General features: G+C 38.7%; 3 protein-coding genes across 3 annotated transcripts; 1 reads left to right on the plus strand and 2 right to left on the minus strand.

The window, feature by feature from the left end:
* Positions 1 to 2910: 2910 nt before the first annotated feature.
* LOC139730800 (long-chain specific acyl-CoA dehydrogenase, mitochondrial-like) lies at positions 2911 to 20276 on the minus strand. The gene is made up of 9 exons (XM_071641669.1): positions 20044 to 20276; positions 14862 to 15008; positions 12627 to 12764; positions 8947 to 9111; positions 7880 to 7946; positions 6796 to 6960; positions 5100 to 5315; positions 4029 to 4156; positions 2911 to 3122 (listed from the first exon to the last, which is right to left on the minus strand). Exons 1-9 carry the CDS (start codon positions 20175 to 20177, stop codon positions 2942 to 2944), a joined length of 1341 nt encoding a protein of 446 aa, XP_071497770.1. The 5' UTR covers positions 20178 to 20276; the 3' UTR covers positions 2911 to 2941.
* Positions 20277 to 25138: 4862 nt separating this feature from the next.
* LOC139730801 (long-chain specific acyl-CoA dehydrogenase, mitochondrial-like) lies at positions 25139 to 38983 on the plus strand. The gene is given in 10 exon segments (XM_071641670.1): positions 25139 to 25271; positions 26074 to 26223; positions 27095 to 27135; positions 27138 to 27231; positions 31603 to 31767; positions 34024 to 34090; positions 34933 to 35097; positions 35886 to 36101; positions 36899 to 37026; positions 38310 to 38983. Coding segments are annotated over 10 exon segments (1212 nt in total). The 5' UTR covers positions 25139 to 25266; the 3' UTR covers positions 38491 to 38983.
* A 4699-nt stretch (positions 38984 to 43682) lies between these two features.
* On the minus strand, positions 43683 to 49097 carry LOC139730802 (GATA zinc finger domain-containing protein 1-like). The gene is made up of 4 exons (XM_071641671.1): positions 48703 to 49097; positions 47238 to 47297; positions 45610 to 45790; positions 43683 to 44118 (listed from the first exon to the last, which is right to left on the minus strand). The coding sequence occupies exons 1-4, from the start codon at positions 49024 to 49026 to the stop codon at positions 43931 to 43933; spliced, it is 753 nt and encodes a 250-aa protein (XP_071497772.1). The 5' UTR covers positions 49027 to 49097; the 3' UTR covers positions 43683 to 43930.
* Positions 49098 to 57365: the final 8268 nt, after the last annotated feature.

The following is a 57365-nucleotide window of genomic DNA, read 5'->3' on the forward strand; positions in this document are numbered from 1 at the left end:
GATTTATCCCTTTTGAAATGACACAAAACACTTACGAAATTTTGGGGAAAAATACTGACATTTATTGCAACTAATTCACAAATTGCCCTTCATCAACATAAACAGGTACAAATTGTTCAGTGTTTTAGTTGTAGCGATGATAAAAAATCATGGGCACGCATTCTCCGGTTGGACTCGAACCCATGAATTCCTGGTTACCAGGCAGACGTCGTATCCACTACAGTACTGAGCTTCCGCCCGACAGTAAGCACTGGTTCAGATTCTTACAGCAACTGGTGCTGCATATTATTTATCCAAATTATTCAAGAATTCATTGATTTGAATAAATACTGACAAATGTCAGCATAAACTGTATATGTTTACATGAAAGAAAAATCATCAGGATTCCGCAGAAAATTAGTAAAAATTCAAACAATTTAATATTATTTCAAAGACGTTTCTTTCCATGCAACATTTTCACAAGGCATTCAATTGTTAACTCTCTTGGAGGAGTCTGCACCTTTGAAGGTTTCTGTAACAGATATATGGCGCCATATAAATGCTGTGGATCATCATCATCGTCATCATCACCATCAACTTATTCTTCATCAAAGGAATGCATAGAATTTTATGTAACATTTATCAGATCAAAAAGAAAAGACAGTGAGTTAACTCTGCTAAATACCATAATATTCTGGTAATCACTTGTCAATTATTGCACATCTGATCTCTCTCAATTCTTGTTTTGGTTAAACATTTTTGTTTTCCCTCTTTTCCCTCTCATTTTCTTATATATCATCATCCAACATACATCATACTGTAAAAGTGGAAATTTTTGTGGCGTTGACATTTTCACGCCATCCACACAAAGAGAAAGTAGCAAAAAAAACAAGAGACCCGCGGGTCTAGCGCTCACCTGAGTATCGCAAGTTCACCTTTCACGCAGTCACTAATCTAAATTATTCACAGCTCTACCAAAATTTGACCAGGCATTCTCAAGTAGAAGATGAAACTGTACAATAAGGGCCCAAATTTTTTAAGATTCCTTAATTTGGGGGGGGGGGGGGATTGGGGCCCCCTGGGGCCCTCTGGGTGGGGCATGGTGCCCATTTTTATAAATTGAGATCCTGACCCCCTAGGGATGCTACCTGCCAAGTTTGATGAAAATACATCATGAGGTTTTCAGGAAGAAGATGAAAATGTACAATTCAGGTCTCCATTTGGACCTTCCCAACCAACCCCCCCCCCCCCCCCCCCTGCCCCCAAGAGGGGCACCCCTTGATCTCCTATGAACAAACTTGAAAATACAGTCATTAATGTACTCACTCATAGTATTATCTTACCTCTATAACTTCTGATTCTAGAGAAGATTTTTAAAGATTCCTTCATTTTGGGGATTTGGGGCCCCCCTGGGGGCCCCCTGGGTGGGGAATGGTGCCCATTTTAAGAAATTGAAATCCTAACTCCCTAGGGATGCTACCTGCCAAGTTTGGTGAAAATGGTTCATGGGGTTCTCAAGAAGAAGATAAAAATGTACAATTTAGGCCCCATTAGGGCCCCATTAGGACCCCTCCTCACCCCCCTCCCCTGGGTCCCAAGGGGGGCACCCCTGATTCTGCCATGAACAAACTTGAAACTACAGTTATCAATGTACAAACTCATAGTATTAACTTAGCTCTATCACTTTTGGTTCTGGAGAAGAAGATTTTTACAGATTCCTTAAGTTTGGGGCGTTTGGGCCCCCTGGGGGCCCCCTGGGTGGGGCATGGTGCCCATTTTAACAAATTGAGTTCCTAACCCCCTAGGGATGCTACCTGCCAAGTTTGGTGAAAATGGGTAATGGGGTTCTCAAGAAGAAGATGAAAATGTACAATTTAGGCCCCATTAGAACCCCTCCCCACCCCCCTCCCCTGGGTCCCAAGGGGGGCACCCCTAATTTTGCCATGAACAAACTTGAAACTACAGTCATCAATGTACTAACTCATAGTATTAACTTAGCTCTATCACTTCTGGTTCTAGAGAAGAAGATTTTTACAGATTCCTTAATTTTGGGGGGTTTGGGCCCCCCTGGGGGCCCCCTGGGTGGGGCATGGTGCCCATTTTAACAAATTGAGTTCCTAACCCCCTAGGGATGCTACCTGCCAAGTTTGATGAAAATCGGTCTTGGGGTTTTCAAGAAGAAGATGAAAATGTAAAAAGTTTACGCACGACGCACGACGGACGACGGACGACGGACGACGGACGACGGACGACGGACGACGGACGACGCACGACGGACGCCGGACGAAGGGCGATCGCAATAGCTCACTTGAGCCTTTGGCTCAGGTGAGCTAAAAAGCATACAAATATTTTTACTTGCCATATGTTCTAGCAGTTAATGTCTTGATTCCTCGGAATTAAAAACACGCGAAGTTCATCTTACCTGGCCGAGCATGAAAAGAATTATTCACACAACAATATCCACTTTTACTGTACTTGTCTAAAACTGGCCAACTTTTGCATTTTGTTCCCTGATTCAATGAATTTCAGCAGCTCCATGTAATCTATTCATTTCTCCAATACTGGATACACAGTCAAATTCAGGATTGCCAATTTGATGAGGTCATAGTGATGACTTCTGAAGTAAAATTATCCCAGGAGTAGGTCTTCTCTGAGAGAAAAGATGAAACTTGATTGGTAGCTACATTCAAAACCACAGCAGAGCTTCTCCACATTGTTTTTTTTTTTTTTTAAACTGCTGATGACTGGTCTCAAGTATACTCGGGGCAGGTGTCTATGGGAAATGCATGTTGTAACAAAATCAGCCCGTCCTCATGGGCTTATGCATCCCTTTCTTTGGTAAACTGACAGGGAATGTTCCTTGCACGAATCTCACCTTTGAACCCCATCCCAACTCCCCACCCCCCATCCCCATCCCCCCACCGACCCAGCATCTTTCCTGCCCCTCGTCATAGTCAACCACTTAGTTAGAGGCAACAATGGGTCTGTAGATGAGTTCCTTCATGATCTCGTTGCTGCCGGCGTAGATGGAGTTGACCCGGGTGTCACAGAAGGCCCTGGCGATGGGGTACTCCCACATGTAGCCCCACCCACCGTGCAGCTGCAAACATTCCGTTGCTACCTTGTTGGCGGCATCGGTCGTCCTGGGTAGAGATGAGAGAAGGACACGAAATATGTGTAAAGGAATTCAGTGGACTCCCATTATAACAAAGCGCTCAGAAGTTTTCTTTCATTATATAATAATTTCGTTATAACCAAACAAAACAATAAAGAACATAGAACTGATAATGTTGCAGCAGAATTTACTTCGTTATAACTGGAAGTTTTTTATAACTGTGTTTGTTATAGCGGGAGTGCACTGTACTTGGCATTGATACCAGTTAGTAGACCATTTTGGTAATGTATTCAAATTCTATGCATGCTTTGTTCAAGAAAGTTGCTTTTAATGACCGCAAAGGCTTGCCCTATCTACCAACAACTAAGTGTACTCCTGACTGAGGAACTTAACTGGAGGGAGCAGGTGAGTGAAATGCTTTGTTACGAGGTTGTAGGATAAGAAACAAACACGAATTGTAATATATTACACAAACTGTCTATCGATGTGATAAGAAAGAGGTAGATGAAGGCACACAAGGTATCTCTTCCTGGTAAAAGGGGGAACTAACACAAGGTAAGGTGGTCTTTGACATAACGACTTAAGAAAGACTGGTAATCAGTTCTGGTGCTGAATTATGGAAATTCTGATAAGTATAGCACATCAGAACTGATCACCAGTCGTTCTTAATTCGTTTGTAACTTTACAAACAGCTTTATGAAACAGAGCTCCGAACAGTTACAACTTCGTTGCCAATAGACGAGGTTCCGTGACGTCAAATGACGCGTTGCCTGAGGGGCAAAAACAAACCAAGTGTGAATTAATTAAATAAATGCATAGCTCTAATGTGCGGTATGCGGAAAGCATACCAGCCTGCCTGACTGGCCTGATAAAATTGTACAACTATCCCTCAACCTGTTGCCTTTGCCCACTGGTGGGGCAATGGTCATCTCACCAGAGTTTGGCCATGGAGGCTGTGTACGTGTCCAGCTTGTTGTCAGCCGCCTGAAGCAGGCATTGGTCTACAAAGCTCCTTCCCACACATATGAGGGTCTTTAATTCTGCAAGCTTGTGTTGGATTGTCTGAGTAAGAAACAAAAAGGCCCTCAAAAGTTCATCCAGACACACTACGGACTCTGAGATACATGTGATGCACATGAGAATATATCTGACACAGCCCTGTGATAGTCTTAACACATCATGAATGTTATAGCCTAGAAAAATGCAAACATCAGAAATATTACCTTGTAAATAACAATTTGATACTCACTGCATGAATTTTGAGTCATAGAATGTTTAGAAACATGCAATTTTTAGGTTTTAATGAAACAAGTTGGTGTGATGGTTCGTAGGGACCAACTGGCCAGTATTCACAAAGGTGGTTTAAATTAATTAGTTCATTGACTAAAGAAAGCGTGAAATAGGTGTACCTTTCTCATGTGAGTATCAACGTGCTGTAATTATTTGATGTCTGCCTGCATATGCAATCTGTCATGTGCGGATCGCTCTGAGTATAGTGGGCAGGTTATCCCTCATTTCAAAACTTATATCTGAAAAATTGTCATAGAATAACCACCTCAGTATCTTTCAGTTATGACAGTTATTGTTACATGGAAAATGTTACAGGATTGAGAGTATAGCAAGGGAAGAAGGTGTAGAGTTGTATTGTATTTCCTCTCTTGCTACTGTGAGTTAGCACACATGGTTATGGCAAGGTGTATAACAATACATATTCTTTTTGCTTGTTTCAGCTGTACTATCTGTCGATGATGTCACAAAATGAAAGAAAGGTTTTCGGGGTTGGAGCAGCAAAAAAAGATAGATAAATAAATATATAAAAATCAATTGATCAAAACCATTTGATAAATATTTTGATCAGCAATTCCACAATCTGTGATGTAATGACCTATTCAGCGGATATCACTGTTGAATGGGATGTTACAAGACTGGAACGGGATGTTGGGGGTCGGGGGTCGGGGGTCGGGGAGGGCTTTTACAGCCACTGATGCATTGTGAGTGCACCTACTTGGATGTTTGCGAGGGTCTTCCCAAAGGCCTTGCGCTGCTTGATGTAGTTTCTGGTCTCTTCAAACATGAACTCACAGTGAGCCTGTGCCCCGTCCGCCACGATCAGCCGTTCCCGCGGCAACTGCTCCATGAGGTAGTAGAAGCCCCGATTCTCGCCGCCCAAGAGGGCGCTCTTTGGGAGTCTCACATCCTCAAAGAAGAGCTCACAGATATCCTAGACATGTCACACGAAAACCACAAAACCACAACATGGCGGCGGTGGTGGATATATCACATCATTACATTATCAGGTTTATTTTTTGAAGGGTTAAATAACTGCATCCATGCATTATTGCAACAGTGGGCATGGTGGGTACTCAGACTAATGTCTCATACAGCAAGAAAATTAATGGACATTCTAGTCCTTACTTTAGACATTTAATTACAATAGTTTGTTGGTCTGTCTACACAAATACTTTTTATCCTGCATTAAAGTACTACTGAACTGTTGTCATATATAACTTTATAAGCCTTATAAAACAGAGCTGAATGTTTAATACAACTGAGAACAGCTCCTATGATTGCAGATTAGCAGATTACAACCTTATGTTACAAAATCTAATCGGTACTGAAATTGTTCATGACAATATTACAACACTGCTCTGAGCAATACCTCATCGCCATATGGCGGAGCTTTCAAAATTATCACTTCATACACAAAACTGATTACTATGTTTACGTGAACCTCTCTGTAAATCAGGTGGCCATGCCCAAAGAGGAATGGGCTTCAGAAAAAAATGTTTCACATACTAGTAATTGCAAACAGCAAATTTACATCTCTTCGATCACAGGTACAATACTGTATACATGATGCATTTTGTGAGGCTCTTATTTCTTGAATATCACAAGTTGGGTGCTATTCATGAATTTAACAACACATAAAAATATCAACTGTGATCCTGAATGAGTTATATAGCTGTTTACATAGCAGTACAAGTACAACACATGCATGGTGCACGAACATGACAATGCATGTGTCTGAAATCTATGGAGATTTAATTACTTTGCATCTGCATTATGTTTGTACATGTACTAGTGCATTGTAAGTTGTTCAAGTACTGCAAATGTCTGCTTCACTTGAATGATCTTGAAATTATTTCAGGATTTAAAAATACATTATTATACTCGTACTATTCTCGACTCCTCTTTCTTACGTTTTATAGCATTATTGATGTTTACATATAGGTAATTTTGCTTCTTGAAAATGAGTGAAAGATACCAATGCCAAATGTCTCTGTCCTATACTGTACTCTGCCATAGCAAATTCAACCATTTACAAAATTGTCGAGAAAAAAAGAAGAAGACTTTCTAAACATGGTGTATGGTATTAAACAGTAGTTGATCATTCCCACTGAAATACTTTTGATTGTCTAAGGTGATGACGCAGGAGCCATCATCACATGACTGCTTTGATAAATATACATAATCACCAAAAAGGTCAGGAATGAGAAATGACAGTTCTAGATCGCACAGACACTATATCAAAAGAGACTGCATTAGAATTATGTGAGTTAATTTCTCAGAACAATACAAATGCTTACACCCTTGTGTCTTTTTTTTTAATGCACAAATTTTGATTTTTTTTTTTTTTTTTTTTTTTTTAATGTAACCTGCTTCTGGTGGTATAAAGATGGCATGAAGTCTATTTCACTCACCGTAGACTTCTGTCCAATTTTCTCAAGAGGGAATCCCTTGGTAAATCCAGGCATGCCCTCCTCCACCAGAAACAGCCCGATGCCGTGGGCCTTCTTCTGGGCAGTCAGGTCTGTGATGGCGACGACGATCACTACGTCTGACAGGTAACCATTGGTGATGAAGACCTACAAAGCATGACAATAAAGATATAAAAAATGGAATGGAAAATAATATACTGGAGGAAAAAAAAATATCTCCTTGAGAATACTTTAGATAATATAAAGTTTTGGTACCTCAAAAGTTTCCCTGAGTTTCCTTGTCTTAATTTGTGTTTCAGGTTAAAGTACCTTTCATATAACTAACACTGTGAGACTTACTCGCCCCAAAGTGCTCTCATGTCTTAGTAATCATGCAATAATGGTTTCGTACTAGAGCAGAGCGGGCTCTGAAAAATTCGAACGAGCCGTTAGTTTGACTCGACGCGGTACCGCGACAATCAATATACACGTATTGTACAAAACCATTATTGCATGATTACTAAGACATGAGAGCACTTTGGGGCGAGTAAGTCTCACAGTGTTAGTTATATGAAAGGTACTTTAACCTGAAACACAAACTAAGACAAGGAAACTCAGGGAAACTTTTGAGGTACCAAAACTTTATATTATCTTTAACAACAAACTTTAGCAGCACCAAAAACCAAACAGACCCACAAGGGCATAATCATTATGGAGAAGAGCCGAGTGTGACCCTTTCTACTAGAGATTCACTTTATAATTTAATAGAGTTACACCTGCCCTAGTGACCTGCTGCCCTGGTGACCACCTGTCTATAATGACCATCTGCTCCTAGCAACCACATGGAAATCTCTGAAAAGAAAACATGTAACTATGAATTTGTGAATAGCAATCACCATTTTAGGATTTCCGGGCAAAAAACCAACAAAATGTTAGTCATTTACTTCTTGCCTTCTATTGGCCTAAAGTTAGGCACAAATAATCACAGGAATTCCAGAAGAAATTAGTATTGATGAAGTGAAAAAATTGTTTGTTTTTCTCTCTTTTTTCAACCTAAAGTCTCTATAAACTAATAAGACCCACTTACTTTGCTTCCATTCAGGATGTAGTCATCTCCGTCCTTTTTAGCGTACGTCTTAATTCCCTGAAGGTCACTGAAAAAAAACAACATGGGTCACAACATCAACAACAGCTTGTAATGAAATGGCGGTCTCCTATATTTTGTTTGTAATAATTCGATTGAAAAATCAATGATTTTCTAACTGTTTGTGTATGATTAAACTCACGTACACAAATATATTTATTTATTCATTTAGTTTGTGTTGGATATAATATGACAAGCATTGGAAAATTGTTTGTTACGTTGTATATACTTTGTGAAAAATGCAGAAATCAAATCAAATAAAATCAAATAAGATGTTGCCACATATCAAAGCTCAAATCACTGGGGTCCAATGAATTGCAGAAAACTTTGAAGTAAAACAGTGACATTTTGATGACAAGCACTCGGTTTTACTCAGTTTCCTAATGGTATATTGCTTTGTATTACTTTATATGGAAATAAAATCATTTGAATTTGAATTGAAATTTGAATTTGAATTGGTTACAAAAAAAAATATTTTTGCTCACTATTCAGGATACATCGACCTCTAAAAGGCAGCCTTACCAGCTACCTTAGATTAGCTCTGAAGAGTTCAAATTGTTTTTTCTCGTGGCATTTTTGTTTGTTTGTTTCTTTTTTAGTGCTTCAAACATATGAATCATGCATGGTCCTGTGTAGCTATATTTACTATCTACAATTATCCGTGTCAAATATGTTCTAAATGTGAGGGCTGGGAAGTATCTTTAGTCAAGAAATATAAAAGAAAAAATGAGTGGAATGATAACAAAAGCTATCTGGATTTGCTGATTCCGCTTCAGACAACTAACCAATGCAGCAAAGGCAAAGTCTCCTTCAAAAGAACAAAATGTCTGGAAGCTTAAGAAACCTTACAAATGATTTTCAGCTCAAAAGACTCTTGGTCTAGTCTTCATCCAACTTCATTATTCTTACCGAACATGCTTTCTTCCATTTGAATGAACTCAATGATTTGTCGAATTTTGGTCACTCATCACTGGGCACATAACTTCACGGGACACATAAACGTTTCATACCTGCCGGCAGCTGGTTCAGTCATGGCGATGGCGCCCACTTTCTTTCCCGCCGTCATGTCGGGGAGGAACTTCTCAATTTGTTCCTGGGTGCCGTACTGGGCTATGTAAGGCATGACGATGTCGCTGTGTAGCGCGAACGATGACCCTGCCCCATTAACATAGGCCCTTAATAGAAAAAAAAAATGCAGACAAATTTGAAGCAAGGAAGAAAATGCTTGACTGCATAATCAGTATCAACAAAGGCAACAACCGACAATGAAAATAGCTGAAGATCCTATGCAACCGTACAGAAATTGCACTGAAATTTCTTTGATGATTTTGAAAAGTTTTAAATATCTTTTTCATTGAGTCCCATACCTGGTATATAGGATCACAAGAATGCTTTGTAAAACATTTTTTGTTTTAATTTTTGGTTGAAAGAAAACATTTGCCTTTTGTCAGGACACATAAAATACTGTCAGTGCTATCCAGCCTATGGGTAACGTTTATGGTCTATTGAAAAACTAGAAATGTCGCGATGGCGACTGATGCCTCCGCCATAATGCATGATTCTCCCAATAGGTGTACTGTAAAACGAGGAATTTTCGCGTGCATTTTAATTTCGCGAATTTCGCGAGCGCCAAGATTCGCGAAATTAAAATGCATGCGAAAGTTCTTGTCTACACTATATGCATTGAATGCCAGTTGCAGTTCGCGAAAATTTCATGCCGCAAAAAAGGCCGTCGGCTCCAATTCGCGGAAAATTCATGCCGCGAATATATCATGTTTTACAGTATAGTATAATGTCTTCACAATGCGAGATAACAGTTTCACATAACTGGCAAAATATTGAAATGACAGGTTTGTCAGAAATATCTTGAATGTTCACTTTCCTTGAACTACGTTTGCTATAATTGTCTATTAAAGAGTGCAGGTACATGTATTTGGGGAATTGAGGATTTCTACTTGACTTCTGACTGACCCTTTTATAAGTTTATGCATTGAGTAATTTTCAAGGTATAAAGAAAGAGTGTAATTACAGTATAAAATAGATTTTTTTTTTTGCATTTAAACCTGGCCTTGACCCTTAACCTTTGACCTTCTGGCAGGAAATTTCCAAGAGAATCTCCAATAGGTAATACATGTATATTAAGTATTAAAAATAATGCGAGCATTGCATATACTAGTATATGAGGGAAATAGTAAAATTTTGACGAGTTGACCTTGACCTTTGACCCCCTGACTATTGACCCATGACCCCTAAATTCCCTAGATAATCCCTGCCAGTCAGTACATGCGTATGTACGAAGTTCCATGAAGATACATTTAACCATTTGTGAGAAAAGTGAAATTGTAACATTTTCACCTAATCTTTGACCTTTTGACCTTTGACCTTATGACATGAAACTCTCTCTGGAGAATCTTTATGCAGTAGTTCATGTCTACACTAAGTTTCAAGAAAATACCTTTGGACATTGCATGGATATGGGGAAATAGCAACATTTTTAGCATTTGACCATGACCTTTTAACCTTTGACCTCTTGCCAATGTCACTAAAATCTATTCAACTAATTGCCGTATCATACATCATCATCCTTGGACCAAGTTTGGTGAAAGTTGCTTCATCCAGGTTTGAGTTATCACGTAAAAAGATAGATTTTAGGATTTGACCTTGATCTTTGACCTTTGACCTCTGTCCAATTTCACTAATAGATTAATCAAGTAATTGTTCCACCATACATCATCCTTGGACAAAGTTTGGTGAAATTTGCTTGATCCAGTCTTGAGTTATTGCGGAAACAGATATAATTTTATGATTTGACCTTGACCTTTGACCTTTGGCCGATTTCATCCAAAATCTAATCAAGTTATTGCCCTATCATACTTTATACCTGGACCAAGTTTGGTAAAATTCCAGTTAATATTACTCAAGTTATCGCGTAAACGAATGCGGACGGACGTACGGACGTACGTACGTACAGACGGACGGATGGACAACCCGAAAACATAATGCCTCCGGCACCACTTCGTGGCGGAGGCATAAAAAAAATGGACTATGGAGTAACAATAACTTACATATCACATAGAGGCAACATACATGTACCAGAACTTCATTCACATCACTTGTACTTCACAATCAGGGGTGGTATTCTGAGGTCGTAATTAAAGGCACTCGATCGTGGCGAGTGGTTTGTGCGGCACGGAGACGAACGCAACACGCTGCCTCCCCCATTCTGTATCAAATGTAGTGACCCCGAATGAGAAAAGCGCTGGCTCAATGGGTCAGCGAACAAAACGCTAGACTACAAGAGCTCTGTGTGCACTACAAATCTCCTAACCCAAAATGGCTGGCCGAGCGAGCCACAAGAGCTTCCGAATGGACGCACACTCTCAGTGCGCATGCACATGAAGAGAGGCCAAAAGAGCCACCGTCTGCGTCTTCTGGCCTCTCTCCTCCAATCACAGCAGCTCGCGGTGACAATGTTTGTGTATGATGCGTACACACACACGCACACACACACACACACACACACGCGTCTTCTGGCCTCTCCCCTCCAATCACCGCAGCTCGCGGTGACAATGTTTGTGTATGATGCTTACACACACACGCACACACATACACGTGTCTCAGTGGCAGCATTGTCCCACACGTTTATGGATATAGCACCGAGTCTGGCATTGCGCAGTTGCATGCACAAACTTAGGTCGTTCGGAGTTTACGTACCATTAGGGATGACGATCAACTGCCTTTAAGTATGTGATTAACTTTGCAATTAAGTCGAGAAGCTAATAGGCCCTTAATCATGGGCAGAATCGGTATTCTGAGGACGTAATTAAGGTATGATTAAGTCCCCTATAATTATCTTACGTTCCTCCCATCTAATTGTTATTCCATCCAATCAGATGCATTGTTAGAAGCCAAAATGATGATTACACGCGCATGTGCCCTCAATGCACGCTCCTCCATGCCCCCCGTAATTACAACCCAAGAGCTCTATGCGCACACTCTGGTATTTGATTACAACCCCTCACCTATGCACGCGAAGATCTCAACCTCTTTGCATACATAAAATGACAAAATTCCTCGAAGATTGCCTATATTTCTTTTTTTCTCTGAATTCTGCGGATACCATGAAAACAAGATTCAACCGCTCCTCGGTTACAAAAGATGGTAATTAGGCATCGTTGTGGTAGAGAAAACACGCTGTTATGCATGATATCGGAGTAGTTAATGACACTCTTTGGTATCATTAAGTTTTCCATTAACTTTCATACTTAATTACACCCTCAGAATACCGATTTATAATCAACTCTGTGATTAAGTCCTCTCAGACGTGCACGCGCATTGATACGCGCAAATGCGCAAGTCTTTCCCGCCAAAACGCTTGTTGCTATGGTAGTTAATATACCCCCTACTTAATCATGCTCTCAGAATACCAATTCGGTAATTGAGTGCTAATCAGACACTTAATGAGCCCTCAGAATACGGCCCCAGGCCACAGTAATATTGCCCTCTGTCTTTGTACATGTTTGTCTCCTCTGAGTTATCATCATACATGAACATTTTCACCTGGGAAATGTGCAACTCAGCTGAGCTGTCGTGTCACACGTTTGCGAAAGTGCTTGTGAGACACACGAAGATTGGTTGCTACCTGTCTCACCTTGCCAAAGCTCCCCAAAAATCTCATGCCCAAACTTACTGCTCCTCCCACGTGATGGCTGCCATTAGGATGTCGCCGCCGATGCCACCTATTTCCTCTGGAGTGTCCACGCCTAGCAACCCTGCCGCTCCCATCTTCTCCCATAGCTCCTTGTCGATGTGTCGCTGCTTCTCATATCTGAAATGAGAGCAAGCCAAACTCATCTTATTTATGGATTACTGTCAATTAAAGATAGATAGACAGACAGTTAGATAGATAGATAGATAGATAGATAGATGGATAGATAGATAGATAGATAGATAGATATAGATAGATAGATAGATAGATACATACATACATACATACATATAGACAGATAGATATATAGATAGATAGATACATAGACAGACAGATAGATAGATTGATAGACAAAATGGACAGATAGATAGGTAGATAGATAGATGGATAACATATACATGGATATATAGATAGATAGATAGATAGATAGATAGATATAATCAGCTCATTGTCAAATAAATCATATCATATTGATGGTCCCTAAGTAATTTCTACACCAGAAATGCATTCTTCAGAGCAATACTCATGATATAATGTGATATCTTCAGACATAAGATTTTTGCTTTTGAGATTTTGAGATTTAGTGAATATATACAGACTTGAGAACTTAAAGGACAAGTTCACCTTCATAGACATGTGGATTGAGTGAATACAGCAATATCAATAGAACACATCAGCAAGAGTTTGAGGAAAATCAGACAATCTGTTTTAAAATTATGAATTTTTGAAGTTTCTGCTTAGTCACTGCTGGATGAGAAGACTACTACAGCTTGTGATGTCACATGAATACAACGATATAAAGAAAAAATAAGGACAATCTTATCTACGATATTTTCACTTTTCTCGCATAATAAAAGAACACTTGACTTCCTTCTTTCAGAAGGCAAGGGGAATAATATTACCCTTAACATACGTCAATGACGTGTCGAGGAAATGTGCACTTTTTTCAAAAAGTAAAGTTTTGTGAAATTCTCTTTATATTTTCCTTATATCGTTGTACGCATGTGACATCATACACTCTCGTAGTCTTCTCATTCAGCAGTGACTGTGCAGATACTTTAAAGATTCATAACTTTTGAACGGATTGTCCGATTTTCCCCAAACTTTCACTGATGTGTTCCAATAACATTGCTGCATTCACTCAATCCACATGTATATGAAGATGAACTTGTCCTTTAATTTTGAGAATTATCTAAGACAAAGTGTACAATCACACTAGTTGCTACAGCTATATAATCAGCAGTGTACATGTCCAAAGACAAGCAAAGGTTACATTGGAATCTGCCACACAGTCTATCCATTATCAATTTTCTACTCATACCCAAGTTTATTCAATGTTTCCACAATACAAAAATTACATACGAACAATAATATGTAACAAGGAATACATTGTTGAATATATGCGATTAAAACAATTTGCATCAGGGTTTTGAAGATACACACTTATAGGATATGCAAGAACTGAGCTGAGAGAATTCAACACAACAAAAGACAGAGGAAATAATTATATCATAAGATGATGATAATAAAGTATTGGTAACATTTTCTGCAGCACACAAAGACAGTGTCACTATTTAAAATGCAATGTCACGTAGCTTGAATACCAAGGTTACACATATGTGCAGCATTGTGACAACACGCAGGAGTGCTGGTGCATAATATTCCATTGCTATCACAATGTAAATACGGCTGTGTAAACAGACCCTACACCACCTAGTCTTTCTTCAGGAGCAGCAACGCCACTTTTTTTTTTTTTAATCAGTATGCGACTAAGTCAAGGTCATGGAGTCAAGAGGGGCCTGAGCTTTTGATCCTAGCAGAATCTTTGTCAGAGGCAAAATGACAAACAAGTTGGGAAAGCAATCACTTATCACTCTACTTGCTTGCCACAATTGGATTAGCAGTTTTCAGCAGCTTTTCTTTTCTTTTTTACTTTTTTTTTGCTACATTTAAGCCACAATTATGAAGGACTTAGTGGGTAATCTCTTGACATCAGAAGTCAGGCAGTACAAGTTAAAGTGTTAAGCATTCCACTGCCACTATCATGCTATTGCTAACAAAGCAGAGATATATGTTTTGTCATGAAATGCCGAACATAACAAAGTCTAAGATGGAAGCCAAGACGAGACAGCACCCTTTTTTTCTACACGAGTGAAAGCTTTGTGAAGTGAAGCAAGAACAATTCCCCTCCGCTTGGTCAGAGGTGAGGCGCCATACCTGTCCTGGTTGGGTGCCACCTCCTCCTGGAAGAACCGACGGACGTTCCTTCTAAAGATGTCGTGCTCCTCACTGAAGATTGGCCTCGTGCCTATGTCCATCAACGTCTCGGACTGTCCCACATACTGCCTGGTGCTTTGCTCTCGTCTGGATGAATACCCCAAGAGCAAAGAAAGAAATGTCAGAAAAACTCTTTTGATCAACAGAGATAAACCACTGTAACAATTTTAAACATATTATTTATGGTGAGGTGGGGCAGGAGTGGGTGGATGTAACTATACATATTGCTTGCATTATTAAATGATTTGGGAGAAAGAACTTGCTGATAGCAATGACACTTAAAGTATGACAACATAAAATCAAACAAATACAACAACAACAGCAACAAATCTTTGTGTCATAGCCTGTGGATGACATCATATTCACATTTCAAAGTTCTCGTCTAGATTGCGTGCCCCCAAGCTTTCACCTTGTCCCTAGTGGAACTGCACAAGTTGACATTTCCCCTCCATCAAATTGTTTTTGCACTCAGCTATAAGTAAAACAAAGCAATCCTAATACAAGGTGGGTCCCACCTTTATATCAGGATTGCTCTGATTTGGATATCTAAGCAATTTCAAACCCAATCTTCATCAAATAAACTTTGAATTGCTGTTAGAGTTGTATGCTCTTTCATATTTCAGAAGAGGTTTCTAATTATCTAAAAAAATTAATCATAAAAAAAACAAACAAAAAAAACAAACAATGGAAACCTGTAGCCCCATCTCAACCAAAACTGTACCATTCCTCTAGGTCACTTGTCATCAAGGACATTTCAACAGTGTTTGCTAAAGACAAGCTTGTACTTGGACTTTGTGCTCACCGAATAATGATTTGTTTTTCGTAATGCCAATATGAATGACAATCCCCCTCCCAAAGACAAAAAGTCCACATGTGTCAGCTGTGTAGGACAAAACCACGATATTGTATGAGGGTAAGCATTTGTCAGATCAAAGTCCTCTCTTCTCTTTTTCATGATATGAAATGGAAAATGTAGATATAAAGGTCAGGTCAATTCATTTCTTTTTCAGAATATTGTACCTCCTCCATGGAAGGAGGTAACGTTTTCATTAGCATTGGTTTGTCTGTTTGCAAAATGACTCTAAAAGTTGTGAAAGGATTTGAATGAAACTTGCAGGAAAAGTTGATGACACAAGGAACAGATGATTAAACTTCAGTAGTTATCCAGGAATTTTTATGGATTTTTGACAGATTTTTTAATCTTTTGGCAGGTAGGGTAAATGAACTTGGGAGTTCAAGTTGAACATATATAAGACTTGCATACACGCTATAAAGCATGTGTACTGCTTGGGCAAGGCACGGCGTAGCTGTATGGAAGCTGATGACATACAGAAAAGGCTTCTATATTGGGAAATTAGCCGATTTTCAGTATACGTGTATAACGGGTGGAATTGAGCTGCTTCGTGAATGTCTGCGCTCTACGAGTGCTTTTCTACAATATGTAGTTAACTTACTTTTCTTTCTTCTTTGCCTGATGATGTTACAGCCACCTTTTCAGTAAGTCCTTGTTTTCATCTGAAAGGCAGTACTAATTTGTTACCATAATATTTTAATAACAAACCAAGACAGCCTAATAAAAACTGATACACATTACACAACATCATGAAAATATGATCTGTGGAGATGTGGGGGGGGGGGGGGTCATTAGTCATACTCATTAAAAAAATTAAAAAATTGTTTGTCGCAGGTCATGGGATGAGGTCATCATCGAAGATCTGTACACTTCTGAATATGATGGTGATCAGTTGGACAAGATTTACATTTTCATCATATTAGATTAAAAAAAAATCACAACAGGTGATCAATAACCAGACAGTAATACTGTTCAATGCGCAGCAAATCTTAATAAAGTTTGACTTTGAGAACAAGGAAAATAATTTGCTGGTTTTAAATGCAGGTAAATCACAGTGTATGCACTGGATGTATTCATACTTTTATCCAAGATTAAACATAAGCCAAATACACCACAAAATTTGAAATTTCAGTATCATACAGGTGCCCGCACCTCGCCAGGGGCCCGAATACCGTCACCCTGTTTAAAATCGTTACGAGCACACTGAACAATAATTGATGCCTGGGACTGCCTTCAGTACGCTTGAAACTTGGCAGGACTACCACAACCAAGCAAATTGTGGTGAAAACCGAAGAGTGTTTCGCAAAAATCTGAAATTTATATTAGGAATACGTGTTATAAGTATCATTACGGTCACCCGCACGCGTCTTTTACGTGTATGTCTATGGGAGCATCACGGTCACCCGCACACGTCTTTTACGTGCTTTGTCTATGGGAGCGCGGGTGACGAGTTGCGGGCCACTTCCTTAGCTGCAAATTTCCTTATCGATCAGTGAACTTGTGATTCTATTGGAATCTTCAGCATTTTTCCTGTATGTGAGTGGGATTTCATAGAATTTCAGTGACAAAATGTGATTCAAATATGCTTACACATTAACTATGACGAGGTGCGGGTCACCCAAGTATACTAGCTGAATAGCTCTTTCATGTCAATCTGTAGTTTAGGAATAATTTCACTTTCACCAGCACTTCTATAATACAGTGCTTTGTATTCTAATTTCTGTTAGAAAACATGAACATGCACAATGCTTTGAAACTTAGATTACTAACTCCAAAATGCTACTGGTAGACAATAAGCTACCTCCAATGCTATAAAGGGGACTATATTCAGGGCTGCACACTAACCCATTTTTTCTACTGATCCGACCTGCTTGTCGGACCAGTAGGTACCCAGTTTTCCATTTTTTACTGGTCAATATCTGAAAAAGTTACCGGTACTGGTCCGACAGCGATTTTTACTGGTCAGGGACCGTCGAACGGTGCCAGTGTGCAGCGCTGCTATATTCTAGAATGGCCGCATGAATGGTGCTATTCTGTTTTTGTTTGCTATGTTCAGAGTTTGGGTTTTTTGGGGGGTTTTTTAGTCACCATGGATAGACAAATAGACACTCCCCTTTCAATTGAGGAAAATTAAGTCGAACAGCTCAATGCACAAGCCACTAAATGTCAACATATTTTGCCTTGTGTATGGCTTCCAACAAGGAAGAAATAAGCAGCTTTCTGACATAAAGAAAAGCAGCAGAGCATGAAAGGATGAAAGATTCACAGCAGTAACTCTCTGCTTGGGCTAATGAAAGGCCAGTTTCACGTCAAAGAGAACAGAAGATTACAACGGTATGGTCCGATTGTATGGTCCAGTTCTACGACATTTGCTCCTGTATCAATTGGCTCCCATGAAGTATCTGCACGCTATTAAAGCCAAACATAAAACCCGACTGTATGGTTCACTTGGTCATGTTTCTTCCCAGGTCTTTATGCTACTTCTTCTTCTTTTTGCAAGGTGTTTCTATGGGAACACACAGTCTGCATCTAGCCACTATCTCTAAATCAGAGTCATACCCATTTGTGATGTTTTACCTAGTATTCTTTATCATGAGGGTGGGATGATATGCATACTAATGTAGGGACACTCCTGTGGACAAGGTTACAGCTGTAGTCATGCTGAAAGTTCATTGTTTACTTTGATGGTTCATTTTCTTTTTAACGATTGCAAAACAAGAAATATTACCACTTCATAAGCAGTTGCTTGTATGGATGGTATTTGGGTAAGGCCGAGATGATGAAAAACACAATTTTAGCACTACAAGCTTATATTTTTTAAAGCAAGTGCTATACTTCAGCAGGGACCTGGTAAAATCAAAATTTATGCACAATGGGAGGGGAAGGAGTGATGTTTGGACAACTTCTGCACCTCAAGAATCACTTCAAACTTTCAGATATCTTGCCCATCTTGAAACTAAAGACTCAAATGTAAGAACAGCCCTGCAAACAGTCAGATCAGCCCTACAAGTACGTCAGATCAAATGTACTTAATGTCAGTGAGCCAACAAGTTCTGTCATGCAGTAGATTTGATAGACAGAAAGATCCGTCTGCCTGGAGGAGTCTTTTATTTTCTTTGACGTTATCGCTCTCCTCCGTAGACAACATTTCCTCGACGACCAGATACAGACCGATCTTTCGGTCAATAGATTTGCCTATTCATTGAGGTGAACCTCCAAAACACGAATAGATGGCCCCACATCTGGACTGTCATCCAAAAGCAGGATGGCAAGGTCAGAATGAAAAGCGACCCAAATCATTACTGACAAGACTGGAAAGACTGGAATGACAAAAAAAAAAAAAAAAAAAGTTCTATGATTACGCATTGATAAGTTTTACTGGTTCCAAGCATCATTTTCATTAAGGAATATAAGAGGGATCATGCAGACATGTTGAAGTCTTTAAAAGCATGCTGACAGTGACAGCACAAGGATCTGCACCGTACTGGTTCTGGTAGAATACTAGTATCTTTGGAACATTGTAAGCTGAATACTCTAATACAGTAATTTACAATGCACTTGTGACCTGTTTTTTTTTTTTTTTCACATTGTGGTGCCAAGGCCACTTCAAAAATGAATTAATGTTCACATCGATTATACATCTACTAGCTACTAATTAATAATTTACAGGTGTACTAGCATCTTGTACATTCAATAATGAAAAGGCATTTATTGCTCTATTGGTATCACTATCAATAAGGTAAGCAAATGCAGTTCAGAGAAAATTCAATTTCATGGCAGCATTTGACTCTAACGTTAGTCGAGGTCCCAATGACAATGTTCATTTCTGTCACTATTAAACATCAATTACTGAATTCAACCATCTATGACAATATTAAATTTGATAATAAAGATCGATCTGCTGCTTTTGTGTTGTTTCGGCAATTTAATATGCACTTTACCGTACGCTTTCTTTCATCGATTATAGGGCCGGTTAGACCAATCAACTAGATCTAAACCCAATAGTTATGAAACTATTTCGTTGACCGTCCCTCTTGCATTCGTTCAACCCACATAATTATCATGCTACATGTCGCAGTAACAATTCATAAACATGGACGAACTTTAACAAGCTCAGTGGCATGCTGGCATGGCGCAGGATCCACTGGCACTGCTGCGCTGAAACGACAGAGAAACAGGCCCCCGGCCAGCCAGGGGAGGAGGGTAGATGTCGGCCGTTGGGGAACCTTGCGAGTGCGGCGAGCTGCGGAGCAAACCTTATCCACTTACCGATGACAATTTTGGCTGCAAGATACATATCGCATTTTCTTTGCCTCCAGTAAAGCATTCTTTCTGAGGATTCTGTCGGAAGCGCCATACTTAGGAGACAGTTCGATGATGCTCCGCAAAATTCTCGACGTCATTTTGAAGCGCAGAAGAGGTCAAGAAGACGGACTGAGAAGGCTTTTGTCGACACTTGAGTGTGTAAGTTTTTGGTCTCACCTCCCTGGTTGAAGTGACAATGACAAACACAACGCTGGTGTATATACGAGCTAAGCACACACAGGTCCTCTTATTCAAAGGCGAGGCAGAGAGCTAGAGGCGCATAGTGATAGGCGCGGCGAACGGCGCTGCCAGGGAGTCGCGAAATCGATGGTCTCTTCCCACCTTCCTGCCTGTACAGAGCCCACAATGTCAAAAAAAAAAAAAAAAAAAAAAAAAAAAAAAAAAAAAAAAAAATTACCAACAACGGCAACCACAAATGTCAAAATTACCACAAATGTCATAACACGTCGCCCACAAAAGTTTAAAGGGACTGTACAGTTCTGGTTGAGGTGAGGATTTGCGAGATATTCAGAAACCACTCTATGAGATGTCAAAGAGCATAATTTTATACAATTCTAAGGGGAATCAAAAGTTTATTCAAAAGAATTGACGAAAGTCGGTTTTGAAATGACTGAGATATATCCAAAAACAATGTGAAACAGATCCTAAAGGCGTGGCCTGTCGACTTTTACTGAGTATTATTATCGCTTTTTTATATCTCGGCCATTCGAAAACCAATATTCATCCAAAAAAAAAAAAACCAACAACAACAACGTTGAATCCTTCTTAAAATTACATGAAGAGTTTGTTTGCAAAAACCGATAAGTCCATTTTTGAAGATTTTGAACTACTGTCTCTGTGATAAAGTACAAAATAATACCTTTTAAATGATATATTGGTCACTACATATAAAGGTACATTTTTGAAGTTATGGTCAAAAGAAGCAAAAAATTTCTTATTATTCTCTATATTTTTCTTGACCTTTAATTGCAAATATCTCCATTTTTGCAAATAAGCCCTTCACATGCTCTTTCATTATTTCTCATTATCTCACATTATAGGAATGTTACAAACCTGAATCCTCCCCTCAACCAGTATACTGTACAATCCCTTTAATGTCAAAATTATCTTTGTGGCCCATTCCGGTGGACCTCAGTGCATGATGTCCTTGCAGGAAAATAGGGTGATGTCGTTCACAAACAGCTAGCAAAGTAAGAACAGAGAATTGGACACCAAATTTTCTTTCCACCTCCCTATCCCTGATGAGAACTGCGGGGTGGGGGGGGGGGGGGCGCACGCGCCATGCACCATGTTTTCTTGTTACAATATTTCTTTTGTTTTAATGAAAATAAAGGGGGAGGGGGCGCCCGGTACGCCCCGCCTGGATCCGCCACTGCTGACTTATTGTATCTGATTAATATGTTAATGACAAAAGGATTCTATATTTTCTGTTTGACACCACTTGTTTTGTTTTCTATTTTTCTGGGGTGGAGTATTTATATTATAGTCTGTTTGCCCTGATTCTTTCCGATGTTTTCTGTTTTATTTTGATATGTCTTTCAACACTTTTGAATTTAACAAACGCAAACAGAAGAAAACTGACCAGAAAATGAATTATGATTTATTAGTGGAAAAATGAGCAAAGAAAATAGGAAAGCAAACGCAGACTCTTCAGAGAATATTCATGGCAGCCATCCCGATGGAATCCCATTTTCTTTGCTCCATTATTTTTCCACTTTTAGATTTAGACAGGAAAGAACATGTCTGGTTATTTCTTTCTTTCTTTTTCTAGGAGAAGTTCTTTTGACTTCATCTTCGGATCAAGATCTGCTTTAAAGTGATGTGATAGGATGAAATTCTCACTAAGATGTTCAATCACATTATTATACGTATACAGATGATCAGGGAGGTGGAATTTTCCCACTGCCCTGAGATGATCCTGGATGAACAAAACGAGGACACCTTATATGTAAATAACATGCAGAGAAATTTATTCCTGTAAAGTTTCATCACCGATGGTCTTTATGTTTCCCGCTTCCTGATTGGCCGCTCACGTTACCCCACCAAAACCACGCCCCTACTTTTAGGATTCTTCTTCTTCTTCTTCTTCTTCTTCTTCTTCTTCTTCTTCTTCTTCTTCTTATCCTTCTTCTTCTTCTTCTTCTCCTTCTTCTTCTTCTTCTTCTTCTCCTCCTCCTCCTCCTTCTTCTTCTTCTTTTTTCAAACACCACGCGTCCAAAGTTCGATGAAGGCCTATATACTTCTCACATTATACATCGCAATGAAGATTATCATAATGATTGTTGTGTATCGGGTTCTTTAGAAGGTATACGCTGAAGAATGACTTCATTCTGACACATAGTTAATCTATTTTCGAAGTGAATTTTTATTCGAGAGGCCTCTTCCGGTATGCCTTCTCACTTCGAGAGTCAAATCCTCTTAGAATATACACAATTAAGGTCATACTGCAATTTACACAACATGGTCAACATACAAAATAACCATGAACGGGTGAATGGGGCGGAGTCTTGATGTTATAAAGAATGTTTTCAATTGGGCAAAACTTTAGTTGTTATGGAAACAGAGGCCTGGCTAGGTTAAGCAAGGAGGTATGGGGAGACCTACTGGTGGGGGGGGGGGGGGGGTGTTATAGACTCAACATCAATTCCAAGTCACCAACTGGTACATAGGACAGGATCTAGATGTTTCGAACCGACTCAACCTGTGGTTTGATTATACATGGGGCTGCATTAGGAGTCCTCTGGAGTCCGCCTGTGGGGAGAATGACATCATTCTGTCATTTAGAGGGATGATATAGAGTGATCCGCTGGAGGTGGAGAATATAGAGGTCAATGACCGACTGAAGGTAGGGAAACAGATGTGTCGTCATAGTGGAATGATAATAGATATTTGAATATCACTGAGCACAATATGTTAACCAGACACGAGCAAAAAAAAAAAAAATAAATAATAATAGTCAAGTCAGTCTGTCCTACAAAAGACTCTAAAGAAAACGACAAAGAAACGCAAGCTATTGGCCACGGCTTGAAGTGAATGCCTTCGTCAAAAAGATTCATATTTTATATAGGGCTATATCAAAATTTAATAGAACCTATTGGACAGGAATGACGGACAAACCACACTAAGGATTTACATCGGCCCTGTTGTATAGGTCTATTGTATAGACTCTGGATAGTTGATTATTGAAATTGGGTGCTGGTATAAATTTGTTTATGTCTCTTTTTTTTAAAGAACTGATATTTTAATAAGATATTGCAAGAATTTATTGAAAGAGAAGTATATGCGAGTTAGGGAGAATATATTTTCAGCAACATTTCCTGCTTGATTATGTAAACTTTAAAGTACCTTTCCCTTTTCCTTGAAATACGATACTTCCCCTTTATGACCCCCCCCCCTCGTTCCCATGCAAGACTAAGAGTCATATAGGCCCTACTGTCCCCGGAGCTAGCGCTATCTAGATTGATCGTTATTTAATTCTAAGGAATCAATGAAATGGTGAGATATTGCAAGGTAAAAGGATTCATGGTCTTCTCGCATTTCTAGTATACAGGTGAAACATATCGCCATGATCCTCAAACATCTCTTTGGCGGCATTTGGTTTTAAACTTTATCTCTTATAAATTTCGTCAATAGTAGTGAACTGACGTATCTTAGACCGGTTTACCCAATCATTAATTATTATCAAAATTCTATGCATGCCTTTGTGACATGGGGGCATGGTTTACTGTATTATCTGTATATCAGCTTGACAACCGAAAGCATGCCCGAAGTTTGCCCGACGTAACATCAACTCATCATGTCCAAACTGGATTCTCAGAGGCAAATCACTGTCTTCGTAGGTTTATTTTTATTTTATTTTATTTTATTCTATTTTATTTATTTATTTATTTATTTATTTATTTATTCATTTATCTATCTATTTATTTACGTATTTATTTATCTATTTATTTATTCATTTATTTATTTATTTATTCATTTATTTATTGTTCATTCGTTCATTCGTTTTTTATTTTTATTTATTTATTTATTCATTTATTTTACGTTATCGCTCTCCTTCGGAGGCCGGGGATCAGTGAAGCCAGACGCATGTCCCAAGTCTAACGTTAAAGGGACAGTACAGTACTGGTTGAGGTGAGGAGTCAGGATTATAACATTTTTTTTTTTTTTTTTTGGTGAGATAATGAGAAACCTCTCATGAAAGATGAAAGAGCGTGTAATTTCAAGAAGGATTCAACGTTTATTTGATGAAAATTGGCCGTGAAATGGCTGAGATTTCCAAAAAAGCAATCCTAATTAAGTTGACAGGCCATGACTTTTATTAGGATCTCTTTGTTTTTCCTTGTTCTTAGATATCTCAGTCATTTCAAAACTGATTTTCATCAAATAAACTTTCGATTCACCTTAGAATAGTATGCTTTTTAACATTTCATAGAGTGGTTTCTAAGTGGTCTCGCAAAACGTTACAAGCTGAATCCTCACCTAACTAGTGCTGTGCGGTCCCTTTAATCTTTCGGTCGAGCGCCAGCTATTGGAGTACTGCATACCACTCTCCAATCACACTCTCTCTCATGCATGCAGTTGTGCGTAGCCGAGCTCCGCCAAGCTGCCCCCGGCCCCCTGCTGGACGACGACCTCGCTCTGGGCTGGCTGGAAGTAAACAACAGATCCAGAGTGTGTAGGATCCTGACTTTGGTAACAAGTGAGCAAGTGTTTACGTTCCGATAGGCCTATCTCTACTAGTCTATGGTACAAAGATCGAGGGCTGTCGACACTGTACAGGGAGCGTGGAGTTCAATAAGTACCTTTGTAGGTCGTTTTAGTTGAGCTTGGAAATGCTCGCGAACGAGCGAGTAATCCTGTGAGTGATTCCTATGATAAATTGTGTACCCCGGTACATGTACTTACTACTAACTAACTGTTCGAGAGTAGACCGCCTAACGTTTTAGGTGCTCTAGACTGGCTCTCTGCTATTCTGTTGACCTAGACTGTCCTAGTGAAAGACTGCTGCACTGAAGCCTGAGCACCATGGCGACAGGAAGACTATTGTTGCCCATTCTAGCCCATTCTGCGATCAAGAACACGAGACTGAGCTTGTCGAGTATCTCTACAGTATGTTGCTACAGCGGCTTTCAACGGGGTCTCGGCAATGATCCGCTTTTTCCAAGAATGAGGTAAACTTTGAATTAGAATCGTAAAGTGGAGTGGTGGCTATTGATTACTTGGCTGTTGTAAAGTGCACAATTGCGATTACTCAGGGAGGGTACATGTTCAACGCGGTTTGAGCATGGTTGATACAACATCATGAACATGCTCAAATTCTCACTCAACTTGAACATCCTCAAAAGCAAGCAGCATGCTATGCAGCATCTTGAAAATTGGCAACATATGCTCAAAGTGAAATGCAGAAACTATTCAAACATCTGTTAAAAACATGTGAAAACCTACATTGTTGTAACCGCACAAGCGACTCTGATACGTACATGCTGCTACTGCCATAATGGTAACAGTGCCCCAGGGTTAGTGCAAACCTTGAGAAACATTAAACCTCTTAGAAAATTTGTGGGCAAAACATATGAGACAGAACATGTATTCCAGTTATAACTTATAAGCAGCACAACAAGTAGGTTGCCTAAAGATGGCGAAACATATATTGTGCCTCGGACAAAAATGGATGTTTCCCCAAGTGTTAATTGACAGATCTAAGCAAGCTATTTTTTTGTTTGTTTGAACATGAAGTTAAGGAATTGTCTACATTTAGCAAGCTTTTACAGAATTAATGGGCATTATGTTGCTTTTTGAACAAGTAAAGTGCCTAACCCAGTGAGAAAAAAAGAAAAAAGTAATTTGTACATACTTTTTACATACAGTGTACTACAAGATCAGACTGTAAACTGGCTCATAGATCAAAATACAATGGACTGGCCATTGTATTTCTGTCATGGTCAGTTAGATATTACAATGATCTTTCCAAAGGCATCGGCAGTACAGCAGCAGACCATACGTAGGCCAGGCAGACTCCATGATGGACATTGGGACCAGGCCGCTCTTCAGCGAGGAGCATGACATGTTCAGGGCGACCGCCAGGAGGTTCTTTCAAGAAGAAGTTGCTCCAAATCAAGACAGGTTTGTCTCATCACCCATTGTTCCAGAAAGTAACTAGACATACATAGATCTATAAAATCTGGTAGACAGCAAGTACAATATGGTCACAGCTGGCACACAATATTGAAATTTGCCCTGGAGTCTTTCTCAACTGTTTCAATGGAGCTACTGATCCGGACAAATTCAAACATTTGCAGAGTAGAATGGGTGGTGTTTGGAATTTATGATGTTCACAAAAGCACTTTGAGAGAAAAATGTATCTATGTAGAGGTGACACGACTGAAACAGATCAGTGAAAACATGAGCACAATCAGAGAGGCACCATGGGAATTCAGGCTGTATGAGTGAAAGGTCACAAATTGAAAGTCAAGGACAAATGGAAATTTGCTGACGATGAATGCTGTACTATGAATCAGGAATGATACTTGGATTTAATCATCAATAAGTAATGGCAAGGCAATATTCTTACAGTGCTAACTAAGCAAGTATGGTATGAAAATCCCACAGTCAAATTAACTCAGATTTTCTGTTAATGCTAAAGCAAGGAAGCAAACAAAAATTGAAACATTTGATTAAAGAATCCTATGAATCTGTGGGAGCTGCTTAGTCAAAAGATGAATGCTACATTGTAGCTTACAATGACATACAAGTATGGCTGATTTGCTCAAAATTCTACAGACTGTCTATAAGAGCTAGACTCTTGAGAAAGGAGAGGAAGAAGAAGCTGGAGAATGATTCCCACCCCAAAACAATTCAATTCAGTTCAATTTAGTGAGATTATGTAGGCTCAGACATCTGAACATATCGTCTGGATGGTCAAAGTAGTCAGTGCAGCAGTGTAAAATATCTTTAATTTGTCTAATTTACATCATGGTGTTCATGCCATTCGTAGGTACGAGAAGCAGAGGATGGTGGACAAGGAATTGTGGGAGAAGGTGGGTCAGCTGGCTTGCTGGGCGTTGACATACCGGTGGAGAAGGGAGGTGTTGGAGGTGACATCCTTATGGCTGCCATTCTTTGGGAAGAACAGTGAGTTTTTCACCCTCATGGGATTTCCCTACAATTTCTGCCCATATGTACAAAGCTTCTCAAAGTTTTGAAGGTGGATGGATAAAAGATACAAACTTTTGAAAAGGGACAGAGATATCGTAAACAGGACATTGCTATACTTGACTCAAGCTAATAATAGGAAGTCAGCAGTGGGCTATTCAAAGAATGCTTTAATCACCCTCGAAAGATGATGGAACTTGGATTGGTCCATACCTTGAAGTAAATTATTTTCTTATAAAGCTTTAAGGGATGGTATAGTTTTGGTTCAGATGGTGATTCAGATTTCAACTTTTTGTGACCTAATTAGAAACCACTTATATATTCATATTTGAAATTTTAAAAAGTATATAATTCTAAGAGGAATTAAAAGTTTATTTGATGAAAATTAGTTCTGTAGTTCCTCTAAGAATTGTATGCTTTTTAATATCTCATGTAAGCGGTTTCTAATTAGCTCGCAAAAAGACAAAACCTGAATCCCCATCTCAACCAATACTGTACAAAATCTTTAAACAAATTCTTTACCAATCTTATAAATTGTTGTAAGGAGAGAAATTTAATGACTAGTGCATATTTAAAAAAAAAAACACACACAAAAATAAAATAGCATTGCCATTTTAAGGAAGTAAGCAGTGCAACTTCAAGTTGACTTGTAATGAATAATACCCTAATCATCACTCATGGTGTATGTGGCCAAAAGAATTAAGTGCCATATATTTCATGACAAAATTTCCACTGCAATTTTTTTTCTTCAGATTGCTTGGATATGCCCTTAAAAAAAGTGTCCAAACCAAGATTCTGTCAGTGACATCATCTGTCAGTCATTGCTAAAGTAAATATGATAACAAGAAACATTCAAATTATGCCCTTCCACTAGACCGAGCATAACATGCATGTTTCCCTGCAATGTTTTTTGTTAATCATATTAGTACTTTAGCAGTGATTGACAGATGCTGTTATTGGGAAAATCTTGAATTAGAAGATTTTTTTGTCCCCGCCGAACGAGTTCGAGCAGGGGACTATGAAACGGGCTCCGTACGTGTGTGTGTCCTTGTGTCCGTGTGTGTGTCCGTCCGTCTGTGTGTGTGTGCGTCCGTGTGTGATCAAAATGTTCAATTTGCTACTTCTCTGTCATTTATGAGCCAATTTTGATTCTGTTTGCTTTATATGATAGCACTACATGGGAGCTTTGAAACTTCTACACAGAATTTTAGTTGTGACCTTTGACCTTGACCTTTGACCTATATTGTACATTTTGCTTCAAACTGCTACTCCTTCACCATTTCTAACCCGATTTCGATTCTGTTTGCTTTATGTGATTGCGCTAGGTGAGGGCTTCAAAATTTTACACAGAATTTTGACCTTTGACTTCTTTGACCTTTGACCTTGATTTTTTACCTATATTGTACATTGACTACAAAATGCTACTCCTTCGCCATTTCTAACCCGATTTCGATTCTGTTTGCTTTATGTGATGGCACTAGGTGAGGGCTTCAAAACTTGTACACAGAATTTTGACCTTTGACTTCTTTGACCTTTGACCTTGATTTTTGACCTATATTGTACATTTTGCTACAAAATGCTACTCCTTTGCCATTTCTAACCCGATTTTGCTTCCGTTTGCTTTATGTGATGGCACTATACATAGGTGAGGGCTTCAAAACTTGTACACAGAATTTTGACCTTTGACTTCTTTGACATTTGTCCTTGATTTTTGACCTATATTGTACATTGGCTACAAAATGCTACTCCTTCGCCATTTCTTACCCGATTTCGATTCCGTTTGCTTTATGTAATGGCAGTAGGTGAGGGCTTCAAAACTTCTACACAGAATTTTGACCTTTGACTTCTTTGACCTTTGACCTTGATTTTTAACCTATATTGTACATTGGCTACAAAATGCTACTCCTTTGCCATTTCTAACCCGATTTTGATTCCATTTGCTTTATGTGATGGCACTAGTAGGTGAGGGCTTCAAAACTTCTACACAGAATTTTGACCTTTGACTTCTTTGACCTTTGACCTTGATTTTTTACCTGTATTGTACATTTTGCTACAAATGCTACTTCCGGCGGGGACATATATTACGCACCGCGTAATTTCTACTTTTCCTTGTTTTGTGTGTGCTTGTATCCAAGCGATGTGAAGAAAAATAGGAGAAATATTAAGATATATGGTACATATACCATTTACTCTATGTGAAATTCAGCATCATCACATGGTGTCAAAGCCTTTTATGAAAACAAAACAAAAAGTTAAGGTCAGGTTGACACAAAAGATATGTAAGATGTGCTTCTTTGTGTTTTAAATAGTTTTTCAACAGTTTTCTGACTAGTGCAAAACCTCACTTTTTTCCTCAAGTTTTTCCATGATTTTCTTTGTGATGCAAACTGCTTGACGTCATTGATGACTTGTATTATGTGCAATGTGTGAAATTTACATTGGGCTTCTCCTTTTAGAAGGGAATGAAACCCAATTGTACCTGTGGATTTAATGAATGCAGCAATATTAGTGGAACACATCAGTGAAAGTTTGAGGAAAATTGGATAATCTATTCAAAAGTTATGACTTTTAAAAGTTTTGATGCAGCCATTGCTGGATGAGAAGACTACAACAGTTTGTGACATCATGTTTGAAGATCGATATGAAGAAATGATGAAGAAAATTTGACTTGTCTATTCTAATGAAAGAGCACTTAACTTACTTTGTTCAGAAAGCAGGGGAATGATACCAGTAGTGCCATTAACATACACTCTATGTAAGTAACAAGTAGAGGGAATGTGTATTTGTCAGAAAAAAAAAAATTGTTGAATATTCTTTGTACTTTCTATATTCTATCTTGCTTTATATGTAAGTCTTCTCATCCAGTGATGGCTGCACAGAAAGTTAAAAATTTCCTAACTTTTGAAAGAATCGTCTGATTTTCCTCAAACTTTCTCTGATATGTTACATTGATATCGCTGCATTCTTTCAATCCTCAAGTGTATTTTGGTTTCATTCCCCTTCAAGCTTCTTTCTTTCCTTTCCATTTACCCAGATTTTATGGAATGTGTGTCAAAGAGCTATGTGGATATAGCAAATTCATTTTGTTGAAGAGTTGATTTTTGTGTCAAATATGCGATACTCAAGTTTGCAGAAGGTGTAGCAGCATTTGATGCAGATCAAACTAAGCAAATCCTATCTTAGGGGACACTCACAACATCACACTAAAACATTCCTGGCATTTGCTCTGTGTGTGCTCATTCCTGCAGTGGTAATTATGTGAGAATTTGATACCATCTCATGGATAAGATACTGAACTAAATACAGTCAAATCAATCAAACCTGTCTGTAACAGCCACCCAAGGAGATGAAAGCAGTGGCTGTTGATAGAAAGGTGGCCACTGTAGACAGGGTCATTAACATGGCTTTTCTCTCTAGGAAGAATTGTTTGTAGTGGCCATATACGGCAGGTGGCTGCTATAGACAGGTGGCCGCTAAGGCAGGTTTGACTGTGCACAAATTTAAGGTTCACAGGAAAAAAAAAACCCCAGCACAAATGGAAGTCGGGTATTGAAAAACTGCATAATATGTTTCTCTAGGTTTTATGTGAATGGGGCAGGTCCCAATCTGGCTATTCACAGCGATGTTGTAATGCCGTACATTGTCGAGTATGGTACTGAGGAGCAGATACAGAAGTTCATCCCGGCCATGGGTGCAGGCACCAAGGTCGGGGCGATAGCCATAACCGAACCCTCGGCGGGAAGGTATAGCTTGGTGGCTTTTTGCACATTCTCGGTAGCTTTTCATATATGTTCCGTGAAGGCAATGGGGAGAGAAATTCATCCTTGCAGCTTCTGCGCTCATCAAGCAAGTTTGTCTGTGACATCTACAGTAGATAGAGAGAGAGAGAAAAAAAAAAATGTGCTTCTGCTTTAATGGCATTGCTCATTGTTGCTTGAAAATGACTTGGTATGAATTTTTCCTCACCCATTCAAAATGTCTCTGGAATGCTTCATAGCTGGTGTTTCATAGCGAGCATCATCAGTTGAACAGACTTTTTGCATCTCATTTTCTTTTTTTCTTTTTTTTTGATTTCCCCTGTATACATTCATGTATTGCATCTGCTTTTTTTCTCCCTTCATTTGTTTTATGTTTGGTTTTTTTTTTCCCATGCTCTGTCAGTTAAGCAAGTTTAACAGTGTGATTGTGGCCTGCATTCATCTGGATGCTCTGCTTGGATTTACATGGATTGGAATTGGAGAGCTACAGTACCATAAAGTTCATAAGTATCATACCCCATGTGTTTGCCACGCTTGCAAATATTATGCTTCTCAAGCCACACGCCAATGGCCTTCCACGTGTCATGTGCAGGTTTTATGTCAATGGAGCGGGAACCGCCTTCCCGATGCACAGCGACATTGTCATGCCGTACATCGCAGACTATGGCACACAGGAACAGATCGAGCGGTTTCTGCCAGAAATGGCGGCCGGTAGGAAGGTCGGTGCCCTCGCCATGACGGAACCGGCAGCAGGCAGGTTGTATTGGTTGATGTCTACCATTAGCCCCACATGTACATAATTTTGTATGTATAGTAATGTTGGTGAATATGATAACGGTAATGCAGATGGTTTTATTTGCTTTGATAAGCCTCTTTATACTGTTACATGTAGCTCTACTCTCTCGGAAGGTTGTGCCAGTAATGTATTCCCCAATAGGTCAAGTGCTCACCAATATGTCTGCATAGACAGTAGCATGACAGAAATCCTCCCCCCCCCCCCCCCCCAAAAAAAAAAGAAAAGAAAGAAAAAAAAAAAGGAATGAAAATAGATAAATAAAGGAATTGATTTTAAGGATACCAAAAGATCTGTGCGCTAAATAGGACTTGAACTTGGGACTTTAGAACCCTGTTCACTCTACCACAGTGTCCCTGCTCTGCCAAATTAAAGTGTGCCATTTTTTGGTCATGACAACTCCAATATCTCATGTAAATCCTAATGATAAAGTGGACTATGTATATACCTTGCGTATCGAAAATGGTTGAAACAAAAACTCTACCTTCCACATTTCCTGTTTTATCTCCTGTATGTCAATAAATTATGAGGTGAAAGCTTACCTTTTGCAATCCTATATGCATTTTACTGCTGAGCGTTATTTGATGTTCTGACCCAAATTCTTTGCTGTGCAAAACGCACCAGCCAAGTATATCTTCTATTTCTAAAGACAGTTGTTATGGTGGTGGTGTAAAGTGGACTCCCGTTATTGCGAAGTCCTCGGGACTGGCAGTTTTCTTTCATTATATCGAAATTTCGTTATAACTGAACAAATAAACAATAAAGATACATAAAGTGGATTATGTGATGGCCCAAATTTTTACTTCGTTATTACCAGAATTTCGTTATAACCAGAATATCGTTATAACCGTGTTCGTTGTAACGGGAGTGCACTGTATAGCAATGGTGTTTTTTTTTCCCACTGAGATTGAAAGTCGTCTTCTCTAGCTGAATCTGTCCTGTGCTGTCTGTAGAAAAACATTTATTACAGATCATTGGTCTTTACTTATATTGCCTTTCCAATAGTGCTGTTTCTCTCTCATACATGTGCATGAATGTATGTGACTGACTCTCTCACCACCTCCTCCCCCCCCCCCCCCCCACCTGCTGTGATTATATATTAGCGTGCTTGCTTGAATTTGAAGAGTTGCTTCTGCCATCAACACCATTGGTGCTGAAATCTATTTTTTCATTACTCTTTGCGTGATGTAAACACATACTTTGAGTATTGCATATAAATTTTATGAGCTGTAGTATGTGATCCTTTGACTGAAGTATTGCTAGGCTAGGCAAATTCCGTCATAACAAATATGACAAACAATCTTTGGATCTGACAAGGACATTTTTGAGTATGCAGACATTAAACATTCCAGTATAACTTTCATCTTACCAAGTACACTTTGATGGACACAGAAACTCCACGATGATGAGTTTGTATACATGCACATCATCTTATTAAATGCTTAATGAAGAAATTAAGGATCAGTCCTTTGTGGAACAGTTTTGAAACTTATCAATGCAAATTTTAAGTTCTGTTTGAAAATTTGCAGTGTTTGGAAAAATGGACACAATGTAATATCTGTTGTAAAAAAAATGTAAATTATTAATATATCATCACTCTTTTCTGAAACAGCAATGAAGTGTGGCTGATCATTTAAACTTGCAATTAAGAATTGTGTAGATGTGAACACTAACCCCACCCCCCCCCAAAAAAAAGGGGGGGGGGGACAGATTTACAGAACAAGAAATCCTATGGCATCTTTCTATGAAGAAATTTCACCCTCATCTGAAACAAAATATGGAGAAAAACATGAATATATATGAATTTAAGGGGGAAAAATAGTTGATTACTTGTCCACTATGAAATAGAGGGGTGATTTCTTTCAGCTCATAAAGAGCCTGTTAGCGATTGCCATCTTTCCAATGATTATGTCAGTACTATAGATTTTTTATATTTACCTCATGATCTGCCACATTTTACAGTAATTTCAGAATCATGTATATAATATCATTACCCCAGCAACATAAATGGGACTTTGAATTTTCTTCATAATCATGTAATCAGATCAGAGTATCCCCCCCCCCAAAAAAAAAAAAAAAAAAAAAAAGAAGAAGAAGAAAAAGAATAAAAATCAGAATTTGCAGCAAGTTTTGTCTGGCCACAAATGTTTTGCTGAACACAGGTTAGTGAACCCATCTTCTCTCATTTTTTCGTTTTGTGTTGAAACCATCACTCCGCAGTGACCTGCAAGGGATCAAGACCTACGCCAAGAAAGATGGAGACGACTACATTTTGAATGGAAGCAAGGCAAGGAGAGGGGGAAGAGATCAAAAAGCTTACACAGCCTATACTATAAACAGTTGTTTTTAATAAATTCTGCTTTTTGGGGTCTTTGTATGTGTGGAGCTAATACCACATTTGGGCACTGTCTAGTACCTGCACAAAATTGAATTTTTTAACAAACTTTATACTTGTACTTTAATCAATTAAACCCTCAATTTTCTACCAGATGGTGGCTGTAATGAATTGTCTCTTCTTTTTTTTATTTTATTGAAACACATGATCGGTTATGGGGGAAAATGAGGGGTTTTTTTTTGTTTTTGTTTGTATGAGCAAGTGATGAATAATGCATGAGGGGCAGAGGAGGTCAACAGACTATAGTACAATGAAGTATCTAGGAATACTCATATTATACATATTATACAATAACTTAAGATATGTTGGGTGTCTTCAAGACTTGCGGAGTAGTGTGTTGTGAGGACATTTTTACAGTGTATATATCTGAGACTGCAAGTGCCATGGTGTGTGGATTTATCTGAATGGCATGCAGTGTTGTGATACAGAGCAATGCCACCTAAACCTTTGCACTAAGTATATGATTTTATTGTTTGGTTTGGGGTTGTGGAGGTTTTTTTTGCATGTTGATTGTTTGGTTTTGCTTTGTGTTTTGTTTATGATGGGGTATGGATGAGATTTTGGAAAGGATTAATAGAGGGAGAAAAAAGTTTATTCGTTTGAAAATTCTGTCCGAAAAATGCAGAAAAAGTAAAGAAAATTCAATGCATGCAACTTTGTTAGTAGTAAATTACCAAATGCTCAATTATTCTCTTGTTTTAGATGTTTTTTGTCTCATCTTCTCTATCTCCCAGGTCTTTATCACCAATGGTTACCTGTCAGACGTAGTGATCGTCGTCGCCATCACAGACCTGACTGCCCAGAGGAAGGCCCACGGCATTGGGCTGTTTCTGGTGGAGGAGGGCATGCCTGGATTCACCAAGGGAAAAGTCCTGGAGAAAATTGGCCAGAAGTCCGTGGTGAGCAAGTAGAACTTAGGCACTAATGCAGCTCAGTGTATCCTAGTGGATATTTCAAGTTCAGCCTGACCAAACGGCATCCAAATTTCATGAAGTATTCTTCAATATGTATGAAATGTAGTGAACAGATTTGAACCGCAGTGGATTATAGGAAGAAATAATTTTGGCTTCTAGATTTGGAAACCACTGCGCATGAGGATTAATTAGCTGAGAAATGTAGCAAAGAATAGAATGTATTCATATTCATGGAATGAGGCATGTGTATGTTACATTCCCATAATATATTCAATTGTAAGACTTCCCATCAGAGACTCCAACTTTTCCACTTTGAGGCCATTATCGTGACATCTCCTGCTCTCCTGCCCCGAGCTTAATTTCTCCAGATCTAGCTATAGGTATGTATCTCCCACTTCAGATGCATTTTCTCCTTCTTGAAATTAAGCTTCAGTGTTTCATGTTTGATATATTAAAAAATAAAGCTATGATAGCACAAGAGAGCATCTATAACCTTAGAGCTTCCAGGATCCTCAAGTGGGCACTGGACCACGGCTGCAAGGGATGATTCTGTTGAGTTGTCTGTGTTACAGGATTAAATTGTTGCTGAGAGCATGGTGTGAGAGACATTTTTAGATTTGCTTCTGTTAAAAAGTCCTGCTCATCTGGGATGGAGAGAGATGGAGACAGTTTGTGTTTCCATGGCAACCTGACATTGGAAGGAGGAAGCAGAGAAGAGGGAAATGAACAAAAGAGATGTGTCAATCTCCATGTTCTCTGGTTGGTGTCCACAGGACTGTGCCGAGCTGTTCTTTGAAGACGTACGACTTCCCGCCAGCGCCCTCCTAGGGGCAGAGAACCAGGGATTCTACATGCTCATGAACCAGTTGCCACGGGAACGGCTCATCGTCGGGGTCATGTGCCAGGCTCACTGCGAGTTCATGTTCGAGGAGACCAGAAACTATGTTAGGCAGCGCAAGGCCTTCGGAAAGACCCTTGCTAACATTCAGGTACCACCTTCCTTTAACCGCTCAGTACTCACCCATCTCCTACTCAACATTTCCAAGAGTCCAATCTTCTAATAAGGATCTGGAATGGTCTACGGTGACACTGTTGCTTACAAACCTCCAGCCTCACTAATCAATACCGCACTCCTAAAGTTCAATATATGGTATAGACAATTCATGTGTATTTGTACTTGCGCAGGTACACTACCTCAAAATCAATGATATCTACATGATATTGCACCAGTACTAGACACCCTAGCACCATCTATCCAGGTAGGTGGAAAAAATTTCCACCTCCCTTATCAATTTTGTTTGTCTTTCAAGGAGCTAAGTTTGGGTTTTCTTCAATGAATAATTTTTCTCACATGATTTTGATTTGTCACTTTTGTATCTTGATATCTTGCAGGCTTCAAAACTAAGCAAGCAAGCTTATTTTTGGTCATGCTAATGACTGTGTACAGACTCTTAATATGTCAGTGTGACAAAACATAAGTAGTATATATTTCATTTATTCTATAAGTAAATGTGGTTAGATATAACACTGATAGTAATGGTAGTGGTAGTGGTTGTAATGATGGTGTAGGGGGTGATGAGAACATTGGCGATAATAATTTCGTTGATATCTTCAACAATGCCAAGTGTATGGATGTGAACAGAACTCAAAGAGTGCTTTTGAAGAAAAGTATTATAGGAAATATGAACATGAATATCAAAAGATCATGAAGGTGGTCCTCCACTGACAAACACAGCTTTGTTAAACAAAAAATTGAATGTCCATCTTGACTATATTATTTCCCCAGACCATCCAGCACAAACTTGCGGACCTGAAGACGCAGATCTGTGTGAGCAGGAGCTTCATAGACGAGTGTCTGACCCTTGCTGCCCAAGGGAACCTGGATACCTACACTGCTTCCATGGCCAAGATGTGGTAAGTTCCGTCGTTTCTTTCTGACAGTGCTCTAAAAGTCAGTTTTCAATATCAAGCCGACTTCGTATGACACCATGCAACTTCTGCCAAGGACAAATATCAGGTAGTCTTTATTATTCTAACGCTGGATCCCCTGCGATCTGTTGCAATGTGCAAACATGACGTGAACTAGAAAAGCACTTTGAGAGTGCAGACCTCCGCCACACAGCTAACTTCAACCCATGCACACATGCTGAAAATAGTGAAAATCGTCCAGTTTCCCCAATATAGACGCCTTTTGTTTATGTCATCGGCTTCCAGCTGCGTGGCGCCTTGCCGAGTAGAGCACACGCTTTTGAGCGCTTTGCAAACCTCAAATAAGCACAGCGTGAACTCCCAAGTTCATTGACTCTATCTGTGAAATGATAAAAAATCCTCCAAAAATCCATAAAAATTCCCAGATCACTACCAAAATTTTATCATCTGTACCTTGTGTCATAAACCTTTCCTGCAAGTTTCACCCAAATCCGTCCTCAACTTTTTGAGTTATTTTGCACACAAACAAACAAACAAACAGACAAACCAACAGCGATAAAAACATAACATCCTTCCTTGGCAGAGGTGATAAGTGGTCCAGCTATATAATTCTAGTTTTGCCAAGAGCAGATTTTCTCCTCACTTTTCCTCTTCTCGCAGATAATGGCAACTCTGCTCAAAAAGACTGTCATTGACACTTTATTGTTCATCTTTTTGCCAGATAATCATCGGTTCTGTACATTTAAACATTTCTATGGTAGTGACAGTTATTAGGCTCTGCATGTAGTATGTTACCATGTTAAAGCAGTGCCATTGTCTCAGTTGGTATCGTGCCTACCTTGCCAACAACTGCTCAGATTTAAGCCTAGCTGAGCAATGTTATGTTTAATTGCATCATCTTCTGGTAGTAGCAGGCAAAACATGAACTGTTCCTTTAATAGATGGACATACAGTGATGGTCCCATGGTGGTAGCAAGTAATATCTCATATATGTTACAGATCCCACTGTACATCTCATGAAGAGCCGCTAGGGTGTAAGGACAATAAAGTAGCCCATCCCACATGCACCCTGGAAAGATGATGCCGACTCCTTGTGGGTTGCCCCAGTGGTCAGCATTTCGAAACAGTATGGTACACTGGACATAGGAACTAAAGAAGGAAGGGAAAGATGGATGGATGGATGGATGGGTGGACATCCAAAGATTTACAGGAAGGCAGCGTTGATGTGTGTCTAGCTATTGTGGTTATGTTTCTTCCATTGATTTCAGGGCTTCCGACCTGGCCAATCATGTGGCAACCGAATGTCTGCAGCTGCACGGAGGGTGGGGCTACATGTGGGAGTACCCCATCGCTAGGGCCTTCTGTGACACCCGGGTCAACTCCATCTACGCCGGCAGCAATGAGATCATGAAGGAACTCATCTACAGACCCATCGTGGCCTCCAATTAAGGGACCATTCAAAAGGCTCTTCGAACAGTTACTATATATGTAGTATACCGTACTATGTTTTCATTTTTGCGAATTTTGCTTGAGTCGACTTGATCGTGCCTCCTGTAAGACAAATGTACTATGTATCACCTCTGAGGTCAAAAAATCACTTCACTTTTCTTCTGAAAGGGATTTCTCATTTGCAACTGGCTATGACATAAAGAAAAATTATGAATACAGCGTATAAAACATGATTATGTTGGGAAAGGGCGTTGTTGCAAAGAAAGATAAATGGTGGCATTCAACCACAGAGTCAGTTTCTTGAATGACAAAACAGGAAATAGTTTCATTTTACATTCAAAGCAAAGATAAGTCAGACAGGGATGTGAGAATCCTCGCAGAAAAAATTTCTGAAAAAAAATTGAAACTTGTGAGAAAAAAAACTGAAGTGCATACAATTGTGAAGAATTTGATGAATTTGAACTGTAAAAAAAGGTCTGAAAAGTGGGTTTTGAGCAAAGTAAAATAATTCTGAATTCAGATTAAACTCTGAATTCTCACATCCCCCTTCAAATTATTCTCTATTAGAATACATGTATCTGCAGAGTTGAGTGCAATATGGTTGTAAGGTGGTTATCTGGGGTTTTGAAAACACTAATTGTTGTGACAACAGTTACTAACCTTTATTTTTTGGGGGGAGGGGGTGGGGGAAGTGCAGTGTTTTGCCCAAATGGCTGTTGAAACCTAGAACACGCATTGTGGGAAGCTCATATTTGGACACACACACACACTCACTAAAAGAAGATATACGTGGGACTGATACATATATATAGCCATCATGTAATGTGTTGCACAGTTATGCTGCTCAGTTTCATAAGAAATTTTTTTGTCATCCAGCTCAACATTAAAAAAAAACACCAAAAACAATTTTGTGAATAGCCACGTCACCAGTTTGCCCATACTGTATAAGCTGTTGTTTTCGCGAATTTCGTGAGTCACTATTGGATTGCAGATTTAACAACACGCGAAAATGTTGCCATATGCTATGGTAGTAATGCATTTACGATAGTTTAGGTGTCGATTCGCGAAAGCATCTCGCGAAAATATCTGTGACCTCTTGATTTGCGAAAATTACAGCTTATACAGTATACCATGATAGCATTCAAGAACAGCAATATCTGAGAGAGGACACAGCTCATAACATCCAATGTTCTCGCTGTATCATCACATACAGGGGTATGACTTATTGTCAAATTCTAGTGGAGGTGGTGAAATGTTCTCCATTTTTTCATGTTTTTGGTAGGTAGTCTGTGGGTAATTAATAGTACACCTAGAACAATTTTTTTTTTGTTAGTGTTCGGCTGGGTGTTGTGGCCGTGGCAGCAATTATCACGACACAACAACCAGCCTGTGGTCTTGTCGTAATGCTCTTTCAAATTTGTTGTGGAATGTCGATCACAGAAAATGGTCGAATGTATTTATGGGAACGAAACGTATTTGAGTTATCTCCTCTTGAGTTCTTGAGATTTGTATATGAAATACTATTTAACTTCTTGAGTTTCCAAGAGATTTGAATTGAGACATTCATCAAGGGTGGAAGATTTGTCTTTGTTTTTTGCCCTAAGTTTATGACAAAATGCTAGTTCACTTATTATTATTTATCTTTTAAATGTACATTGTATGTATAATTCTAGTACTTGTGTGACAAATTGTACATGAAAATCTTTTTGCTACCATCAGATGGCACAATTTTTTCTAATGTGTATTATGACATGATGTATTTACAAAGATATATCATCCGGGTTATCTATGAAATAAAGTTTGATGATTGTGCTGCATTCTTCCTGTATTCCATATTTCTGCTGTATCAGTGTTCGTAGTTTGTATTCATGAGTAATTCTCAGCGATTAGCTGAGCATAGACATATGATTTCCCATGTTTGTCCATTCAGATTCTTTTGAGTACAGTACAAGTAATATGTACCATAGCAGTGTATCTACAAAGTGCACAGTTTGCTACATCCCATACTCCATATCACTCAAAATTTTGTTTGTTCTTCTGGGTGCTAAGCCATCTTCCAGTTATGTCAAGGATCAAAAGTCTGTATAGCAGGTAAAACCTCACACTGAGGCAGGCAACAGCTATTGCTCTATACAAGTGCCTTTCTTTTGAAGTAATTCAAAATGGCAGTAAACCCATTTATATATATAATATATATATATATTGAAACAAGAAAGCAAAAACTGACCAGAAACAAATGATAAAAAGTGAAAACTTTGAGCAAAGAAAATGGGTTTTGATGAAAACCCATTTTCTTTGCTCAAAGGTTTCACTATATATCTATATATATATATATATATATATATATACGCAATGACTATTGAAAATGACCCAAGATTATCCTGTGAACACCAAATAAAATGGGACTTCCATTTCTTTCATAGACAGAGATTCAGGGTATCAAAATGACTACTGGTTCGTATTTGAAAATGCCCCAAGTGAAATCCTTTCAACACCATATGCAATGACATGCCCTGCAATTCGACATGCTGCATGTTATTTAGCAACAAAATCAAAATTTAGGTCCCCAAATTATCATCCGTTCATGTACAGTATAAGTTTAAACACAGCACTGGTTGGTTATAACAAAATTTTGGTTAACAAAAGAAAAGCAATGGTACTGAGGACTCTGTTATAATGGGAGTACACTGTAATGGTTATTGTCCTGCATCACAAGAATCCACGCAACAGAGAAAACCACATGAAAGATTGTTCTTTATTTATGTTTCTTCCTTTTATTTGCATTCAATGCATGATCCTGCAGATTTACATGGAACGGAAAGAAAAAAAGAATACAACAATAGAAAATAAACAATACAATGTATTTTGTGCCAACACTTCTCATACAATGATGACAATAACTAAACACTGACTTCAAATCAATTGAGCAAGTTTGACAATTGTTACAACTTTTTTTGTGAAATTGACCAGCCTCGTGTGCCTGAACATGTAATTAATTTGTCAGTGCTCAGTTATTTGGTATTCATGATGCTGAATTCAGAAAGAAGGGGTGGAAACAAACTTTAAGGGTAAAAAAAAAATACAAACAAAGGATCAAACTTAAACTGCTTGATGTAGTCAAAGTTCATTTCTCTAGTCGTGCACATGATCCATTCCATATCTAACACAGCAATGATCCTATGAGAACCACAGTGGATGAACCTGCTGTGATCCTGTTCGTTTGATTTTGTCCCACTTATCAAAGTCAGTGTGAACACGGTATGGAATCACACTTTAACCCCCTCATTCTCAGCTGTGTCAACTTGGCAGCAGGAGGACGTGATTGGTGGAGATGAGAATTGGGCTTTTAACTTTTTGCAAGATACCAAGAAAACACATGTACATGTATGAAATAGTACAGAGCATACCATTTTAAGAGGAATTCAAAGTTTATTTGATGAAAATCGGGTTTGGAATGACTGAAACATCCAAAAACAAAGTAAGACAAAGCAATTGTAATAAAAGGTGGGTCCCACACTTTATTAGAATCGCTCTGTTTTGGATATCTCGGCCATTTCTAAACCAATTTTCATCAAATAAATGTTGAATTCCTTTTGGAATTACATGCTCATTTCATATTTCATAAGACGTTTCTCGTTATCTCACCCCAAAATGCTAGAAACCCAAGGTTAGGTCTCAACCAAAACCATACGATCCCTTTAATGGGATGCAGTTTCACTTGAGATGGGGCTTTAGGTTTCCAATGTCTTTTATGACATTTTATTGAGATGAGAAATCCCTTTTGAAATATGAAAGAGCATATAATTCTATGAGTGATTCAAAGTTTATTTGATGAAAATTGGTTTTGAAATGGCTGAGATATTCATAACAAAGTGATCCTAAGTGGGACCCACCTTTTATCAGGATCGCTTTGTTTTTGGGTATCTCGGCCATTTCAAAACCGATTTTCACCAAATAAACTTTGAATTCCTCTTAGAATTGTATGCTCTTTCCTATTTTATTACGTGGTTTCTGAGTACCTTGCTGAAAGTTAAAAGCGGAGTCCTCAATCACCTCAACCAATGCTATACCATCCCATTATTGTAATCTTATCCACAGACATAAACCCGAATTCATGAATGTAGAATAAATTGAATGCTAATGTAGTTTAAATTCAATATATGGACTAAACTGGAGGGACTGGCTGTGGTAGTATGAACTTTATGACCAGCGAAAAAAAAGTAAAAGATGTGCATTATGCCATATTACTTCACATGGCAGGAGCCACAGTCCAGACTGCCAGTCAAATGACTGCTGCATCAATAAGCACATAGTCACAATACACTGGAGACAAGAACTCCTCATTTAATGGGACTAAATTAATGACAGCCGACTCTATGCAGCTAGAACAAGGTGGTGTGGGGGTCTTTTGACATACCAATGGACCATGAACGATCTGATGTTTGAGTGGACCTCGAATATCTCCTAGGTTGTATGAATGCAAAAGGTTGCATGTGATCACCATGGTTACAGTCGTGGAATGTATTTCATGAATTTCAAGTGGCAAACCAAAATTATATGACAAGAAAATACATTCTTGTCACACCTGTAACAGAGATAAATCAAACTCTAACCGTAGTCAACTAAACCAAGCACGCCAAGAGTTCAGCCAACTCAGAAATCAGTCACATTTTGTTTACCCTGGTAACTGCGCTAGCACTTTATAGCAGAGATGTCACCTACTGAAGAAAGTGAAACGACTAGTAACTGCTTTCTGGACCATAATCTCTAGCAGAAATGGTAAGTGGGATACCGGTACACAAAACATATGCATTAACCAGAAAGCATGTCAGAGTTACATTTCACGAAAGCAGTTTTCAGGAATTGCCACTTGTACATTTGTCTTGAAGCTACTATGAACAGGCATACAGCGTATCTGTGGTGTGTTTCATTAAAGTCACTGCCATTGCAATCCATAGAAACTTTCATACACAACATTTGCGAACCTCCCTATTGAAAAACAGTCCCTGCAAAACCAGAAAGCATGTCAGAGGTACATTTCACAAAAGCAGTTTTCAGGAATTGCCATTTGTAATTCTTGAAGCTACTATGGACAGGCATACAGCATATCTGTGGTGTGTTTCATCAAAGTCACTGCCATGATAGTTATTGCAATCAATAGAAACTTACACAACATTTGCAAACCTCCCTATTAAAAAATGGTCCCTGCATATGGTGTCTGTGTGAAAAAAAGCTGGCCAACTCCATCATATACTAGACCATGGTGCTGATGAAGAAGTGACTCTTACAGTTAGCCTCATTTCGAATAAATGCCTGGATGTTCTGAGTTCCACGCAGAGCTGAATTGTTCGGCAAACTTAGCTGATCCACTCCCTCAATCTAGGAATTTCTGAGGGCATTAGCCAAAGTTTCATCTCATTCCTATGGCTGACCACTGGCGTCATGATCCCTCAAAGATCTGCTTGGTTGTGGGATTGCTCCTGGGCAGCACGCTGGACCACATGAAGCCCGACGTCTCCTTGACGGGGACAATGGGATACGGCGTCTTCAGGAAGCGGTAATAATCTGACGGGCAGTGGCAGACGAATTCCATGAACTCCATGGAGCGCGGTAACTCTTCATCTGGGCCTGGGAATATGATGTATTCAAGAAAACATATATACAACTCTTAGATTATAGAAACTCTCCTGGTGGGTTCTTCATACAAAGCTGATAAGCACCATGTATTTTCTGAACTGCAAAGACATAATGATGAGGACACCAAGATTTTCCGTTAGGTCTTTTAAGCAGCCACTGAAATTAACCATGTCAAGACTCAGATTAACAATGAAATCATTTCTGATGATAGTACTTTGTTTCCTAGGGCAGTGTACTGTTACTGGTTATACAAGCAACACTGATTAACAACAAAATAGCAATCTTAAAAGCAATTGTCAACAGATATTACAGGTTGCTTCATACATCACAAACATCTTGTAAATCTCACTACTAGCACCTGTGTTCACACTTACATGTATGTAGCCTATAATTCTGGTATGTAAGCTATGTTTCAGAACATAATGAACGATGAAACACATTTTTTGATTCCTGAAGTCCACATTACCCCATCTCTGAAGAGTTTGAATTTCAGTACATCATGTGTGATGAATGACAGGAAAATATTCAGCATGTTCACTTCGCATTTAGGTCAGTCCATAAGGCTGGGTCAACAAATTGCATGATGTCCATGTAATGGAGGTATCGTTTTTTTTTTTTTTTTTGGGGGGGGGGGTCATTTCACAGTGAAGATTATTTCAAATGTGGTTCAGTTTTGCTGTGTCAATATGAACTTTGCCCCCTGCTATCAATCAGAAATCTTTTCTGGATTTGCTGCATCGCTAATTAATTTTCTTGCCTCAGCTGTTACATGGATATTATATTCATATAACACTGATATAATTCTCCGTTCTGAAATTGCAATACCCATGATGCTTGAGCAGTAAAACTTGGTGGGATACCATTTTCTTTCTGAAGTCATTACTGACAGATATTTGCTTGGTTTTAATGAGGCCTGGATTTTGAGTTCTAGTATGTCACAAAGATGACTCAACCCTGTAGACTGACCGCACAGACCAATCAAGTGACACATGATCTGTGTGGGTAACATTTTGTGATCTTGGTTTACATAATCTCAGTCGAGCAGAACCAGTTTTATGAGTGATAAGGGTGTCTTGCCAAAGACTGTCTCATTTATGTCCCACAACTGTCAGGGAATATTACTATGACAAATCTTTGAAATATTGTTGTAATAAAGCTAACACTCTTTTCTTTCTAGGGTCTCTTTTTGCCAAACAACAGTCCTTTCAAGGACAAGATACAAACTGCGTTACCACAAACCTCTCTTCCTCATTTACATCATCAGTGTCATACAAACTTTCAAAGAACACATGAGCTTCCCAGAGTTGCTAGAAAATCTTCTAACTTAACATCAAACAAAAGAAGAGAGACATTTAAAGACACTGAAAAATATGATATTTTAATATCAAGGGTCGTCCTCATTTTACATAAATATTGGGATATAGTGCTGGCTGCAATGAAGAAAAAAGTTGAGCTCTGTGGCTTTCTGGTGTTGCCTCTTACCCAGGATATACGTGGAGGGGTCAAACTTGCCCTTGGTGGTTGCCTGGGTCGGCAGCAGCCAAGTGATGATGGCGCTCTTCTGGGAGTACTGATCCTGGAGGAAGCCTCGAAGCTGGGCGTAGTAGATGCCGCCCTCTACGTCCAGGAGTGAGACAATGTCACCAACCTGATAGTACACACCCTGTAAGGAAGAAATAGCATCGCAGGGTCAAAAATTTGCCATTGCATGTAGTACTGAAGTTTGCTGGGCAATGACTGACAGACACAGTGCAGTGATCGTGACAGATTACTGTAAAAGTGGAAATTTTTGCAGCATTGAAAATGTTGCGCATTTCGCGCAACGAGAAACTAGCGCAAAAATAAAAGCACGTACGTAAATATTTTTGCTTGCAATATGTTCGAGTAGTTGCTGTCTTGATTCTACGGAATTAAAATGCACGAAACTCTTCTTAGCGGGCCGAGTGCGAAAAATTAGTGTCGCAAAAATATCCACTTTTACAGTAGCATAATTACCTCCACCAAAGGAAGGAGGTTATGTCTTTATTACCGTTGGTTTGTTTGTCTGTGCGCAAAATAACTCAAAAATTTGCGCACGGATTTACATGAAACTTACAGAAAAGGTTGAGAATGACGCAAGAAACAGATGATTAAATTTTGGTAGTGATCCGGAAATTTTTGTGGATTTTATGAAGGATTTTTATAATTTGGCAGGTAAGGTCAATGAACTTGGGAGTTCAAGCTGCGCATTTTTGAAGTTTTTATATGCGCACTAAAGTGCATGCTCTATGTTCTGTTAGGGCAAGGTACGCCGCGCAGCTGAAGGTTTATGACCGACAAGGGAGATTCTATAATATTAGGAAACTGGGCAATTTTTCAGCATACCAGGTACATACTAGCACATATGGATGGAAATCACTGATCTCTGTGGAAGAGCAAGATCATCGGTGGAAATAAAGTAGAGGTCTAGCTGCTTGGCGGAGGTCTGTGCTCTCAGAGTGCTTTTCTAGTTTCAAAAAGGAAAAACTTGATGCTGGCTCTTCAAATAACAGGACTACCAAGCAGTGAACAAAATGGGCTTCATGATATTGAGGTACCTTGGCTTGAGTGCTACACTGTATGACTCTCAAGAGTCGACACTTACAAACTTTGTACCTTGATGTACAATGTAGTTCATACCCTTGTGTAAAACAACAGGCAGAATTAAACATGGGATAGGATACAATATTGGGCTCTTCATGCAAATCTTAGGGATTAAAGTCCCTAGATCAGTAGATGCTTTCACAATTTTCAGTCTACATCTAAAAATACAGTACAAGTGAAAATTCACATTCAATATGTCCATTAAGATTCATCCTATACTATTATGTCCATTAAAGATTCATCCTGTATTTGGAATTTTGAAGAGGAAAGATCATTAATTTCCCCCCCCCCCCAACAAAAAAAAAAAAAAATGCAAGTTACATCACATTTAATCATTCTCTTTTTTCTTGCATGAAATGTACACTTTGTATGAGTAGTCCTTTAATAAATAATCACAGGTCCCTCTTTAGCTCTTCATACAAGTGCATAACCAGCTAGGACTTCTGTATGTCAAGGACAAATATCAGATCAAAATTTATGCTTCTCACCTGGTGGAATACATGTCCAGATGTTACCGTAGTAGAAACTGCCTCAGGACTCTTCAATGGCTGTAACAGAGCAAAGAAAGTATGAATGCTTAGATAAGTAGACATACAGATACACAAGTGCACTGTAGACCTTATTCCATAAAGCTTCAACACCCATCTATCAGTCCATCCCATTATGACCAACATTTTGACTATCCTGTAAAGGATAGTCTAGTTCATCACCATCTGCAATATCTATTATTTTTTTCTTTTTAACAGCATAGGCTGTAGTTTCTCAGATGTTACACAGTTTTTTACATCATGTATCAGCACCGGCACCAACAAGTTTTGCCCTCCCATGCCAAGGTTCAACCATGCGCAGAAGCACATAGGCTTTTACACGTAGCAAGCAGTCAAATTTTGGACGGTGTTGTGGTCAAATTATTGGCAGCTTGCATTAAAGGTATTAGCCCACATTTGTAAACCTGCAGCAATTGGTCTCATAGTTAGCATGGAGTTTGGGTATGATTGCAGTAACACCCAGGTGCCAAATTTCGACCACACGCAAAAGGCTTAGCCTCTACACATTTGAAGGTTTTACATGTAGCCGGCGGTCGAATTTTGGACGGCGTTACGGTCGAATTATGGGCGGCTTGCTTCACATCAAGCTCATTTTTTTTTTCCATTTCTTTGTCTTTCTTTAATTCCCTCTCCTTTTTTACCCCTCACCCTGGTGTACACAGACCATTATGAGCCTTACTTTACAGCAGTTTCTTCCATTTTACAATTATAGATCTAAAATTACATGCTGACAGTGCTGTGTTTATGACTATTTAGAGTTCTAGATCTATGTCATAAAGTTTAGGATAATCCATGCATACCAGTAGATACTGCACTGCTAGCCCTGGGGCTGGGCGCTGTAACCAGTTAGATCTACGTGTTGGGGTCGCTGGTGCGGTTACAGCATCGCTGGCTCTTAAAAAGTCTCATGTTGATTTAATAATATCACTTCTTTGACTTTATTGTTGATGACAATAAGATCAACGAAGATGATAAGCAGAACACTTTCTCAGTCATTGTGTAAATTTGACTTAGAACTACGTTACATCCCTAGGCAGTATTTTTCTGCTGTTGTGTTTGTGACTTTGGCAAGACTTCCATATGTACCCCCCGCTATGCATCATGATTCATTATAAGAAATGTCATCAATCGCTAACATGAATAAGTTTAGGTGGCTTTGGGATTAGGATTAGATAGAGTTTACTCAGTTTAGGATTAGGGTTAGGGTTAGAGTTAGGGTTAGGGTTAGAGTTAGGGTATATCTAGTCATTGATCTCGGTGTCCTAGGGAAATGCGGACTTTAGAGGAAGCTCATAGAACAATGTACAATGTAGGTGTATAATAGTGGGGGGTACATATGGAAGTCTTTCCGTGACTTTTTCTTCAGACATTGAACTTCTGTATCATAACATCCTGCGTCACTTACATTTTTCTTGAATATCACACGCCTGTTCTTTCCTTTCGTTGCTTGTGCCTTCGCCATGTTAACGACTTGTTTGTATCTCATCCTCTTTCCCGACCGGCCTGATTTTCTCGCATTATCTCGGTTTCTCCCCGATCCATTTCCCTGTCCACCTGATTTTCCGTTCCCATTCGACCCGACCGACATCGAGCTGTTCTGACCAGAATCGTCCAGGCTGTTTTTCATGTAGCAGCCATTGCAAACGACGGTCCCTGTTTTTCGTTTCCTCCACATCGTGGTCACTGTCGTCTTACAAGACGAGCAACATGGTCGAGATCCAAATGGCATTTTGGACCGAATTTATGCTGATTCTCCTGATGTTATGTGTCGGCTACCAACTCCAACACCTTCGTTCTGCTACCTCCTGACCGGCGTATCACAATAGTATAAAACCACTTATAAAATTTGCCGCTTGTCACTGGCAACCAGTTGGTTGAAAGTGGTGCAATTCCATACATTTAGACCGAGGCGCGGCGTTTACATGAATATGGATACGTGGGTCTGTTATTCAGACGTGAAAACAATACGGGCTCTGCAAGAGATGTATTGGTTTTGTGCACAGAAATGACACGAGTGTGGTTTCGATCTCGATGTAGGCGCCCCCTACGTCAGCTGTCAATGTAATGTTGTCCCGCTGTTGACTGACTCGCCAGAAGGAAGGAAGGAAGGAAGGAAGGAAGGAAGGAAGGAAGAAGGGAAGGAAGAAAGGAAGAAAGGAAGGAGGGAAGAAAGGAAGAAAGAAAGAAAGAAAAAACAGAAACCCTGCGAAACTAGAATTAGACATTAGAGGGTACAACAGTAAGAGTGGTCAGCTTTTCAGCAATTATGTTTTCATAGATGATGCATTGTCAAAAGGTCCAAATATAATCAAATGAATGCCACAATGATGTCCGTCTCCAGTATCGGTCAAATCTACTATTAACTCTGCTCTCATCTGAATTATTCACTATCAATAAAAACGGGAAGCTCAGATCAGTGATTGCATAAAGCCGTTTAAGATGTTTTCAAATTTGTTCTCACTTTTTTTACAAACACCTCCCCCCCCCCCCCCTTTCCCGGTTCCATGGACCCTGAACAGTCTGCATGTTTTGTACCCGTATCTGTGATGGGGGTTGCATCAAGGTAAGCCAAGTGTCAAGGAGGAGCTTGATTTATATCTTCAGGAAAAAAATGCACCGAGTAATGATATATCACAAATGTATCCTTATCCCAGGCCCATATGTCTAGGGAACTCCCCTCCACCGCCCCCCTCATTTGCCAGCAGCAAAAAGATAAAAAATGCTTTTTATTTTTTTTTTAGAAAATGAAAAATAAAAAGAAAAAAAAATGAGTCACAAAACCCCCAGGGGAGCCTTATTTTTGGTGCCCCCAATGTGTAATATAACAGAACTTAACATAAACTTGATCTGAAAATTTCCACTTTTTCTAATTCTGAACCCTCCGATAAAAATCCTATAGTTACGGGCCTATATCCTGAATGATAATCATTGGTTGCATACTTCTTTTCTTCTATGTGATCATGCATTTCTTCTATAGATTTTATATTATGATTCAATTTGAATTACATGTTTATATATAGGCCAATGTACATGACTCACTATAACTCTATTGGTGTGAAATGTCATGAAATATAATGTAATGTAGTATGTATTATTATGATTATGATGATAACAATTATATTATCATTATTATTATTATTATTATTACTACTACTACTACTACTACTTCTACTACTACTACTACTACTACTACTACTACTACTACTACTACTACTACATGTATTATTAAAGTTTCGACGTCATTGCTGGATAAGGAGACTACTACACTTAATGACATCATTATAAACAACAGTGTATAAAGAATTTCAACATAATCTCACTTTTTTAGCATGAAAGCACTCGATTTACCTCTTTAAGAAAGCAGGAGAAAATACTATTACCCTAATCATGAGTACTTGTGTAATTGGCAATATTCATGAAAAATGAAATTATGTGAACTCTCCCTGTATTTTCTTTATATTGCTCTCCAAAATGATGTTATGAAGTGTAGTAGTCTCTTTATCTACTGATGATGGCACTGAAACCTTAAAAATTCATCAGTTTTGAATTGATTGTCTGATTTTCCTCAAACATTAACTGATGTGTTCTAATAATATTGCTGCTTTAACTCAATCCACATTTATATATGGGGTTTAGTTGTCCGTAACAATACCTATGCACACACATGATTAAGCATAATCTTAATCAGTATAATCAGTCAAAGTGTAAAAGGGTATTCAGACAAAATAAGATTATTATTTTGTTTCATATTTGACCTCATTTGAGCATGATATCCCATGTTGCATTCATACACAGTGATCAATAAACACACATGGACATGAAATTTCAGCTCCACACAAGACACAGTTGACTTTTATTAGATCCCTAATTATCTACAAACTCTGAGACTTATAAACAATATTTACATTCAGAAAATAGGAAGAAATATTGAAGAATCTTGTAGAGGTGTGTATCATAAATCTCTTTAGCATCAATGACAGAAAGATTTGTAGAGAAAACACATCACAATTATATATGTATATAAATCTGCATTTTTGGTGATTTACAAAGGCCTCAACCTAATTCCGAATTCCACATGAATAGTGACATCCGATGATTCGCTGGAAACAGTTTGTACAAATAAGCAACAGCGTACCAGTGATAAAACAGTTTGTGTGAAATAAAAAGTACATTGTCAAATGAGGAGGCATTTATAAAACTTTGGGGGGCCACTTCTGCACTGGTATATGTGATACATATAACAATCAAAGGTTAGTGAAGAGCTTACAAGATTTCTGATGCAGACAGCCTATAATACACCACTTGTATGGTCACTGACTGTAAACTTTGCATTCTTTTGCTGATTACATGACAAATTTGAGTCGCAAACATTTTCCCAGTTTCCCAGTCATTATTTTTGCTGTTGGAGATCACCACCCACACTTGCACGTCTGTATAATCCCCACAAAATTTCATCCACAAATCCTATAAGACAATAGTATGGCATTTTCAATGTTCCAGCTCAACCTGAATACTAGTATTAGCCTCTCCTACTGCCCAAAACTTCTCCACTCTGTACTATGTCATGGGCATAAATGGAATGTTAAAACTTTAGCTAAAGATATCATCAGTTTAAATCACTGTACACAATACCTCATGCAGTCTGTTAGCTTCTATTTCCTACTCCTTCGATGTTTGGCAAAATAAGGCCTGCTACTTTTTGCTACTTCAGATGCCGAGAAGAAGAGCATGACATATTTAAAGAGAAAATGATAAAAATAACACATTTTGATTGTAACTAAAGTAGTGTGATTGAACAAAGCTGGGTGAATTATCACCGCAAGTTTCATCAAATCCTTTTTGTCTTGCATATGAGATTACCACAATGTCAATACTTTTTGTAAACATAAATATATTTCGATGCCCTCCTGACTAGACTTGCTCTATAGACATATTCTTTTCTTTTTTTTTCTACATTCATACGGGGGGTGCAACAAAAATTAATTACCGTACGTGACATCTGGTACACAAAAATATATGGCTATGAACAGTTTTATTGCAAAGTTTTCATCAAAGCCTGACCCCAAATGCTAAGGTTTTAATTTATGAGGGTAAAGAAGATTACGTAAAGTAACAATTTGCTGTATTTCGTTTTCTTTCATGCATGAAAAGTGGAATTTTGTCATGGAGAATTCTAAGTCAGACGAGGGAGGTACCACTTCCCTGGTCAGACAGACACACACAGAGCCATGGTGGCTCAGAGAAACATAGTTATTGTCACCTTTTCACAAGTCTAATCCAAAGCAAACCCAGGTTAACATTTTGATGGCTACGCATACATTACATTGATGTTAAAATGATGACACTGGATATTTTTCTCCATGGTGCATCAAGATATTCTGTTGTAGGAAGTGCTACAATTATCTCCCCCCCCCCCCCCCCCCCCCTTCTCCACGTTGCCTTCTTGTCAACACAGACTACATTTGCCTCATAAGTTAAAGAGTTTGACATTCATTTTGGCATTACTTGTGATTCATGCTGACAGTTTAGATAATCACACAGAAAATATATTCTAACATCAACTCAAAGCAATACCATCATAATCATGCCAGAGATGGCTGATAATAGTGTAAATGGTGAACATAACATGCAGTGCAGCAAAGAAGATACTTGGTAACACACAATTACTAGATGATTGTGATGATTGTGTGCATGTTTACCTCATCAAGATATGGCACTGCGATTGTCCTGAATTTTTGCATACATTATGAATACCACGATGTAAGCTTTCACATACATTCATGAATACTTCTAGACCTAAGGGACAACACAAGTCATAAATATTCTAGTCTCAATCTCTCAAGATATTCAAGACATACATCTCTATGAATATCCAAAAGTTGAACTCTTCCTAGACTTTTGTGCTACTGTAACTTTTCAATTTTTTTAGTCTTTCAGACAGGCTTAACTTTGATTCATATATATTTTTTTAAACTCTTCTTCTTCACTGTCTACAGTACATATAATATCACACACCCTGTAGCAACACAACAGTGGAATTGAAATTGTTGATAGAGTCACAGGAGTTATGAGTAGACATTATTGACAGGACACCTGGAATTATTGTGGCTGGCAAACACAATATTTCCTCATTCCTAGTTCATGTACAATGGAAAATAAAAAGATGATTAATAAATAACCGAGTGACTTGTACGTTAATGACAAGCCGCGAGAGACAAACAAATGTAATCTGCTCTGCTAAACTTGGAGAAATAAAGTGAGATGAGTATTCATGAAATAAAGCTCACGTGACAAAGGTTTTACTGTGAATCGATTTTCAATCTAACTTTCAATAAACTGAATTCACTGAAAGTTTATGCCATGAATTTTAGCCGAGTACGGGAGATATCAGCCTGCTCCTTGGAAACATACTGCTTCAGTCAAGGTGAAACATCTGACCACAGAACACAGAGAACCACAGAGAAGAAACCAGGGACGCTAACTCGTTTAAGAGCTTTGGTTTGACATTGCGAGATGAGGGAATTCAAATGCTTGATTTGTTTGTTTTCATTCATATCAGACAATACTAATGCAGAGGTCAACCTTTCAAGCTTGACTGGCCACTACATGAATTTACAGATTAGACACAATTGTGGAAATTCTTCATATTGTGAGACATATGTTTGAGAAAAAGCATATGTAAATTATACAAGAAAAGTTCTAGGCTTTAATCCATGTACTTAATTTAAGTCTTTTAGTGTTATATATGTACAAGAATTAGGGCAGAAAATGCATGTAGCAATGAAACATATATGTATTCCCTCAGCAATTGAGATACTCCACTGCCTATAACAACCTTAATACCTTTTGAGAAAAAACAAACAAACAAACTACAGAACAAATATTTGCACATCATTTGAACCTACTAAATTTTTATACGGGAACCAGGTGAAAAGCACAGACTCTGTTTTGGAGCCCAGCCATGAAATACTAAAGCCTGCTAGAAACTGAAGGACATCATTAATTCACAATCATATATTTAATATCACTCTGGCGCGACAGATAGATGACATTCTATGTACATATATCTAAATGGTAGAAAAATCTCTGATTGGGAATGGACGGTTTAGCAGCTTATATCACAGAAAATTATCTCCTGAATCACCATGAATACTCATACAGAATATTCAGTCAGGAACGAAGACTAGCACTAACCTCATACCTGTATCAAAACTTCTGTTATTAGTACAGTAAAGTGTTGGGGGGGGGGGGGGAGGGGGGCAAAAATATTTCACCCAATTTATGGCTATGAAGTTCAGATAGAAGATGCTTGATTTAAGCCAGACATTTCATTTAAGTCATCTTCGTTTATACTTAAATAAAGTTAAAATCTCTTATCATCTTTTTTAATCAAACAAAACATAACTTCTTTGTGAAGGGCTAAAATTAAAGAGTCAACATCCTTTTGCTTCAATTTTGATAGCTAATTCTAATGAATAGATTTTGTGAGATTTTGCACTTTTAACGAATTCAAAATGCAATGCTTTGATCAAGTTTCCCATGCATGTTATTTCAACTTTCAAAGCCTATGATAGAAGTAGATGGCACAAAAACTGTCTCAGTTATATATTTCTTGAAGGGAAGAGAAAAACAAACAAACAAACAACAAAACACTATCACCCCATGTAGGTTACAAAATTTGATGTAATGTAAAGTAATGTAACAACAGATAGTTTTTACTCATTGACAATCATATGCCTCTTCCTCTCCTAAAGCATGAACATGACTCACAAATAGTTTCTGCCCTATAAGGTACACATAAAAATCAGAATAAGTGTTGACAATTCTTGGGAAAGTAATTTACAGCTACTGTACTTTGAAAAGAATAGGCAACTAAACATATTGTCTGTAGGCTAAAAGTGATCAATGTTTCTTGGTAATTAATAAATGCCTTTTTGGATTGGGTCACTTCCATGAATTCAATAACTTGTGTCATTAGTCTATATAATAAGCATTAACTGGCTAACTGAGCTAAATGCATGAAAAGAGGGTGTACACTCTTTAAAGTATGTGCATTACTTCTTCACACATCTCATACTTTAAAACACTACAGAATGGACACTCTGTGCACAGAAATAAATCTCTGTGCCATGAAAGATCAATTCTCGTCAGACTGAATGGCGTCCACGTAAGATGAATCTTGCTTGCACTTCCCTGCTGCCATAATTACACAACCATCTCTAAACAACTTGAATCAGCCATGCAGTCTTTCATTTGCCCACTTGACAGCAAAATTGAGATGTCTGTGTGTCATCCAGGACAGCTATACATGGTACTTACATAAGTCTATAGAACAAGCAAGGGCTGTCAGCTGTGTGGTGACAAAATTTGTAAAAATGGTATGTTTTGGTATCATGTCTTTATCAGAAAATGACATCGTACAGATAATGTGAAAAGATGTTAAAGGACAAGTCCACCTTCATATACATAAGGATTGAGAGAATGCAGCAATATTAGTAGAACACATCAGTGAAAGTTTGAGGAAAATTGGACAATCCGTTCAAAAGTTACGAATATTTTAAGTATCTGCACAGTCACTGCTGGAAGAGAAGACTACTACAGTGTATGATGTCACATGCGTACAACTATATAAAGGAAAACAAAAAGAGAATTTCACAAAACTTTACTTTTTGAATAAAGTGCACATTTCTTTGACTTGCTACTGACGTATGTTAAGGGCAATATTATTCCCCTTGCCTTCTGAAAGAGAGAAGTCGGGTGTTCTTTTGTTATGCGAGAAAAATCGAAATATGTTGAATTTTCTTTATTCTTTCTTTATATTGTTGTACTCATGTGACATCACAAGCTATAGTAGTCTTTTCAGCCAGCCGTGACTGAGCAGAAACTTCAAAAATTCATAACTTTTTAACGGATTGTCCGATTTTGCTCAAACTCTCACTGATGTGTTCTACTAATATTGCTGCATTCACTCAACCCACATGTCTATGACGGTGAACTTGTCCTTTAAGACTCTGGAGGTAATCCAGCAGAAATGGAAGCAGAACTAATGCAAAGCTCTGGTAGTTTGTTTTGTTTTGGTGCTTTTCCTTGGGTTGGCTTTGTTGTTTCACTTTTGTTTTTTCAGGACAGCTACTCCAGTGTGGGACTTTCTTTGATGTCAGAAGTGAGAGAGTCTAACAACAAAAACTCTGGTAGAGTCACAGCACATATTGATGGCTGTCTTTGGTATATATTAGACAGGAAGTGATTTATTTACAAATTTAGACAAATTGTCGGGTAAAGAAAAATGGATGAGAGATACACCAGTCGATCAGATGGTGGCCATTTTAAAATTTACTCATTGCTAACAGTACTTACATTGTAGTTTAGTCAGCCTCTGTGACTGAAAGAAACTTGTGTCAGTGTATTCCTCATTCTAAGGATAACAGAATTTGATGTGCATGTCTGACAAATGAACATATTTCACATGAATCCTTCTTGGTTCAGGGATATATTCCTGTGTCTACGGTCATCCTCCCACTCTATCAACACAAGCAGGGGAAGAAATTTGTGCCCGCACATTGCGGCAGACAGAAAACTCTCACGTGAATGATAGACAAACGACATCTTGTCTACAAACAGACGGACAGACATTGGGGAGAATGACAACACTATAGCAACAGACTTTTATCAGTTGATCCATTACTGCAGGATAAATACAGTGAGTATGAAATCAGTGATCTTTCATTTATTTCTGTTGCTGACGTCTTCCACAACCTTTTCTGTCCCTGCGCAGATGACGTGCGCAATTGTAAGCAAAACTCAAAACGTCAAACGCACACACAACAGTCTGTACCATGAGATAACATGCTCCCCTTCAACAATAGTATATAAGAGTAACACTTGGGTGGTTTCCGTGATGAGCAAACGAGACAACCGCAGGCTAGGCAAAGTTTCTCAAACACAGATCGATTTGGGTTGGCTAGTTGTTTTTGGAAATGTGGGCGGTTGAAGCAGGCAGACCAAGGAAAAACTGTCAGAGTTGCTACACAGTGAGACAGGGCTGTGAAGTCAATGTTCTTCTTTGAA

Source organism: Diadema antillarum, unplaced genomic scaffold (genome assembly GCF_040938485.1).
Source record: "Diadema antillarum isolate AM-2024a unplaced genomic scaffold, OU_Dant_1.0 seq00000338_RagTag, whole genome shotgun sequence".
NCBI lineage: Eukaryota > Metazoa > Echinodermata > Echinoidea > Diadematoida > Diadematidae > Diadema > Diadema antillarum.

Coding starts and splice junctions, on each gene's coding strand:
- LOC139730802 (XM_071641671.1), bottom strand. CDS start 49,026: ATGCCATTTGGATCTCGACCATGTTGCTCGTCTTGTAAGACGACAGTG. Junction 47,298..48,702: donor GTGTGATATTCAAGAAAAAT/GTAAGTGACGCA, acceptor GCTCTGTTACAG/CCATTGAAGAGTCCTGAGGC. Junction 44,119..45,609: donor CCCCTCCACGTATATCCTGG/GTAAGAGGCAAC, acceptor TCATATTCCCAG/GCCCAGATGAAGAGTTACCG.
- LOC139730800 (XM_071641669.1), bottom strand. CDS start 20,177: ATGACGTCGAGAATTTTGCGGAGCATCATCGAACTGTCTCCTAAGTAT. Junction 9,112..12,626: donor GCCATCACGTGGGAGGAGCA/GTAAGTTTGGGC, acceptor TTTTCTATTAAG/GGCCTATGTTAATGGGGCAG. Junction 7,947..8,946: donor ACTGAACCAGCTGCCGGCAG/GTATGAAACGTT, acceptor GTTTTTTTTCAG/TGACCTTCAGGGAATTAAGA.